At 46.4% G+C, this 72,089-nt stretch overlaps 4 protein-coding genes across 4 annotated transcripts; 2 read left to right on the top strand and 2 right to left on the bottom strand.

Annotated features, from left to right (window-relative positions):
- Positions 1–431: 431 nt before the first annotated feature.
- On the bottom strand, positions 432–9,498 carry LOC135809630 (uncharacterized). The gene is made up of 7 exons (XM_065323017.1): positions 9,288–9,498; positions 6,127–6,255; positions 5,176–5,331; positions 4,168–4,296; positions 3,158–3,316; positions 1,944–2,114; positions 432–1,248 (listed from the first exon to the last, which is right to left on the bottom strand). Exons 1-7 carry the CDS (start codon positions 9,417–9,419, stop codon positions 883–885), a joined length of 1,242 nt encoding a protein of 413 aa, XP_065179089.1. The 5' UTR covers positions 9,420–9,498; the 3' UTR covers positions 432–882.
- Positions 9,499–17,608: 8,110 nt separating this feature from the next.
- On the top strand, positions 17,609–19,333 carry LOC135810493 (L-amino-acid oxidase-like). The gene has a single exon (XM_065323984.1). It carries the CDS (start codon positions 17,609–17,611, stop codon positions 19,331–19,333), a length of 1,725 nt encoding a protein of 574 aa, XP_065180056.1.
- A 2,846-nt stretch (positions 19,334–22,179) lies between these two features.
- Positions 22,180–25,302, top strand: LOC135809629 (arylsulfatase B-like). The gene is made up of 3 exons (XM_065323016.1): positions 22,180–22,923; positions 23,288–23,419; positions 24,120–25,302. The coding sequence occupies exons 1-3, from the start codon at positions 22,378–22,380 to the stop codon at positions 25,008–25,010; spliced, it is 1,569 nt and encodes a 522-aa protein (XP_065179088.1). The 5' UTR covers positions 22,180–22,377; the 3' UTR covers positions 25,011–25,302.
- A 2,455-nt stretch (positions 25,303–27,757) lies between these two features.
- On the bottom strand, positions 27,758–39,242 carry LOC135809628 (uncharacterized). Its single transcript, XM_065323015.1, has 7 exons — positions 37,734–39,242; positions 36,973–37,179; positions 35,023–35,144; positions 34,265–34,637; positions 33,493–33,684; positions 28,951–29,072; positions 27,758–28,587 (listed from the first exon to the last, which is right to left on the bottom strand). The coding sequence occupies exons 1-7, from the start codon at positions 38,416–38,418 to the stop codon at positions 28,276–28,278; spliced, it is 2,013 nt and encodes a 670-aa protein (XP_065179087.1). The 5' UTR covers positions 38,419–39,242; the 3' UTR covers positions 27,758–28,275.
- Positions 39,243–72,089: the final 32,847 nt, after the last annotated feature.

Here is a 72,089-nt window from a genome sequence, read left to right as displayed (position 1 = left end):
AGCGCAATGCATCATGTAAACGCGCTAGTCAGTGTTGTTCACGGTAGGATGAAACGCCTCGTGTAAACACAGCCCAAGGCTGTGATCGTTTGGTCGGATTAACCGATCACATTAGGAACACACTGCTGCCGTGGCCGTGCGGAGGTAGAAAATACTAGAAATACCACGTTACTACAGTAGTATTACTCTCCTTGTACTCATCTGCATGGTGCAGCGCCTTTCCACGTGCATGTGTACTAAAAGTGTTAACAGTATGATTAGTACCCGCCAAACACGTTCAAACATAATGTTTGGCGAAAATGGACCCGTCAACCCTGCTCCCGGGGCAGGGTTGCTCGGATCCAAATTCGAGGAATCTGGATCGAGATTCGACCAATGCAGATCCAGTGGATCCAATGGATCTGGATCCGACCAAAACGAACACATGATAATATTATTGATCCAATGGATCTGGATCTGACCAAACGATCACATGATGATATCATTACTTCACTGGTCCACTGTACACTTATAAATAAGAAACACACGAAAGTCACGTGCAAAAAAGCAACAGAAAAAAAGAAGCAAACAGTTGCGGTGCCTAAAGAATCTAAGGCCTTCTTTATGTACACTACTGCACTGCTATTTATAAAAAACAAAAAGGTTTGGAAAAATGGTAAAAGCATCAGGTGTAGCACTGTGTAATCAACACATGTCAGCATGTCAGAAACGGCAGCATAAAGAGACCTGTCAGCTATGTCAGAAATGGGATCATAATGAGAGGCCAGATGTCACAAATGCCCTCTAGCTTCATATATGAACAAGGTGGAAATGCAGAAGAAATAAATGAATCAGCTCAAAAGGGCATGAAAGCATATGCATAACAGCAGAACACTCACCACTTTATACTACCGTCTGCACCTTGGTCTTTATGGACGGGAAGATGAAGTAGTATGATGTGAGCGTGGTGGCATTCAACAGCTCCGCACCGGACGGGGTTTTCTTGCCACCGGCAGGTTTCACCTTCAGCATACGCACACCGTGGGGCGGGACGATAGGGCTGAACTCGCTGAACTGTCCGAGGTCCTTGTGCAGCCACAAGTCCCGGATCTCCATGTCGATCGCGGTGCCTTGGAAAGCGAAAGAAACGGTGATGTTGGCGGGCAGGTCGTCGTTGCGATTGAACAGAATGGCAATAATGGATCCATCAGCCAAGGGGCCCTGCCACAGCTCTGCTCCGTTCGGGTTTGCCCTGGACGTTCGGTGACCCTGAAAGCAAGCAGTAGCAAAAAGAAGCATACCCACTATTTCAACAGGGTGAATTATTCTACCCAACTTGACTCGGAATTGCAAGAACTTACACCTACACCTTCTGATACAAAGACACGCACGGAAGCACATGCACACACGTTTCGGGGCCATAAGAAATAGGTGGACTGGAGTGCAACAGCTTTACCTGTAAATTAGGGACAAATTATCTGATGGTGATGCACACTTTATTTTTTAGCTTGGCGAAACCCTCCACTACAGCACATCGCAACACTCCAGCGCATCACGCAGGCAGGGCGAACAGGTACAGACAGTACACTTGAACGCCTCATTGTTTTGCAACAATCCTGATTAGCTGGAATCCAGCAACAGATGCGATTAAAGGCACACTTTTTTGTAAAGATGTTTGAACCCAGCTGGACTGCTACACACAGTGCTAGTCAAGATGTTAAACCCAGCTGGACTGCTACAAACATTGCTACTCACACTCAATTTTGGCAGGAAAAAGTTCACAAAGGAAGAGTTTACAAAGGTACCCATAGATTTATCCGCACACCGGATGGCAATCATTGAGTTCAGCATGTTGCCCATCCCTATACAGGATCTGAGATCATGCCACATGGAATGAAGCATGCGCCGTCGCTTTGAACTTTACCCCTACCCAGAACAAACAAGCAATCATAGCGCGCACCCACCTGCACTCCGAGTGGATCCTGGTTGACAGCAATAACCTCCTCGTTCATGAGAGTGGCTTTGGTGGCAGCGGACATCTTGGAGATGTCACAGCCGATCAGCAGCGGTGCCTTCATCAATGCCCACAGACTGAAATGGGACTGCCCTTCAACGTTAGTCAGACCATTACCAACCTAGAATTTAGCAGAAAGCAGATGCATGGAACAGAGCTCATTGAACTTTCCTGTTATTTCAAGACAGCTGGCTATGCCTCCTCCCTCTCTTGTGGATATACGAGAGGGGTTCAAAGGCACAGTCCCCAATCGGTAGACAGAAATGCAAAATAACCTAGCAACGCACGGGAATGCAGGACCCATCACATGATAGATCCATCCATCTATCCATATCATCAACAAGAGTATAATATAATTATATAACCTCCCAAGAGTGTGCAACTCTGCGTATGGGGTCTTCGACGGTGAAAATGCACATCGCGTGCCTCGGGTACGTTTTCTACTACGTACAACTAAGGATAGCGTGCGCGCAATCCGAAAATCTGCCACGATTATGCAGACGAGTAGCATATGCGCAGTGAATTTCTGCCAAGGAGCGCTTTTATTATTACTCCGCTGCTCGCTAGAAATGGGCTGGAAACGTACAACTGGGACACTGCACCATGTGATGTGAGTTTTCGCCGTCGGCGAGCCCCAAAGAAGGGTATATCAGGAGTTGCACACTGTTGGGGGGTTATACTCTTGACATGATCAAGAGTATATAACCTCCCAAGAGTGTGCAACTCTGCATATGGGGTCTTCGACGGCGAAAACGCACATCACGTGACTCGGGTACGTTTCGTACTACGTACAAATGAAGGATAGCGTGCACGCAAACCGAATATCTGCCATGATCATGCTGGGGATTTGCATACGCACAGTGAGTCTCTGTCAGAGAGGGCCTTTTTGATTACTCCACTGCTAGATAAAACGGACTGGAAACGTACAACTGCGACACTACACCACGTGATGTGACGTGATGTGAGCTTGCCGTTGGCTTACTCCATAGAAAGGGTAAGAGGAGTTGCACACTCTTGGGAACTTATATACTCGTGACATCATGAACAATAGAGAACCTTGATGATACAAAGAGACCACGGGAAACTGCAGGCTGAAAAGGAATTAGAAGCCAATACTTGAAATAAAATTCAACAAGATTCTCAAGCAGCAAAGCAAGATCTAACCTCGAGCATGTCTGGGTCGTTCCACTTTCCAGGTCCGGCGTACGGGTACAGTGGCTCGTTCAGGTCGAGACAATACATGGTGCGCTCCCAGGATGGGTCAATGTCACCAGTAGTACGCCAGCTATTGCCAACTGGGCCTGCCCAGAGCCATGGTGCCTCCTGGTTGAGAGAAACACAAACACCGAGAAGCAGCAGCAGGCATAACAATCAGGAGGTGACAGCTCCACTGGACATGCGCCAAATTACCAAAAAAAGAGGAACTACTGGCCACGCTAAACTGACAAATCGTAACAGCTTACCTACACCATTGGACAAGGAAATAGGGAAGTAGGTGCGGGATGCACAGCGACATTGTGTGCATGTTTCACGCACACATCAATACAGTGCCGTACCGTACCCGATGATGATCACCCAATTCATTGGCCATTACTCTAGGCCATAATGCATGAGCTCTTCCGATTGATATGCATTTAACACATGGCACGGTTCACGTCAGAGTCGGTCAAACTGATTGAATGCGTCCGCAGGAACACCACCCTCAAGGATTAATGCAGAGCGACGGGGCGCCATAAGTAGGGATCGGATCTGATCACAGGAGCGCGAATACCAGACAGGCGTTTCTCCTATTGGCCAGGAGGACAGCGTTTTACATGGGCGGCGACCATTTACACATGGAACATGATTGACCGTGCACCGCACTTCACAACACACGTGCCCCATAATGTGTGCGAGATGGGTCGAACACCATGCCATGACAAGCAGACACGAAAGGATACTGAGAACAATTTAGTATTTACCCAGCTACAATTAACTTACGTAAGGGCTGAATTTGACTTTGACTTTTTTTAAAAGTTTCTGTGGCAATTACAGACGTTTTTCAAATTTTCATAGAGAAGAAAGAGATGATGAGATTGACAAGATGGGTAGACAGACAAGCGAAACAGAGGCAGATGAGAGAGCACACTAATTGCATGCCAAAGAGTAAGAAACGATCAGAGCACAGGACGTACCTTGCCCCACTCGCACATGGAGAAGAAAATCTTACGACCGGTTCTGTTCAGAGCATCGCGCATGATGGGGTAACGTTCTCTAACATCGATGTCACCTGCATGACAGTTGTCATACTTCAGGTAGTCCACCTGCAGAGATAGAAGACATGTGCAACGACACGACATAGGTCAACATATTAATTAATACAGGTTTTGTACACCCACATTGCGGAGACCGGCAGACCTCTTTTATCTATACTCGTTCTTCACCAGACAGCAGGGGAATTCCAACAAGATATTCACCTTCGCCGCGTGTAGCACATCTTGAGAACAATTTTAATTTTTTTTTAAACACAGCGCAAAGCATTCCCATTTGTACAAATTAGCCATGCAACATTCACTATCAGACACCATCAGCAAAGAAATTATCAATCGCCAATTAGCTGCTCTTCGTAATACCAGTTTCCTGGTGGATTGTGAGCTACCTCCAACTGCATTGATCCCTGCCCCAAGTGCTTGCTGCTAGTGTGGATGGCTATATCAGTTCAGTTCAGTTTGTTTATTTACGGATTCTCCAGAGGTAAATGGATACCTATCATGGGAGTCTCACCATATCAGAGTGGATCTGATAAAGGCTTCACTAGCATCATTTATTACACAAGAGTTACTTTAGCCAGAAGTAGTCCATCGGTCAACAAGTATGTATACTTAAAATAGAAAGTATATGAACCCTGAAACCAACAAAGGTGGCAGGTACAACATTGCACTTTCAAGCAGTCGAGCCAGTTAGCAACAGACCCAACACTATCTGCCATAAGTTTACCCACCAACCGAACTACTAGTAGCTGGCACACACACACAAACACACACACACACACACACACAGCCTAAGCCACAACACATGCACTACTAAACAGCCCAAGGCAGCAGAGGGTACTAGTAATAGCTCTACAGCAGTGCAACTGCCTTTCCTGCACCCTAAAGCAACACTGGACAGGGCTATACCTAGTGTGAGCAACAATCCCCTACCTTCCAGTCTGCATACGACTGAGCATCGCTGTTCTCATGTTCCAGAGAGCCAGGGCGACCTGCACAGGTCAGATCGCCAGCATCACTGTAGATGCCAAATTTCAATCCCTGGTTGTGGATGTACTCTCCAAGATGACCCATGCCCTCCGGGAAAGCCTAGACCAAGCCAACAGAGCAAAGGAGCAGGATTTAGTGAACATAACAGGCATACCGTAAAGTCTTGTATAAAAGCCACACTTGAATAGAAGCCGCAATTTTAGGCCCATCAAATCACACATAAGCCTGGTTTTAGTGTTGACATACATAGAAACACCTGTCTTGTATAGAAGCCCGTCTCATATTATAGAAGCCTGCAAAATTTCACCAAGAAAGTCATAGAAGCCGCGGCTTTTATACAAGACTTTACGGTACATGTACGGGCAGGCATAGTGGGATGGTCGGAAACCATGACTGAGAAACAGAGGGTACCAGATTCGAGTCCTGTCTGAAAGTGGATCCTTTCCAACCGTACTCCGACCTACAGTTAAAAGAGAACTTGAGGCCTGGCATGAGGGTAACATGGATGCGGCGAATGGGATTTGGGGTAGTCTTTGACCACGCCGTGGTGGGTCTGATATACTTGCCTCCCACCGCCTTAGGAGCTGCGTCCACGTCTTGGATCCTTGAAGGCGGTGGCATTCCTGCGGACGCGCAAACTCAGTTTAACTGGGTCTCGAGCCGTGAAATTTATAACTTTTAAATAGTTTAATAGTCAAGAGTTGCGACACAGCTTCCAATCTCTCTTGTGTAGAAGGCTCTGCCCTACATGGGTATTGAGCACTCTTTGGACAAAGCCCAGGATAGTTCTAGCACGCTTCATCTTGGTGCTCTCAATGCTAACAATTGTCAAAAGAAAGAGTGCCACTCAAAACTATCATTGAACAGGCGTGAGCAGAAACACAGTGGCCCTACCTTGGGATCTTCGTGGATGCGCCCCAGCTTATCACGGCTCGTGGCCCAGCAGTCATCTAGATTCACGTACGTGTAGCCGACTTTGGACAATCCAGTCGACACTAGCAAGTCGGCCGTCTTGCGGATCAGCTGCAGAGAAAACAAGGCAGAAAGAACCCAGAGAGCAGTGTCAAGCAAGTACTATAACCCTAGACTCGGTGCACGTGCCATATTATCACTCAGATGAGAAAGCGAGGAGAAGAATATAGCGCCAACACACCCCACTCTTGTTACCATTACACACTACATTAACGCGGGAGCTGTCAATATACTATATACAATGGGTGAGAGTTCCTGAACAGATACATCGGAAAAGCCCATTTTGAGGACAAGTGAGAAAATCATTTTCATCTGGAACTGTGATTGCGCTTGGTCCAGCGCGATGATTCCGACCGCATGAACAAACACGCTAGAGAGCATGCTAACAGGTGTCCAATCGTGCAGGCTGATGCGGCGCGGTTCACAATGCAGCGGTACACGGACACGTCCACACAGGACAACACACTATTGTCAACAGATCGAGTAAAAGATATTTAATATCAGCGAAATAAATAAAGCGAGTTGCACCCTCAGTAAACACATAACATAAGATTGAGCAATGCCGATATATGCAGGTTTTAGGCGATTCACACGATGTATCGCGCTGTATGTGGCGCTAGCTTTGCGCGCGAGCAAAACCAATGAAAGGATACTCGATTGAGGTCCCTGTGGATGCAGTGAGCGTGTTCGATTACGCACTTGAATCAATTCATGAATGGAATCCAGTCATTCAATTTCATGTAGTGAGCCCTGGAATCGATTCAGAATCCATTCACCCTATTCACACGGGTTGATGTGAATAGCCAGGGGCGATTCGTGAGTGGATTCACGAATCGATTCGCGGGCATAATCGAACGCACTCACTGATGCGTGCAAGATTAGCAGTCTCGCGTGAATCGGCAGGTCCGCTTGTCCACTTACGCACAAACGCTTTACCGTGCATTTGCACGTCATGCGAATTGCCTCTTATGGTGCAAATGAGATCGTTGTTTGTGCTTGATCTCACATACTGTGTATGGAGTGGAGGTCAGTGCTAGGATATTCTCTTCACCCCTGGTATTGGGACCTTAACCCTTATCAAAAATCTACGACTATCCGTCGATGACTTTAACAAGCTGTAACTCACTTATTTTTGATCGAATCCGCACCATTTCCGTCTCAAAAGAAGTTAGAAAGACCCACCATTCATTTGCAAAAAAACCGGAGCGTCTTAGCATGTTCCAAAGAGAAGTTAAAAGTCTCTGAAGGAGGTCTGTTTTCACACAGCGTAGGAAACAAGTTTGCAAATAGTGTAACTTTGGCTTTTTGTGCCGCTTACAAATGAAGGCTAGAAACTGTTTCTAGAGAACTCCTCATAGCTCAAGCTTTCCAAAAAGCCCAAGATTGCCAATATCACCCAAGGGAAACTAAAGTTATGAACAAAATGAGTCCCGGCGATAAGGGTTAATGGTAAATTTGCATGGAGTGGCGAATCATATGCAAGCAGTGCTACTTGGTATTTGGGTTTGAGTGGCAAACAAGTACATGTACTTGTACCAGTGCTTTGTCAGTTGTCACTCTCATACAAAGCATCTCCAATGATGACGTAATCAACAGCATGTAACCTCTATAGACTATACTCTAGTCAGGTGGTACTCAGGTGGTACTGCATACATTGGACAAACAGATATTGCCAAAAGGAAATGCATCATGTGTGTGTGTGTGTGTGTGTGTGTGTGTGTGTGTGTGTGTGTGTGTGTGTGTGTGTGTGTGTGTGCGTGTGGTGTGCGGGCAAGCGTGCATACACGTGCATGTTCGTTTCCTACACAGTGAGTGTTCCCGAAATAGGACTCCTACACAGTGAGTGTTCCCGAAATAGGATAATGAAACCCAGAGATACTACTTCTAATATGGCCAAACTCAGCCATGAATGGATGGCTATAGCCTAGACGCTGCGACATTGAGGCGGTTTTGCTGGCCAGCTGAAAAAGGTGCTCGTCGTTCTAGTGAAACGGTGGATTTTGTGCAGTGCGCCCAATCTCAACCGCATGTCGCTTTGGTAGAATTGAATCGCTTGCGGCAGAATTTGACGGCTTGTCTCTCTACGTGGTAGTTCCAGATGCACATGTGTCGGGACCTGTGCATTTCCCCCCGGCCCTATTGCGAGCTTGGTAAGTAATCACCAGTGTGACCGCTCTCTCTCTCTCTCTCTCCGCGCAGCACACGCTGAAACGGCTTGTTTTATTATTAGCTATCCAATCCAGCAAGTGGGCTGGAGGTTGAACCTCGCTTGGCAGGTCTAGACCGAGGCCTAGTCTCCTGACGGATTCACCACGGGAAGGTGAGGGTCGCCGAATCTGGCTTGTTTTATGCGGCAGCGGCTCAAGTGAAATCTGGCCTCGCAGCGGGCACACATCCGTAGGCCAGACTCTATTCGCCACACTTGCATGCAACCAAATATTTCATTTCATTTTTATTCGATTGATTTTCCAAAGGCAAATAGATGCCTATCGCGGGAATCTCAAGACCTGCCGCATAAGTCAAGGCCACCATTTTGGGTGCCCTTCGCTGGTATTCCTTGCGACTTTCTGACCTATTATAAGTCTGAACATGTTGCTGTACTCAGCAATAGGATCGCATATGGGAACCGCGACTCGACCCCAGGGCAGGGACCCATTGCTAGCCCTTCCTCATTTCGACAGTTCAAGCAGTCGCGAGTCGTTCTCCGATGAACAGTCAATACTAAAACGCAGGCATATCTCTCTTATTTACACTGAAGCTAGGACGCGACGGTAACACAAAGCAATGGATTAATGGCTCCTGCAACCAACCAAGCAGTACAATTTGAAGGCGAGCTGGGGGTGTGTTGTAGGTTCACCACCATGCTATGCGTGCGTATACGCGTAGCCAACAGTTGCTGCGTACGGAAGATTCAAACAAAATGCCAAATACACTACTACGAATGCAAACCCGAAACACACCTCAAGCAATCCGCCAGTAAAGATAAGAATGAACACTCTACCCACTCCGCAGCTAAAAACTGCCGGCGCGTTGTTGCCATGATAAAATCGACCTTCATTCATTCAAACTCAACCAACACGTACCTGTGAGCTGATGTTGCAGTGGAATTTGTTCCATGAATTCCATCCCATCTGAGGACGACGGCCGAGGCCATTGTCCAGACCGAAGCTAGGCGCAACCGCGACAGCAACAAGCAGCAACACAAGTCGTGCCATGTTGACCAAGAAGAAACACAAAACTGAATGGATGAAAGCAAGAGAGAACTGAAGTGAAGTGCAGATTTGAGATCGAGAAACAGTTGCCTCGCAACTGAAACATGTCACGTAGATATTATGTGTACAAGGGTGCGTGCACGCGTGCGACGTAACGTTGTGTCGCGCTTCCGTGGAGGTCATGTGATCGTCCATATCGTAATCACACTGGCAGAAAGATTCATATCTTTACGACACCCTGGGTTTGCGGCTGGTGCCATGCCTACGAAACTAATTATATAATTACTTCGGCAGGAAGTACGATCGCAGGGGCGTGCTCGGCCCCCCAACTAGGGGGGTGCACGGGAGCCGAGGGGAGCCCCCCCCCGGCAATTTTCTGCAATTTGTTTGCAACCTTTCTTGAATTTTAGAGCATATTTGCATACATTACAATTGCAATTACCCAGATTGAAATTTTTTGGGGGGTGCACGTGCCCCCCCGCGCGTGCCCATCGCTGAGCACGCGCCTGGATCGGATCGTACTTCGTAGGTCTTCGAAGTAACGAGGCCTTGCTTGGATAGATATTGGCCCCATAGCATTGCTTACACTGTCGCCGGCTTACATGCCATACTCCCATAGTCTGCGACTGCACGAAATCCGATCTCCATGTACCATGTGTGCTGTAGCTGAGTGTAGGGAGTCAAATCCACGCATATGCGCATGGGACTGACTGTGCAGCCCAGGCTGGACCTGTGAACACTGGGATTATGTACTGCTGCAGGGCGCATTTACTTGTCTTGACTCACCCGATCGGATTTCATGCGTCGATATGCAGACAACACTCGGCCCACTTTTACAAATCATGGTCACACGCACACATGTGTGTTGTACAGTAATGATTATGTAAAAAAAATGTGACAGTATCATTCTACATTTTAATTTTTTTTGTACAAAACCTAGCGAGGCTACGAATCTGTAGCTGTGGCTCGGAGTCTGTTACATGTTGTACTTGTGAGTGTGACAGACTGTCAGTGCTACCGTTGAGTAGAGTACCGGTACTCACGGGTACCGGGTACTAGTAGACCTACCCGGATGACCTACTGACTGTCTGTGTTTTCACTGTTTACATGCATGGTGTAGGAGTAGGCGGCTGTGCGTGCACAGACACAGTCTGTCTGTGTGGGCGCGTGTGCCCTTCACCTCTTCATGTTATCACCGTTTTTGATCACGATGATTGAGCACGATCGATCAAGAATCTTGCACTGTCATCATGGAGTACATTATGATGGAGGCGCTCAGTACAGTCCTCTTGAAATTCCTACCGGCTGATCCTCTTCCTGCTTGGCTTTTGACTAACCCTGGGAGTACTGGAGTACGAGTGGGACAAAACTTCACAAAAGTCAAAAGCCTGAAAAGGGCCACCCACTCACATGCTCACATGCTCACACAACTCGATCAGTGCATGCTGTGTAGTGTACTACTAGTACTAATAGTAATACTAGTATACTATGTCAGTATGACTGTGTTCCCAAGCGCTAGCCACTATACTGGCACTAGCGAAAAGTGCAATGCCCCGGCGCCCCGCATATCGACCACGTGACAGTCGCTAACCGTATACTTATTGGATACTAGTACAGTGACATGCCTATTTCAAACAAGCACTGCTTTGTTGCGAACGACTAGTACATGCACGCAATGACCATGTCTAACGAAGCGTATCACTTCAAGTGTTCAGTTGTACATTCCTTACAAGTAATAGTTACATCATGTCATGACAGAAGATTGTAACAGTTACTGGTCTGCAAACATTGAAACAATGGCAATGCTTTTGTCCTTCCTGCAGGACGACGGATCCGGGTACAGGCTTTGTTTGCAACTAAATCTTATGCCACCGGCTTTGCCAGGCTTTGGTCTATAGTAATGGTGTTTGTATTTTTGATGTTGATTGTTGAATTATTACGACTGTCATGGTCTTCACTCTTCAGACTCCAACTGTGGTCTCACTCTCCAGCTGATTCTTTGCAGCGTTGACTCTCCACTCCATAACGTCTAGTGCATGTTTGTACATATTATATAACCTAATACTAGGTTAGAACTAGTATTAGACAAACCTTGTTATACTAATAGTTCACGCATATTGTTAGATTGTCAGCATGAAACAAGGTGGAGACCAACCCCGTCTATAGAGAGCACCTTCTCGCGACAGTGTCAAGGTACTAGGTGGTGGCAGTAACTGTTGACAGCTGACGAGCTGAGAGAAGGACGCCATGGGCAGAAGTTGGAAGAAAATAAATTGAGGTTTAAGTAGCTACATGACTACCAGGACGACATCCAGGAGCGATCAAAGAATACACGACGGACGCAAGGAGTAGTCTCCAACCCCCCTTGCATAATGAGGGTCAGAACCGGGTGCGACACCCATATGGTTCAAATGGTCCGCAGGGACCGGGGCTCTGCCAACCGCGGAAGGTTGTAGTAAGGTCACTGTTTTCGAACACAGTGTCCTCCACCTTGCTTCATGCTGTCAATCTAACAATACGTTTGTACATGTACATGTACATGTATGAGTGTGCAGGAGGAGGGTAGAGCGACTAGCTCAAAATCCGGGCTTTGCGAGTCCGGACACTAGCGCCGGTGCTCACAGCTTAGCCTCAGCTGCGGGGCTGTCACATGAGTCATGGTGCTAGCAATATTGTGAGTACAACTACAACTTAAAAGTACAAGTACTATAAGACAATAAATTAAATCATAACTAAACGTGCAAGTATTATTAGTTGGTGGAGGTGGAATTACTTTAGTACAAGTATGAGTACAATGTACTCGTAGTAGTTCTAGTATTCATAAACCCAGGTATGATGATAGCGTCACTCTAGAACCATCACACAATACGTGCTACAGTGTATCAGTATTACGCTACCATAGGCTTCGGGTCCTCATGACATGAGAGAGAGTATTGTATTGTACTTCGAAGTATTGATATTCAAGGATTACCCAGAGCCTCTACACCTGTGGAGGGAGAGAGGGAGAGAGAGAGAGAGAGAGAGAGAGAGAGAGAGAGAGAGAGAGAGAGAGAGGGAGAGAGAGAGAGTTACATTTATAAAGACAGGTAAGTCTAACAAATGAGGACTGAGACCTCTACAACAGGGTTTTTGCGCCTGAAAGCAGGTGCATGACTACAAGCAGGTTGCCAGTCTAGATTATATGCGCAGATGGAGAAAAATGCGCAGAGTTTTAAAAACTTTTTGTAATGAGATGAAAAGCAGAAATAATAATAAAATAATGATGAAATGAAATCCTGCTCGCAACCCCACCCAGCCTTGCGAACTGGGAATGGTGGATAAAGAACCCGGGTTCAATGCTCGAGCAAGCGCTCTCCACTCAAGGTGTTCACAGCAACTGATAGGAACTCATAGGGGAAATGATAGAAAAGAAATAATAAGATAAAATGAATAAATTTCAACGCACCTCAATGAACGGGGTCCCACATACAGTACCTCAGAAAGTGGATCTTCCGACCAGTGTTTTTGTTGACGTAGCAGCCAGATGATGTAGCTGCTTCACAGATACGTGTGTGTGTGTGTGTGTGTGTGTGTGTGTGTGTGTGAGAGAGAGAGAGAGAGAGAGAGAGAGAGAGAGAGAGAGAGAGAGAGAGCAAGAGAGAGAGAAGAGAGAGAGGGAGAGAGAGAGAAACTGATCGGCCAAAGAGTATCATGCCTTGGGATATGCTAGTAGGGTGAATTTATTGTGTTCTATTTACGTACATGTAATTACTTTACTTGACTGCATGGCAAGGAAGGAAAATTAACGAACAGGCCATTAGAGAGAGAGAGAGAGAGAGAGAGAGAGAGAGAGAGAGAGAGAGAGAGAGAGAGAGAGAGAGAGAGAGAGAGAGAGAGAGAGAGAGAGAGAGAGAGAGAGAGAGAGAGAGAGAGAGAGAGAGAGAGAGAGAGAGAGAGAGAGAGAGAGAGAGAGAGAGAGAGAGAGAGAGAGAGAGAGAGAGAGAGAGAGAGAGAGAGAGAGAGAGAGAGAGAGAGAGAGAGAGAGAGAGAGAGAGAGAGAGAGAGAGAGAGAGAGAGAGAGAGAGAGAGAGAGAGAGAGAGAGAGAGAGAGAGAGAGAGAGAGAGAGAGAGAATGAGATAGAGAGAGAGAGAGAGAGAGGAGAGAGAGAGAGAGAATAAGAGAGAGAGATACATAGAGAGAGAGAGATAGAGAAAGAGAAAGAGAGAGAGAGAGAGAGAGAGAGAGAGAGAGAGAGAGAGAGAGAGAGAGAGAGAGAGAGAGAGGGAGGGAGATAGAGAGAGAGATAGAGAGAGAGGAGAGAGAGGAGAGAGAGAGAGAGAGAGAGGGAGAGAGAGAGAGAGAGAGAGAGAGAGAGTCTTCAGTCTTCACGCCCCAACTTGATTTCACACCTTCGCGGGAGCTGTATACACCTAGTGCATGTACCACCAGTCCAGGCTCCATGTCTCTAGAAAGTAAGTACAATGTAGTTAGTTTAATTATATGTCTGTCACCAGGTGAACATGATGACAACCAGGCTGTAACTAAGTTGAGAAAGAAAGCCCTTTCACGACTCCCTGATAACAACCATTTTACAATCATAACAAAAAAGTGTATTTTTACTTGGGCAGAATTTGGATTATCTCCTGGTACATAGTCATTGGATGTTTCATTCATGTTGGGTACGCGGATGAAGAAGAAGAGCAGATTTTGAGGAATTGCCCACCATAAGGTTTGTATGGTTCTGCCAATTTCACTGTTTTCGAGCATAACCGGCCACTGTTTTTAGCATTATCTGCCAAGGGCTATCCTCTTCAGCCTACTAGCTACCGTCAGTATCTATAACACCCACCAAAAATTCGAAGTAAAAGGGTATTGGAGGGTTCTGAATCTACTGATATTGGAATTCCTCTTGACAATGTTCACCTGCAAATAAGGCTGGTCAGAGAAGGTGATATTGAAAAGGATAATGAGAAAGGGCTCGTGTTATTATTACCATATCTGACAAGTTGGAGGGCTGGTAAAGTTACTGTCTTGCCGGCAGGGACATTGACGATTTTTAGTTTTCTGGTACGTTTCATGCATGTTTGGTATGTGGATAAAGAAATGGAGCATAATGCAAGGGAGTGCCTGCCATAAGGTTTGCATGGGTCTGCTGCCAATTTCACTGCTTTTCGAACATTATCCGCCAAGGGCTTTTACCCGTGGCGTTCCGCTTTTTGGATAATGTAACTTTATCTAGGGGTAGTTATTAGAATGTACCACCTACTGAAACAGTTCCCATCAACTTCTGACAAAAAGGCCAATAGTGTCCCCAACTACTTTTTGTTGGTCCGTGCGCTGCGCAAATCATCTCACTGTATCTTGTCTCGAGTCCAGGTTTGCCTGCTGCGAGAACAAAAAAATGATGGAAATATCTGTGAAGTTAGACTCGGGTGGAGAGCCAAGGATGAATTTATAGGAAGAAATGAGGACCAAGGAACTACACATTACACTGTAATGTCCACCGGCAGCACCAGTTACTTTACAATCAGCTCATGCGATAACATTTTGCGAAACTGCTGCTCGTTACTGCTGCCTATTTTGTCCATCTAAATCGTCTTGGTCGAAGTACTGTACTGTAGTACCGAGGCGTTCGGCTCTTCATAATTCATGTTCGCTTAGCTTCCCCTCCAATCGATCTTCGAATCTTTAGAGCCACACATAGGCGCCACGGATGTTGTGTGGTATGTTGCTATGCGTCCTTGTGGTTTGACTGTTTTTTTTCTGATGGTCATGCCAGTATCGTCTTCGACATACATGTACATCCACCAACGTCCTTCACAGCTGAGACTTTCAGCCTTTCAACTTTTCGTGCTTGTCTTGGTTGCGCTCACCTTCCCCTCCTAATAATGAGTCCTAGTTATCATGGTTATGTCTAACGTAGAACCGTCCAAGCTGGAAGGCTGTTGGAATGCGCATCCAAGATGTACTAGAGCTGATTGCCAGTTCGGTGTAGTATGTCAGTACCGTTGGTCAGTGTCATGTAATGTTATTGCATGAGCTGAGTGTAAAGTAACTGGTGGTGTTAGTGGACAATAGCGTACCTTGTATGTAGTTCCTTGGTCTTCATTTCTTCTTTTAAAATGTCTGTAAAGTGTAAGCGTTTTCAGTGTGTGCGTGTGTGTGTGTGTGTGTGGAAAAAAAATTTTCGCGGAGAGGAAGCAGATTTGTTAGCTCCTGGTTTTCTCTTTGTTGGCCTCCTCCACGGGGCGGCCTTGGCCTTCTGGTCAGGGTCGTCCCTGGGTATTGAGTGGCAGTAGGCTTTTCATGCCTAGCAGCCGGTTTAGCTCGCGCGGAAGGACATTCAGTGAGCTGACGATCAGGGCGGGTAATTATTTGTTGCCGTCACCGTCTTCTTGCGTCCTTTCCGCATCCTCCGCAGTGGCGTGGCGAGCCCTCAGATCGATCCCCAGCCTGAAACAATGCAGTGGCGTTCGGCAAAGCAAGTGGATTCCTGGATGAGAAAGGAAACAGGCCACACTCGCAGCAATTTATTCCTGCGCGGTGTATCGCTGGAATTGTGGATGTGTCGTGTTGTTTGGACCTGAGTGGCCAGTCGTCGTGCGGCGATGGTGTAGTGATGTTAGCTTGCTGTGCACACTCCTCGTCGTTTCGTGAAAGTTCGTCTTGTGGAGCCCTTGTGGGACGTTCGGTGCCCACCCTCCAGTTCAAGATTGTGCTTTCCTGGTTTATGAAGGCCGAAGCAGTACGCGTACAGACGTTGAACAGAACATCATGTTCCTTTTTCAGTCGTTGCATGTTATACTTATAGTGGACCTACAGCAGACTGTTCATCTGGTTTGTGATATTTCTTTCCTCTGTTTGTGAGTCCTTTTCCATCAATATGGCAGCTTGTTTTGATTTCCTTTTTTTCAATTCATTTTGCTGTACTTCCTGTTTTGTTTTGCGCCACTGCCCCTCACCTTGCGCTCAGTTCTCTGAGTGGAGGGCGGCGTGACCCCACGGGGTAGCTGATTGATAGTAGTAGTGTGTGTGTGTGTGTGTGTGTGTGTGTGTGTGTGTGTGTGTGTGTGTGTGTGTGTGTGTGTGTGTGCGTGTGTGTGCGTGTGTGTGGGTGTGCGCGTGTGTGTATGCGCGCGTGTGTGTGTGTGTGTGTGTGTGTGTGTGTGTGTGTGTTTAATTTCGGCCAGTCGGCTACTATCGTTTCGTCTTGGGGGTTAGACAAGCAAGGGGAAGTAGCCATGTGTTTACAAAGCAATGTGCAAATACCACTGAATACGAGCATTCAAGACTGATGCAGGCTGGACTAACGAAGTATTACTATTTTAATAGTAATACTATTAGTTCGAGACTGTCTGTTTCCCTCGCGCCGGTCTCCTTGCTGCTTAGCCTGCAGCCAGTGGGCTAATCTGCCACAGATCTATGGTTACTACGCCTTGAGTGATCAACAATATCACAGCTCCACATGATTGCACCGTGATGTGTAGCTGATGATCGGCATGACACAGCATTGACCGGACGTACTGGCGCGGCGCAGAAGAAAACACAAAGAGGAGAACTCGAAGCACTCGATGAACCTGCGGGTGATCATCGCGAAGCGAGGAATAATTTGATTGGCTCGGCGAGGACAAAGCATTCTCTGCAAATGCATCTTTCGCCGACTTTGTATCCTGCTGGGAAATCTTCCATGGGTTCTGGTCTCACCATGTGGTAGACTATTGGTCTTCTATTTTCTAATTCCAGTTCAATTCATTCTGGTACCGGTGAATGCGAGGCGAAGTAGCAAATTGACAGAAACCGTTGCAGTTTGAGATCGGCGATACTCTACCTGAAGGCGAAGCTCTCTGTTACGCCAAGCTAGGTGATGCACGAGAACGCGGATGGAGGTCCGTACCTGAAGGGACGAGGGGAACATGGACCATCGCGTTGTTGCGCTGCTGGTCGACTAGTGGTATTCATTCTAGTGGTCGTGCTGGTCGTCCTTGGATTGCAGGCCAGTGTTGACAAGTACTATTGCAGGACCAGGGCAGATGAATCAGGGCTTTGCAGTTATGTCAGAAGGCCACAGAGCCACCACCGCCAGCATGGCTCACACCACGATGAGAACATGAAGCCAGGGCACTACCTACACACCAATACTGGCAATAGAAAATCCACCAACCTTGAAAATGACCACGCTGCGCAAAAAAACGTTTACGAATCTAACATTTCCATGCGGAAATATCTGGACCAGGCTGCTGAAGTTCTGAGGTCATGGATACAGGAGAGTCAAAATTCAGAACAGGCAGCTATCAGAGATAGCGAGGATGAAACCTGCCCCACGTGTACAGCAACACCATATGATACGGTTGTAGTGGGCGGCGGGATATCGGGCCTGTACAGCGCGTGGAGAATAAAGCAGCATTACCCGCAGAGCAGTGTTGCCCTGCTGGAGTCAAGCTCGCGCTTGGGCGGCCGCATCTTGTCTCTACAACTGCCGGGCTTGCCGGATGTTGCTGCTGACTTGGGTGCGATGCACTATCTGGAGGACTACACATCCGTCCAATCCTATCTCATCAGGACCGTGTTGAACATCACCAGCATCGATTTCCCCACAAACTCGTCGGACCCGCGCCTGCCGTTCGTACTGCGAGGTCGGCGATTCACCGCCGCTCAGCTATCGAATGTGACGGAGGTGAGCTCGGTGTACGCACTGAGCGCTGCCGAGAAGGCCCTGTACACGGGTCCCGGCTCTCTGTACGAGTACTACGTGCACAAACTGGTGCCGAGCTACGACAACATAACCGTGGATCCCTGGAAGGAGAAGACGAGCGATGGCCGGTTTCTGAAAGACCTCGGATGGCTAGAGCTGGCAATGCTGGCAGGAATGAGCGATGAGGCGATGCACCTCATCATTGATTCAAGTGGCTTTGCTGATTTCTGGGACAATCCCAATGCTGCTGCACTGAAGGTACAACATACCACCTTCCTTCATGCTTCTGAATACAAAACCTTCGCCGGAGGAATGGAAGACATCGTGAGGAAGTTCGCCGACATGACAAAGTACATCGGCGTGGACGTGTACGTGAACACACCCGTGTCTGGCCTGGTAAACTGCGGTGAGCACGAGAAAGTGCTGTCGGCCAGTCGGGCATTCTGTGCGAAGCAGGTCATTCTCGCGTTGCCGCGTCCGGCTCTGGAGCCAATCGACTGGGTCGGGCTGAGGGTCAACCCAGCGTGGCAGTCGGTGACACCCGTGCACGCCATGAAGTTATACCTGGGGTATGATGCACCATGGTGGAGGAAGCCACCAGTGCAGTCAAAGAGTGGCTGGCTGTATACGAACTTGCCTATTCAACAAGTGCTATATCTCGGCTCGCAGGCTGATCATCCCACACAAACAAACAAGAACAACACAAACTCTCTGCTCATGGCAATGTACTGCACTGAGCAGTTTACGACCATTTGGGAGTCTCTGAGCCGAGCTAATGCTAGCCTGGAAGGCTTCCACGGCCGGCCCAATCTCTTCACTGGCAACACGGAGCCGCCTATCGTGGAGAACGTCGGCCGGCCAGTCTCCATGGAAATGCTACGACTTGTACGCCAGCAGCTGGCAATGATGCATGGGATGGCAGTGGAGGACGTGCCAGAGCCGTACACGGCAGCGCTTGTGGATTGGCCAGCCGCATGGCACTGGTGGAAACCCGGTGCAAACGCCTCCGAACTCTCTAGCAACGTCGCCAAGCTGCTGTTCGAGGAAGAGGTCTATATCGTCGGAGAAGCCTACAGCAACCTACAGGGATGGATTCAAGGTGCACTGTCCATGACTGAGCAAGTTCTGCAGAAGAAACTTGGACTGCCACCACCTCCTGGACTCCCACCCATTACAACAGGGCCTCAGCCCAATCTCTGGCACGAGTTGAGATTTGGGCGCAGGTTTCAGTCAAGTTCAAAGTGAAAATAAGTGATCTAAAGAATTTCTGTACAAGGTTCCTCCATACCTACTTTCAATGAACTATCCTATCTCTAATCGAGTTGTAGGGTAAATTATGTCCAGCTTTGTTACAACTGTATGCTGACGTTACATTATACCTCCACGTGCTATAGCTTCAGTGTAGCCACTAGAATCATTACTGTCCCTGCTTTGCCTTTGATTATGTCACTAACCTGGAAACTACCTTACATTATTATATTTTGGCAAACCGTTCTTTGCTCACAGACAACACTACGTTGTTGTGCGTCAGTGTTTTCTCTGTGGCCAAGGACTTCCTCGCTGCTACATCAGTTCGCCTACATATTATTTCGGCCAAACTCATCTGCTTTGCTTAGACTTGATTAGTTCAATCATCCATGCCATTGATTTATTTTCTCCGAGTCCAAGACCCCACAGGCCCACCTGCAGCCCACAAACACCCATGGTGTTTCATTTAAGACTTTCAACCCAAATGATCACGACCATTTCTATCAGATATTTATACTTGCAATTATTTGAGCACTCTTACCCTCCATGATTCCTTGATTGATCCACCGTGCATTAGAAAGTTTATCCACCACAACTTGTTTTCACATTAGTGATATTCAGCGGGACCCCAAAGTCATAAGTATTGCAGGCTTTTGACTGATCTTCGAAAGGCAAACCGGAGCCTGCCTGTAATCAAGATGCGAGGGCGTATGGCTTATTGGTATGGGGCAATACTATTGCCCCAAAAAGGCACCAACATGCCCTCCTATCTTGGTTACTCCATGTTATGACTCATGCTATGGGGTAACCATGCAGATGGCCGGATTGCGGAAAAGGGAAAGGATTGAGAGAAATCTGCGGTCACTTTCGGATCGGCCTTTGTGGATAATGCCGGCAGAAAAATTGGCAGAATTCGGTACTTTTTCTGGTAAGTTTCATGCATGTTTGGTATGTGGATAAAGAAATGGAGCAGAATTCGAGGAATTGCCCCCCATAAGGTTTGCATGGTTCTGCCAATTTCACTGCTTTTCGAGCAGAATCTGCCACCTTTTCGAGCATTATCCGCCATCCGCCATCGCTCTTTCGGAGCGCCGTAAGAACAATGGGGCCCGCATTTACCAGAAAACAGATGCAAGCAGACTCCCAGCTAGAGGACCACTCATTGGTTTTTTTAGAACTTTTTTCTCACTAACAAACAAGGCCCTACTAAAATATCAAGAAGAGCGGACAGTAGAAGTGCCAGGAAATACTACCGGGTGACACAGCACTAGCCCTTGGCAGATGATGCCGGTAGAACAATTGGCACTGAATTTGGTACCCTCAAATTTGCTGGTATGTTTCATGCTTGTTTGGTATGTTTCATGCATGTTTGGTATGTGGATAAAGAAATGGAACGGAGCATAGTTCAAGGAAGTGCTTGAAGTAATTTTGTTTGTATTGTTCTGCCAATTTCACTGCTTTTCGAGCAGAATCTGCAATTTTTCGAGCATTGTCCGCCACGAGCTAGATAGCCTAGGCAATCAGAGAAACCCAGCTTCACCTGACACACGTGGTGATGGGTCGAGTTGCCGGGATTTCGAGGTTTACGTTCGGAAGAACACATGACTGTCGCCTGGCCTGTATCGCCTGGCCTGTATCGCCTGGCCTGTATCGCCTGGCCTGTATCGCCTGGCCTGTATCGCCTGGCCTGTATCGCCTGGCCTGTATCGCCTGGCCTGTATCGCCTGGCCTGTATCGCCTGGCCTGTATCGCCTGGCCTGTATCGCCTGGCCTGTATCGCCTGGCCTGTATCGCCTGGCCTTTCTCGCTCCACATATACTGGCATACACAGAGACATAGACAGCAATAGCGACAACACACAAGGACAGGTGAAGGGTAGTTGGCCGCAGCCAGATGTGAACGGGATAACGAGTGAGGTATGGAAGCAAGGCCTGAAAACAGAGTGTCTCAGATAGAATAGGCGTGCCAGAAGATAGCAGAAATAGGCCATGATGCAGAACCACTTGGGACCGTCAGATTAATTTTCCTGGACCGAGCCAGCCGGGAAAAACCCTCGCGCCGACGGACGCATTTGTGAGGGAAAAAACCGGGTGTATATCCCCAATGGTGATTAGCCATCATGTAGGCATGGCAAGCACATCACGGCAAACAGTGAAAAAAGCAATGATCATATGCACAGAAATGATGGGTGGGAGGGCAGGGACACTGGTGAGACTCAAAACTGACTGAAGAAGTCAGGAAAAGAAGCGACAATAAAGAACACACCAGATGCCATATTTGCAACTGAAAATATTCCGCGAGAAATCATTTCTCGCCTATCTCGCTGCGCTCGGCCGGCGAGAAATACAACGTCTTCAGGCTGTTCAGTTTAGTGGAATGATAGAGGAAGTACATGATGATTGTACAGTCTAAGTAGGGTAATCTACGAGGCTCTTTGGATATAACGGGTGGATCATCTACCCTCTGCTTGGTTTACAACACAACGAGAATGCACGCGTATACGATTCTGTTTTGTAGCTGTAAAGGCCTCCTGACAATGAACATGTAGGTATTGGTAAGCATGACATGTACTTTTCATCGAGCAGCAGCCTGTCCATGATGCTAACACCCACACCAAGGCTCGCGAGAAAAGAAAGGAGCAAGGACTAGCTGCAGGAGTGTTGTCATCGTGCCATACATGCAGTAGCTCAATGCTGCCCTCGTGTGAAGCAAAGGGGTGAAGTTTGAGCTGTCCGGAGACCTTATTCTGGCAATGGTACTGCATGGTACAAACTCTCTCACGTGTCTGATGTCGTGATGATTTCGCGAGTGTCCGAGCTGTACAGAATGACTATTGCTGTACATGTGTGGCTACTTGGCAGTAGACCACGCAGCTGACTCGAGGCCAGACCTTGTAGAGCCTTGGATCTTTGTAAAGGCACAGGAAAGAAAAAAAAACTATACGGACAAACTTCCGTGAGTTGATATTCCTGTACCAGGCGTCCCGCCAATTATCACTCTGTTTTGATGAAGACACGAACTCCTTCACTGAAAAGTCGAGGATGAGGTCCATTCATTCTGTTTTGGCTGCTGTTATCGCGGTAATCGCTTTGGCAGTCGGCAATGGAGTCAATGGGGAGAGACTCGTTGAACCGGCGGCAGGAACCAAGCCGCACATCATTATGCTCCTGGTGGATGATTGGGGGTGGGCAAACGTCGGCTACCATCGTGAAACACCCACTCCAGAAGTGCAGACGCCCAACTTCGACTCGCTCTGTAAGCAAGGACTTGAACTAGACCAGCATTACGCCTACAAGTTCTGTTCGCCCTCTCGATGCTCATTGATGAGCGGTCGACTGCCCATACACGTCAACATGGTCAATGACGGACCGGACTCGAACAATCCTAAAGATCCCGTCTCCGGATTCCAAGGCATTCCTCGCAACATGACTGGCATCGCATCTAAAATGAAGGCTGCCGGGTATGTCACGCATCACGTTGGAAAGTGGGACGCTGGAATGGCCACACCAGATCATACACCAATAGGGAGAGGGTTCAACACTACATTCGGATATTTCCATCATTTTAACGACTTTTATACAGAAGCGGTGAGTATTACAGAGTGAAGAGAAAAGAAGCCTACAGACTGTCTTGATCAAAGTGATGGAATATGTTTGGAAGAGCGTCATCACACTCATTATCATGCAGACTATTATCACATACGCGTGCAGTCAAGAGTGGATACATACAATGTAGCCCCTGTACTGGGGTGACGTACCATTGATACAGTAGTACCTGTACACGTGTACGTGCATGGGCAATGTTTTAGCCGATGCACATTTCACCACACACTTCACATTTGAACGACATGTGCATGGCACTGGACTACGTAACTGCAGTGCAACCATTGCTACATCATACATGTATACCCTAGGTGTGCTCACACTAGTATTCCATTTTCCGGGTATGCAGGCTCCGCGTACTTGCACGTTCAACAAGAAGGTCTACTCGAACATAACGGATCTCTGGATGAACGATGGACCTGCCAGTGGCTTCAATGGCACGTTGTACGAGGAGGAGCTGTTCAAGAGACGTCTGGTTGATGTAAGAACCCATTCTTCATAGCATAGCACGCGTGTTTCGCCACTGTAATTCTCAGGACGAAATGTAGCCCGATATACCATTTCTGGGGGTTTGAAGCTTATGTGGAATGGTTCCTAATTTCCCGGGAAATTACCGGCTCAGTAAAGATCAACGCCTGCCCACACCAGCCCTGCCCTCTACAGGCTAAAAAGTAGCGGTGTGCATGGGTAGTCGGGTACCCGTGCTACCTGTGAGGACCTCGGGTAGACGGGTAACGAATCGTACCCAAAAACCCGAAGTCGCAGATGACATCATGTAGAAAGAGAGAGAGAGAGGTCTACAGTGCACGTGTACACATAACTCACGCATGTCTACCCAGTGTGTACATGGTGTAAGGGGAGGGGCCGGTGTGCATTGTGGTCTATACCATGGAAACATTACCTGATCGGGTACCCGTGCTACCCGTGGAAAACTACCTGGATCCGATACCCGAAGAAAATGTTACCCGACTCAGGCCTACTAAAAAGACGATTTCGAAAGTTTTGAAATGGCGTTTCTATCTTTGACTTTGGGAAGGCTCCCAAGCATTGCCCTGCTCACTACAGTCATGCCATGATCAGTCTGGTGACTCAGTGGCCACATGGGTTGGTGGTGTTGCAGCAGTTACTCGTGACAGGGCCTCAGTGTTTGTTGGTTGCTTCTTGTGCTGTTACTGTTGCAGATACTAACCAACCATCCTGTGGACACACCGCTGTTTCTGTACTACGCTCCACACATTGCTCACGCACCGCTGCAAGTGCCACAGAGCTACATCGATCGACTCAGCTTCATTCCGAATGTTGATCGCAGGATCTACCACGCAATGCTGGCATTCCTTGACGAGGTGGTGGGTAACATCACCCAGCTTCTGCATGAGAGGAACATGTGGAACAACACACTTATCGTCGTGAGCAGCGATAACGGCGGTCCAGAGTATGCCGGTGGCGGAGCAAACAACTTCCCGCTCCGGGGTGGAAAGCTGACGAATTGGCAAGGTGGTATCCGAGTCAACGCCTTTGCATCCGGCGGTATGATCCCAGTTGCTCTTCGGGGACAGAAGTACGATGGTTACATTGCACTGGCCGATTGGTATGCCACATTTTGCTCTCTCGCCGGCGTGGACAAACACGATACCAGAGCGGAGGCAGCAAAGCTTCCGGCAGTAGACGGCCTGGATATGTGGCCAGTTCTGTCCGGACAAAACATGACATCACCGCGTACCGAGATTCCGCTAAGCCCCGGCCTCATCAGTGGTGACTACAAGATACTCGTCTCAAAGGTGCAGATGGCAGGATGGACTGGTCCCAAATACCCAAACCAGACAAGACCTGCTGGCGGAATACCTGCTGTGGCAAACTGTCAGAAGAAAAATTGCTTGTTCAACATCAAAGTAGATCCAGAGGAACGTACCGACCTTGCAGAGAGTCAGCCGGCTATACTGAAGCACATGCAGGAGCGTCACGAAGCGTGGGTTGCAACCGTTTTCAATCCCGACAGGGGACATCCATCACCATTGGCTTGCCAGACGGCCATCGAGAAGTATGGCAACTTCTGGGGTCCCTTCCTTCCATAGTAACTTGACTGTCACCCCTTCTTCTCTCCCTCCTTAGTTCACCTCCCATGTAATAACCGACACCATCCGCACCATGTCTCTCTAACTAACGTATCACTTGAAATGTCACACTAATGTCTGGCTTTTGGCACCTTTGCGCGCTATGCCACCTGCTTTTTCGCACTTTACTGCGCGCCCTGTTTTAGCTACCTGCCTGGGTATTAATTTGGACCCAGATGATGTACAGGTTATCAGTTGTCTGAGGATTGCCTTAGCTTTGCCATGTGCATGAAACGCAGCGTTACAACAATGACCTAGCCGGTTGTCTCTGTTCTCTTCTGCCTTCGTGTTAATACTCCATCCGTGTGGTGTTGATCACTCTAGGCAATCTGGGAACTCTCGCTATTGTAACTGTTGTTACACTGTAACACACAGATACTTTGTAGCAAGGAAAAATGTTGGCACAAGTAGTTATGCGATCGAGTTCACCAACTAAACCAGACCCATGTTACAAATTTTCCGTGCCTCACCATCCGAGTTAAAATATTTTGTTGTGTTTATTAAATTATTTTTGTCACTATGGTCATTGCTCTACTAATACTTTGATCTCTTAGAACAGTCCCCATAAAGATTCTGATCCTCAATGAGGACTGCAGTTGGTTGGTTACGTTCTGGTTAATAATATTATTATTATTCCACAATCACGATGACATAGTGCCAATAAACATGTGATGCGGGCGATTTTAACCAGCCATGGTGGGGAAAACTGAGAAAAAGAAGGAGGAAAAAGTACAATGAAACCAAAACAAAAGGAGTACTAACTACCGTCATCAATCCAACTTAGGTAAGCGCGTGCAGAATGGAACAAAATGCAGCATAGGTGTCACGGGATTTTGCCTTCTGCGAAAGCCGAGACCAATGAGAATGGGACTTGAATAGAGGGGATTTTAAAAGGATCGATGATCTGGCAAGTGGGAACTGGAGAGAACATCTAGTAGGCAAGCTATGAACCAGCTTAAATGCGCAAGTGCATGCGGAGGAGCAAGTTTAAGCTTAATTGGTTGCGTTTTGGTATCGCTGTTGTTCTATTTTGGAAATTCATTTTAGTTTTCACGTGTAACATGATTGTCAGTTCTACATGTATATCGCCTAGCACTTTCACTGTGATATACAACCTCTTTTACGGGCAAAATAAACACAATGTCGCTGTGCTCGGCATTCGTTCATTTCCTTTATCATTTTTACATCAGCATTGGTAGCATGATAAAGGGTGCGAAAAGTTCCTTTCCATCAGGTCACGCGCCGCTGTTTATTGTGCTGTCTGGTAGGCTGCAGAGCAGTCATATTGTGCGTGGCTATGATGATTAATGTCACATTCAAATTCACCACACTGACGGCTATGAAGTACGTACATGTACAACATGCCTGGAATTCAGTAGGAACTAGCCGTCCCAAAGACCAACCTGATACCACTTGGAGTAAAATAATGTATACTGGAAAACAGTACACAGGCATTCACATATTCTTCAGTTTGAGGGAGATGTAAAGGGAATATCACATTTATTGTAAAGGTAGTGACAAACAAAAAACACCTGTCGACTGCAGCAAAGAAACAGGCAAATGGGATTCACTTGAAGGGAAACGGCTGGATACTCGAAGACAGTCATACTAATTCAAAAGGTTGGTGCAACTTCGGCGATACGTGGGGAATTGTGTGTTGATCCCTACGCGGGAACTCGCGCTTTTCCTGCAGACTCGAATTCTCTCTTGACTGACTCACGACTGCCGTCCGGAGCACACAAGGAGCACTCGCACCTTCCACTCGGCAAACCTGCAAGAAAGCACCACTCCCTGCTCGATACACAGTATTTCGGGGAATTCAGTCCTCATCAGTTGAGATTGAGTAGGCTGAGGAAGTTTGTGCCTGAAAAGCACCACTTATATGTACTGTATAGTGCTTTCCAGGCACAAACATCACCAGGGATACAAACTTACAGAGAAGCTCCGTTTCTAGCGCGACAAACATCTCGTGAACACCAGATAGCAGCGTGAGTCAGTGTCGCTCATTAAGTGCTGAACAAGCGCTGAGGACCGTTGGCCATTCACAACGTTGTTGCCTTCAAACCTAACGTTAATTCGCAAGCCCGTGCCGGGCACAACAATGTGAAGATCGAAGAAGAGGTTGGTGCGACTTCGGCGATACTTATTTTAACAAAGGATTCTCCAAAAATAAATTGGATGTTTCCTGTAGGGAGAGAATAGAGAAACAATTTCATCAGCGTAACTCAAAACATGTCTGAGGAAGAAATTCAACTGTCGCAACCAGGACTCGAAGCAAGGACATCTTTTCAATCACAAAGGTATGGTGCAGTTGTGACCCAAATGGACACAGTTCCCGGCATTTTTACACTTCGAAGCTCGCACTTTCTGTGAACCTTCACAGCCGCTAGCCGGGCTGCTGGGGCGTATCTACAAACTAACGCATGCCGGGGAGCTCCAGTTCACGAATCAAGGTTTACGGGATTGGAAGGGGAAATTTTCACGGGTCGCGCGAGACTCAGCTGTAAGGCGAGTTTTCCGCATCCGCAGGAACGCCGCCACCCTCTATGAATCAAGGCTGGACGGGGAAACATGGTGTATACAAACTAACACCACCGGACTCAAACCAGGGACCCATGAGACTCAGAGACTGTCAACATAGTTATTTATTGTCCCTCAAGGAGCTTTACAACCATCATCACCGCAAGCCGACCACTCTAGATCTGGTGTCAATTTTGTCGCACTTCATATTTCTTGCCAGGAAAATGATCTGTGCCCAAACGGTTAGTCAAACTCAAGGTGAACAGGAAAGAGATAAGCGATGGCAGTTGTGAATTGTGGATGATAAGAATAAGAGATAAAAGCAATGGCAGTTGTGGATGATTAGAATGCGAATCGCAGAATCAAGTCGGAGCGTCTTAGGGGAAGTGTCGCTCTGGCTACTGGAAAATCTGCGGCAAGGAAAGAAAGGGGGAAAATCAAGAGATAAACCAGGGAACTCCTGGGTGAATAATCAGTGAGGTAATCAAATCACTGTCTGTTCTCAAGCGTTGCCTATGTTCAAGATGTAAACTAGCATATTTTGAATCAAGTGCTAGTTTGGGTGATATAGAAAATTCAACAATGAGGACTTGATAATAGAACAAGTAGGAGTGAGCACGCACCTGGGGAGGATACAGCTCAGAGACAACAGACGCAACACACAGGAACAAAAGAACGGATATATAACATAGATCAGTGACAGATGTTACGCAAATCTCCCAGAGAGAAATAGTGATAGCGCACAAGCAAGAAGAAGGAGAGGCCCTACTGGAGAGACCCGACAGCTCCCGCTGGTATGGATTGCCGCTGTCGTCGGTTCTATAATACTCAGCGTTACCTGATTCTGTTCCATAGATGGCACGGAAATGTGTCGACCGCTGGGCTTCCCTGCAGTTTGTGTCGCCTGGATGGACGCAAAGTAGGTTGTTCGACTCTGCAGCTGAATGACGACCGGCTCTATGAGCGACGGAACCCGCATGAAGTCTACAGAGTTCTGCACGGAGCCAGTAGGTACAACCTGTACGCACACACGCATAGAAGCACACGCACACGTCATGATTTGGTTAAGTCTATCCAGTAAGCAAACAGCATTGCACGCACAGTATCGTGCAATATGCTCACACTGCGGAGCTTCAGCATAAAGTGTATAGGATATAAAGATGCAATGAGATAATTATACGAAATAGGAGTACGGACCTCGGCGGTGATTTTGTAAGGCCCAGCACGGGCTTGCGACTAGTTGGTTTGGAGGTTACAGCGGTGCGAATGACCGAGCGTCCTCGGTGTCTATTCTACCTATCAATGAACAACACTGACTCGCACTGCCACACGTACGAGCAGCACAGAGCTATAGTCAGAAAACCGGGAGTTGTTTACATACCTTCAGCGTGTAGGTTCCAATGTCAACTGGAGCGGGAACTCCCTGGCCGAGCGACAGTCCATGCGCTATACTGAACAGGCTGTAGTCGCCAGAGCTCACCATAGGGTTGTAGATGATGATCTCTGTAAAGCCGAAACAAGCACATCATAGGAAATATGAGACCAGTTCTTTAAAAGAGTGTGAAGTGTAGAAAACATCTCAATCTCAAAATGGCGCTGGTGTCAACTCCTAGTCAACATGCACCGCAACATTGGAAATTGGGTTGGAACATCTCTGCCATCTAAGAAGGGTCTGAATCGCTCATCGGTAAGACTCCATGCCATCGATAGAGGCGTTGTATCTTTTTGTACTCCTCACTACTGCTGTACAGGGTTGCATACCCTACGACAGGAGCAAACAAATGTTTACGTTTGCGCAGTTATTGACAGGAAACAACAAGTGCTACTGAGCATGGGCTGATGTCTAGCTAAGCAATCTGTGTAAAACTGCAGCCAAGGATGTGACCTTGGACTCATCTTATGAAATCAGAAGTTTGACTATACACTTAGTTCACGATCATGTAACACACGGGGTTGGTGTGGATAAGCCGGGTTGGTGTGGATACACAGGGTTGGTGTGGATACATTTAGCAGGACCAGGTCATCAGTACTGTAAGTGTGACAGTGAGCAGGAGTGCGGTGGTGCATTCCAGGAGTGAGTTTTTCCATTGATGCCAATGCCCGATATCCACCATTAGAACTGCCAATGCTGCTGTTATGCAAAGCAGCCAGTGTGGCAGCAACGACCAGGTGGCATTCCACGCAGCCCACTGCCCTGCAAGCATATTGGGCCTGTACAACTGCATGACGCACACAAACACTTGAACCCAATCAGCTGTAGTGCTAGAAAGTGTCACCCGCCTAGAGATCCCAGAGAGGCAGTAGAGTCCCAAAAGGCTAGGGCAGTCACAGCGTACTGTACGGTTGCTGTTAGCAGTTTTTTTTAATCTTAGCGCATACTGATGTAGTAGCCAGGGATACTCCATGAAATGTCTGATTACTTGATCACGTTGCACTGTAGAGGCAATAACTAATTTCATACCACTGTCGCTCAGCCACCAGAAGGTGGCACCATTCTGGATATGGACACGGCATTGGGCATTCTTCTGTACAGCATCCCGGGTCTTGTACCACTAGACCCAAGTCACAAGTGTTCCAGGACTGGTTACACACCAGTGACAATGCCATGGCGAGATTATCCTTCACATCAACACGATGCCAGCAGCAGGCCCCACCCTGAACCAGCAGGTCGTTCTGATCAACTAGCTTTCCAGCAGCTCCGCAGACTAAGGGGCTAAGTGTTCGTAGCCAATAACACTGATTGGGTGGGAAGTTATGATCAGACTTCATGTCTACTTCTCTCCTAACACCCTTCTGTTACCCGGTCTTCCCGCCCAAGACTAGAGAATCTCATTTACAGGTACACATAGATGAACCTCTTACTTGACTCCAATCAGGAGTAGTGAACAATAAGTTCATAGGGGATGAACTGGGGAACAATTGTCACTAGCATTCTACACATGTGTCTAGATAGCAATAGCACGCCGTTCACACCTATTGTTGACGCTTTGTGCCATCTGAGGCAATGTTCATAATGGTGTGATGAATATGGGGGACTACCCACTGAGGCGACATGGCATTGCACACACCCACTTAGCACAGTCTGAACTGACTCTCTGTGGTTCCAGGGTCCAGGGCACTGGTGTGGATGTTGCTCAGTCAAGGTTTCGTATTCTTGGCAGGAAGGTAGTGACTGTCATCTGCTCATGTTAAAACACCAGCAGGCAAGGCTTGTGGTTGTAATTCCCCTGGCAAATGACCTAACTCTCTGCCCAGCAATGCGGGATGGTGGGGTGTAAACATTTATTGCCAAGTGGCTCCTCAAACCATCAGCCACTGCATGTCCGCCAGGCCAGGGCCTAAGGATGAGTGTAATGAAAGATGCTCTCTAGCACAAAGTTGCGCAAGCTCTGCTCTGGTGCAGGGACCTAAATATGGGCTGCAGTAATCTGCCTGTATTGCCAGTACACACCGTCGTCAAGTACTTAAGGGAGAGCTGCTCCTCTCCTGCTCTAAGATCCCGTGCCCAGGGGCTGAGTAGGTTATTACTGTCAGTGCACTGAGCAAGAGTAATATGACATGAAATGTAGGGGACTTCCTTGTTCTGCCTCCCTGCCCCCCCCCCCCCCTCTCAGTGCTGATGACATGTTGCAACAAGGGAAGCAAAACCGCTATAATGACATACAGAGGATGTGATTTCCATGGGGGGGGGGGGGTGAGGTGATACTCTCAGATTGATCACTATAATTTCGTATGGCATGACTCAGCGAAAGCTGATCTTGGCTTCGTTTATCATGGGCAAGGGTATGGATCGCATTCTCATCATTTTAAGGTGAGGGCAGCGACTGTTTCAACAGGTGATAGCCAATCCTCGATACATATAATTCTTCTCTTTCCTAGGACACATATCTCAAGATACCCTGGTCCAGGATTAGAAACCTGTCCAAGGTCTTTTTGTTCTGCTTCCTGCACGTCATGTGATCTTGAGCCTGTGTGGACTTCGCCTGCCCTTGAATGACTACACTTACATTCCACAAAAATGAATTTTAAAACTATCTACGTATCTCAGAGGGTCTATAACACTGCAGGTTAACCTGGAGCATTGACCGCCTGTCTGAGCACTGTAGACTATGTTCCAAGTAACTTTGCAATATTTTTCGCGACGAGCAACAGAACTCAGTATCAGCACCAGAATGCTATTCATAGGTTTGAGGGAAAGTTGCAAACGGGAAAAAGTCTGAAGAAAAAATTGACTGTCACCACCAGGACTCTAACCAGGGACCCTCGCTTGAGGCCAGCAATGCTCTAAGCTATGGTGTCGGTAAAACTAATTAAAGGGCCATGGCACAAAAGTTTCCACCAATTACATGGAAGCCCAGAAACTAAAGCCTATGCGTGCTGGTGGTTAACCCATACTGAGAAGGGGAAATAAGGTATAATCTCTCCGCCTCCACATTCCTATGCTTGCACTGATTTGCTGTACATCTGTCTGGCATACTAACTGTAGTCGTACATCTAGCCTTCAGTGGGCGCTGTTGACCAGAATCATGCCACGGCATGAGAAGAGGATAAGCATGTCAAAGGTAACAGCCTGCCATTGCACAGTGGCAAACTGGGACTTGACCGCATCCTTTTGGGGGAGGTGAAACATTACTGGTGGACGCATGTCCCACTCCCCCTGCTGTGCAGAAGCAAGGACTTTGCAAGGAGGTCTCAGGCTAAGTCAATCCTCCCCTTGCTCATAACCATACTAGAAGCTCGGCATGTAAAGGATAGGGGGGGGGGGGGGGAGAGTGCTTGTAGTGCACATAGAGAGACAGCACTTCTCCTCATCTCCATTCTAATACAATTAGCCCAGGAATATCTCTACGGTGCTAAAACATAGTACCACTACCAGTGCCCTCTGCCCTGACAGTACCAGTGCGCTCGGCCTTGAGACTGTCTCAGATATACTAGAGTGCTGTAGCAGTGCAAATCACTAACTGCCTATGATTCCTCATTTCCTAACACAATTATTTCTTCACAAGTTGAAGTCCTGGTGATACTTAGCCTTGATGATCATCAACTCTTAGAGCAATGTGCTGGACATAATAATATTGTGACACGCGTATCTAGGCAGCGGAATTTACTGTGGTATCATCAGAATCTGATATTCTGTGTGACACTTGATACTCTTCTCTCACATAATCCTTGCATAATATCCTTGGAGACACTGGCCCAGCATTCTAAAACATGATTTAGCTGCCAGACTAGTTTTAGTAGTGTCAGTCACCCTCTCTCTCTACAAGTGCTGGAGATGGCTCTGGGCAGGAAAGGTCATGTGTAAGGACAACTCCCTCTACCTTACACAATGCAGCATGGCTTGGAATTCTTCCCAGAAATGTAACACGACTAGAGTTGAAGTTGACAGAGCACTTGAGAATTGCTGAAATGGAACTCATGGGAATACCGTCCAGCCATGTAACTGTTCAGTATTATTGCGGATTTTTCCCCTTTTGTGAAAAGTACGTTTGTGTCAAAATAGATATCTCAAAATCTTTGATCCTGTTTCCATTCTGCATACTGTATGTTCTGGAGGCATTCACACTACACTGATGATGTACGGCCAACTGTCTAGCATCTCATATTAGCCAGGACTGCTTGCAGATAGTATGAAACTCTAATGAAACACACGATCTGTCCTAAAATGTTTAGTGTTATCGATTCAAGCCGGTTGACAGTTTGTAAGTAAATTCGGAGGACTTTCTCCAGACAGATTTGATTATCCTATTACCTGCTATAGGCAAAATCACAATGCATCTACTTTTAAACACAATTTAAATTATTGAAAAGTGACATCGACTCTTCCAATCATGGCATTGTACAGAAGCCCATTCATTCTAGTAGTTTGCGGAGCTTTCAACATATCAGCATATTGGGCGCAAAACAACAAACAGGGACTTACCAATGCTGCCGTTGTACCATGTCAGCGCATTGTAAGTAAATATCCACGCCTTGGACGGATGAATGGCCAGCGACGGGTCATGCCAGCAAGCGAAGAATCCTTCCAGCCTGTTGTCACGACTGCGATCGGTCAAGACCATACACGACCCATCAACGTACGGGACGTTGATATTCACTGGGATGCGATACGTTTCTGTGGCAAGAAAACATAGGCAGAAGGAAATTGAGAACGACTGTCACTGCACACTACGTAATTGCAGAAAAGAAACGTCTTACTGTTGTTGCACCGTGTGTTTCTGCATAAAGTTGGTGTCCAAAAGTGAGTGAATGTGGGAGTGAGACACTCCAACTCTTGACATATCCTGCATCATAATGTTGCAAGTCATACATAGAATAAAATAAGGTATTCTCAACTAGAGGATCTGGGTGACAGAAAAAATGGACACGATGTCCTAACAGAATGATGGTCATTCCACCCCCTGGGACACAAGTTCACAGAGAACATGTACAACCGTTTTGTCCCATCATCATTATATCCGAGAACTAAACAACTAACCCAGGACATAGCAGGAATTTTTAAACTCATTGGAAAAGTGCGACCAAGATAACTAACAAAAGGAATCTCGACTACCGTTCACCCTGCATGCTCATATCCACAGTCACAAACAGATTCCTGCTTCCTGGCTTATTGGCCCCAAACGGTCAAGAAATCACAAGTTAGACTATCGTGTGATGTCATCACAAATAGCCTGTGTAGCAATATAGACTTATACCTGGTGTATTGAAGCATTCATCAGTCAACACAATCTCATCATATCGCTGGACGGGAACAGCCGCTTTCACTCCCTTGCCGGCCTCCAGAGTATACGACTTGGCACTGTTGCTGAACGAAACGTTGACCCGACGTCCCAGAGGATCCGAGTTCAGTATGTGCGTGAGCGTCGGTGGAAATGCGGGCGGCACTCCGGCTTCGACGTTGGGGATGGTGGTGAGGCGAGGCGGGTATCGCTGAGAAGTGGTGTCTCCGTTCAGCACTAGATATGTGTAGCGCTGAACGTGAATGTCAATGTCAATGTACATAGGCGCAACGAGTGAGCGCGCATTCTTGAAAGCATTGACGGAGTTCACGGAGTCTGTTGGGACAACCTGCTCACAACACAAAATATGATGGATATGCACGTGTTACATAGCATTCATATTTTCATGCGCAGCAAAATATTTCGTAATCCCTCCCCAAATATATTGAATACGTGGGTGAGTTTTCAGTGTTTTATCAGAGCTTGTTACGCTCATATCACCTTTATCCGTCCAGACCTGCTTGGATGATTAACATGGATACTCCTGGCTCTCAAGACAAAGCATTTGTCAAACCTGTAAATATCTACATTTGATCAGTGCCTGTGATTGTAGTGCGAGGAAGTTGGATACACTGCAACGACATTCTCTCTTTCTCTCTCTCTCTCTCTTTCTCTCTCTCTCTCTCTCTCTCTCTCTCTCTCTCTCTTTCTCTCTCTCTCTCTCTCATTCTCACCTTGACTTCATACATTCCCTCCTGAAGGGTGGCTTCCTGTCCTTGGTGGAGGGTGATGTTGCGAGCAATGCGATGCAGACTGTAGTCAATGCCGAACTTGGTGGCGTCGAAAAGCAGCACGTCTAATCAAGGCATGAACGACAAGGTTGACCAATACAATGTTATGTTCTTAGTTCATTTCATTGCACTTTTGCTGAAGGAAACAATGAGATCTGCGGCAGGAACAGCTGGTCACACATGTCAACTCTATCGGTACTGGTTACAATATGCACTGGACCAGCAGGGTTCAGCTATGAAGATGCTCCGCTGAATTTTGCAAGCCACCATTACCCGCAGGCAGGCAGTCTTGTCGGCCTGTTTCACATACACGTTTTGCTTAAGTCTTCAACTAGGTAAAAAAAGAAGGCACATGCAGTTCACGGTTCAGTCGGACAAGTTCAGTTCTGCAAAGAGTCAGGACTCGGTGTTGAACAAAGAATTGAACATCACACCTGGGCCTCTGACAAACAAAACACTCTTTAGGTATGATCTCCTTGAATACCGACTCTAAGTGCATACAGTACACATGTACATGTAGAGTGTTCTGCTTTCAAAGTCCTGCCAAACCAGCAGTCACCAGATGGTAGAGGGACATAATTATGGGGACAGGATATATGGGTATTCAAGAAACTTTTTTTTCCATTTGCATGTATATACTTGATGATGCGTGATGCAAAATGTCCCAACCAATTAATTTTGGTAAGTGAGAAAGCTGGACTAATGAGGTTTACGCCAGCGAAGTTTGTCAAAAATGAAATATTAGTGTCAAGTGAAGTATGGTAGTATCATCTTTAAAAAAGTTATCCTTCTCAAGTTTTTTTTGTGGGAAAGGGGGCATGGTGACAATTTGTTTCATAATAGTGCCCAAACAGGAAGTAGATACAGTAGCTATGCATAGGCCAGGAATGTGAAAACGCTTATCTCTTGTGGTTCGGAACCTGAGAAAATTTGATGGAAAGCAGTATTTTTTTTATCCTGTTTTGTTTACCTTTACTTTGACAATATACAGTGCATCCCATACTGTTTTCAATCTCTATGTTCATGCAATTGACGTCCACAGATAATAATGTGCCTGGTTTCAAGACTGGGGGATCGTGCCAATGGCAGTCTGGCATCTGTCATTGCACACAGTCATGGCAATGCTGTATAACCGCAGAATGACCAGGTTCCTGCTACATTGCTCCGCTTTGGGTGATGATCTACAACGACACGTCAGTGTGCGCGCGCATCTCATCCAAACAGACGACGCACAATATCCTGCACACGAACGAGTCGCTACGTTCAGACCCTGCTGCAGTCGACAACAGGCTGCCAGCTCCAACATGGCGAAGAGAGAGGCAAGCACTTCCAAACTGTATTCATATAAAAACGATTACTGTCTTTACACACCTGCTTCCCCAACGCACGCATAGGAGCGTCTGATTATTACCCGCGACTGACGGAACGCGACGGTGCTCGTGTCGGAGGCTAGATGCGCGTCGCAACTGCTGCTCACGACTATTCGGACTAAACGATGTGTGTCGCTTCCAGACAGACCACTTTGCAGTCTCGGTATGACCTGTCAAAGAACACCCAGGTCGTTTACTTTCTTTCGCTCTGTTGGAGCTGCGTACTTTGCCAAGTGGCCATCACAGACTACACAATAGCCCTGCGTGCATACAGAACATGACTGGTAAAGGAAGCAGAATATTTGCAGACGTCCACAACAACAGCAATTATTTGTTCACGCGCCGAGGCGGGGACTCGGAGGTCGACCTCGACTCGGCCCGGAGAGCTTGCGTCGCAGTAGCATCCTACCCAGCAGCACGACACACTGCACTGGTAACACAGACAAAACATCGCCTACAACACAAGACAACAGTGTACATGTACCGGCGAGAAAGCTCCGGCGCGGGTGGACAGGTCTCTTACCTACTCCGGAGAGCAGTTTATTTCCGACTCCGCTGTAGAGCGCATTGTAGGTGAACAGCCAACTGGTGTGGTAGCTCACATTCAGATTGAAGATGACCATAGCCGAATGAAGCGCTCGCGTGTTGCCAGCCAAATCCGAGACCATGAAGAATTCTGCACGGCGAGGTATCTCGAAGATACTGGCGGAAACATTGGATGTGTACAGCTCTGTGCGAAGACAAACAAAAAAATGGCCATAATCCTGGGCATAATCCTTGCTAGAGCGCCACCAGAATGCTGCAATCCACACTTCGCCGGTGTGACCCAAGCGTCTTATTGTGACAGTGTGTATAATTGTAGTGCAGGGCTACAGCAGGCACCGCTGCAGATCTACGGATCGGACGGGGGATGGAAGAAAGCAATCGTGTGCCATGTTTCGTGTGACAGTTCAGCTAACAGCGCACGTTAGAGCGCCAAAGCTTTGACTTTGCAGGAGTGGGGTTGAACTATTTCCTTGCTAGTACACAGACTACACCCTGATGACAAACAAGGCTACGACGGAGGATCGACTTATCATGCAACGGTGACCTTGAACACACATTGACAAGGCAACGTAAAAGAGCTGCCGCACAACCTCACCACATTCGTACGAAGTCAGAAATAGGAATAGTGCTGTGCATCAATGGAGTGCGAAGGAGAGCGAGGCTCACGGCGGACAAAAGACACCGCTTGATATGCCGGGAACTGGTTCGCGTTCACAACACTGGACTTGGCAAGCTTACCTGTAGCAGCCGAGACGGCGAACGTATCATCCAAGATCAGAGGAAAGCTATCCTCCAACTCTTCGCCGTACTCGATCGGTTCGCTCGTGAAGTTCATTCTTCCGGGCATGTAACCCGTCTGATTCGGTATCAGTGAGGCAGACACTTTCCTCTGATCTGGTACTGCGTTGAAGAACCGAAAGGACAGTGTTTCGCCAGTCCCATACGATTCCTCATCGTGTGACGAACTACTAAGATGACGACGAACCCTATGGTGCTTATCACTCCGCGAGGAGGGGCGATGCTCCTCCACCGTCGCCCGTTTTATTCTACCTGGCCCTGCTTCCCGTACTTCTCTTGGCTGCTCTTGGTGATCCATAATGAACTTGTTGACCAGGGCTAGAACTGTGTTGTTGCATGTCTTGGGCCTCCATGGGCGGCAGGATTCAGCTCCCAGACTCGCCAGATACCCGCGAACTAGCCGACCCAGTTTGGGCCGCAGGGGAGGATGCGTTTGCCTCCATTTCCGCATGGGTAAGATCTCATCTCGAAGCGTCGCTATCTCCGCCTCATCGGACTCTACCCTCCCCAGGCGTTCCAGCTGGACGACTCTGTCATCTCCATACGCGCCAGCGACGTCGCATCCTCTCCATACAATGTACACTGCAAGCAGCAATAGTGCTGAACGACGAGGTGAGAAACACATCGTTGGCCACACAGGTTTGGTTTTGGTGTGTCAAAATCACCTCTCCGCAAAGAGCAATATTTGCTCCGGATATCCAATAGCCCTGTCCCAATACTCCTTCTATCCGTATCCAGTGTTGAGAGTTCAGGACGGTACTATAAGAAAGAAGCTAGAGCGCACACATACGGATGGCCACTGTTGGGGACAGAGACCAAAGGCACATCCGAGACTTGCGGTGCGCGCGCTCGCTTGCAAACAGCACTGTCCTCTTTGGACGGCAGCACTTTGTGCCTTGTGGTAGTGGCGGTGCTGCTGATGCTGCTGTTACTGCTACCACTGCTCTTGCTGCTGCAATCTGTGTTCGCACGAAGTGTGGCTGTTGGTATGTGCGTGAGTGTGATGTGGCCACTAGGTCGCCTGATGTTGTGCGCGGAGACGCAACGGTTCGCCGAGGCAAGGTCCGACTTACGAGTCCCGCCAGTAAACGGTCAGCAAAGTGTACGGAAAAGTAGACAGGCTCTTTGTTCAAAGGCGCGATCTGGGCTACACGCTTAGCCAGTAAGCAGTCAGAGGATGCAGGATATTCTCGGACTCTGATGTATAGATGCCATGGGCATGGAGGTTCGGACTTGGCGACTGACCCACGTATCTGCTACACTACAGATAGCCTTCTAGCTGACCTTCGCTGGCATCCTGAGAAGTCCTCGTCGATCCGTATTCGTCCTGAGTACCAGCACTCGACCGTTTGCAGCCTAGTGGCTGGAGAAAGACAATGAACTTGAACTGACCGAGTTGCGGGACAAAAGGAGAAAAGAGGCTCAAGTGGCATGCCGGTCGACCGCGGAAGCCTTCAGCAACAGCCTCTTACTGGGCCTTTTTGTTCTGCCATCAACACGCTAAGGATTGCTTAGAGCCCAAGCCGAAGACGGCATATTTGAGGCAACTCTTCTGCCAGAGTGAGTAAATGATAGCGTGCCAGTAGAGCGAACACGAGTAATCCAGTGCCTGTTGCATGGTGATATATCTACAGGAGCTGGCCGTACTGCAGCGTACACCACTAGGTATGGCTTGGTCTAGGTTGGTCTTTCATTTGCCTGGGCTGGGCAGACATAACTGGGGCTGTGGAAGCGGCTAATCCCCTGATAAATGCCAGCTAACAATAGCAACATGTCACCACCGACAAACAACATGCAAATAACGTTACTTCGTTCGCCCAATCCCGGCAGTGTAAACCTGTAGTTAAGGCGTGATGAAGTTCGACGTTTAAAAAATAATTGCATATTTCGAAGTGGAGACAGGGGAGTCTACCCGTGGGTCTCATTAAAACAAGGTACGAAAATCTCGTGGGCATGATCCATCCCGTACGATCGAGTCAATCCACTCTGTGACAAGCAGTCTGTTTTTTTTTTGCGTTCCAGGAGACACCATCACTGCTGCGTGTCACATCCTGTAGCCTTGCCGTGGCACTATTCCATTGTAGCCTGGTTACTGGGCAACACAGATGGCAGGAGCACAGCTACAGGGGCACTTGCGCTGATGAAAATTGATGAAAGGCAGCTGGATGAGATTTCCGCGATTAGGTCGGATCATGGAGGTTGTCAAGTGGCAGAGTACTGTATGATATGATTACAAGTGAACCAGTTCCAGTCTCACCCAAATTTTGTGATTCCATAGATTTCTAATAGGCATAATACAAGGTTTTCATTGTGTTCCTTTGTGTAATATACATACTATTATGGTGATGGCATTAATTGTTTTGAACGTTGTACTTTTCCATCATAGCTTAGTCATGATTCAAAATTGGTGCACAGCGAGAAGGCAGCAATGCTCGTACCGATATTGAGGAAAATACAGATAAAAGAGTGGAGTCAAGTAAGTTGTACGCGAAGAGACCAGTTCACACCCCTGTGTGGCAACTTACCCATATTCCAGCTCCTAGACTACACTTGTAAGTCAGATGTACATGTAGATGTACATGTAAAAGAGCCAGCCATACGGGCCAACAGATAATAAAAGAAAGCATAGCATAGCTTGGAAATACACTACTACTGCATGTACATGTAGATCCATGTAGACCAGCTGTCTTGCCTACCTGAATGTCTCCTTCCCTACTCTATACTTCCCGCAGTTTCTCTCCCGTTCTCTCTCTCTCTCTCTCTCTCTCTCTCTCTCTCTCTCTCTCTCTCTCTCTCTCTCTCTCTCTCTCTCTCTCTCTCTCTCTCTCTCTCTCTCTCTCTCTCTCTCTCTCTCTCTCTCTCTCTCTCTCTCTCTCTCTCTCTCTCTCTCTCTCTCTCTCTCTCTCTCTCTCTCTCTCTCTCTCTCTCTCTCTCTCTCTCTCTCTCTCTCTCTCTCTCTCTCTCTCTCTCTCTCTCTCTCTCTCTCTCTCTCTCTCTCTCTCTCTCTCTCTCTCTCTCTCTCTCTCTCTCTCTAACCATTACGGCCCTATCAGTAGGCTTCATCCAATATTGTTTACTGCGTTGCCACAGTTATGAGCTGGGGACCACTTGGGAGCGGAGCAATGTTTTCCACCTTATCGACACATGCCAGGTTCGCTCTGTCTTGTCAGGGTCCCAGTGTTTATCCTATATCGTTCAGCTACTTGTATACATCTACATGTAGGCTGGTCAGTATTGTCTTCCACTCTAAAAAGCAGTTTTCGAGGCCACTAGTAATCGGCTGAAGCTATCCATACTAGTTGTGGCGGCACCCATCATTATTATCATTAGGTTGGACTGCGACGACAACTTTTCACCTTTCCTGCCAAAGGCACAAGTTACGCGCACATGTTGTGCATTGGAATGACTATTGCTTTCGTCGAGGACCATCATAAAGTAACATCAATTTTAGCGTATGCGGCTGGTCACTGATTGATGAAGCTTTATCGAATGTTTGATTGTTTAAACTGAACATGTAAGCTGGCCACAACGCTGAGACCGATAATAATTAATTGACGTACAACTACAAAGCTCCTCAATTTAGTACTTGCACAGCGCATGAACACATAATTATCCTCAAAGACCAAAGAGTAGCGGCCATGCTAAGCCTTGAACAATGTAGGCATCCATGCAAGTACATGTAATTGTCCGTGGCTTTATTGGCTCCGATTGTCTGTAAAAATCAGTGAGCAACCAAGCAAGCAGTCTGGAAAAAGATCACACCAAACTATTCAGTCCACAGCTGTAACAAGCTAACAAGCAGTCAGAAAGTGCGGTAACAGTGAACAAAGCAAGCAGTAGCTCACACTTTACCCATTGTAACCCAACCCCTCTGCGATTTATCGGCTTCCTTGCTTGCTAGATTGATTAATATAATGATTGTCGAGTGAGTAGAGCTAGACTCTGGTGGAGTGCCAAGGATGAATTTCTAAGAAGAAATGAGGACCAAGGAGCTACAAGGTACGCTATAATGTCCACTAACACCACCAGTTACTTTACACTCAGCTCAAGCGATAACATTGCACGACACTGACCAACAGTACTGAGGCGTTCGGTTCTTCACAATTCAAGTTCGCTTAGCCTCCCCTCCAATCGATCTTCGAATCTTTAGAACCACACTAGTTGTTTGCTGTGTTGCTGTGAGTCGCTAATTTGGGGTTTGACCGTTTTGTCTGACGGTCTTGCCAGTATCGTCTTCGGCATACATGTACATCCGCCAACGTCCTTCGCAGCTGAGACTTTTAGCTCGTGCTTGTCTTGGTTGCGCTCACCTTTCCCTCCTACGTTATTTCTGACATAGAGTCTTCCAAGTTAGAATGCTGTTGGAGTGCCCATCCAAGACGTGCTAGAGCTGATTGCCAGTTAGTTGTAGAACGTCAGTACCGTTGGTCAGTGTCGTGCAATGTTATCGCTTGAGCTGATTGTAAAGTAACTGGTGGTGTTAGTGGACATTATAGCGTACCCTGTAGCTCCTTGGTCCTCATTTCTTCTCATAAATTAATCCTTGGCTCTCCACCGGGATAAAGGATACAGAAGTGGTATAAACTAAGGGCGCGTTCAAACTGTCACTCTTTGACTTTTTGAGGAGTTTCGTATTTCTGAAGAGGTGGCCTTACTGGCCTCTTCAGAAAAACGAAACTCCACAACCTCAGGTGGATTAGTTTCGAAGAGTTTGGAATAGCTACTTCGCGTAGTATGTGGAGATGGTCGATCTGATCGGACGTCATCATCGCCATGACAATTCCACCGAAAAACTCTAAAAATATTAGAAACCGTTCTAATGGGAGACTTCAATTTATCTCTTTAATTTAAAAGAATTGTTGAAATAGTTGATGAAAACAATTCGAACGCCCCCTAAATGTACATGTACGTGTAGGAGCAATATACATGTATGGTGTACAATGTACATGTAGATGTACATTGTACATGTACTCGGGACCGCAGCCTCAGCGGCCACAGTCGTCCGACAAACATTACCTCATTTTAACACCTTGATTACCTGCATGCCAAATTTCCGAAGGTTGCAGTAATCCAAAGCAACATGGTGCATCACAGACACAGCAGTCAGCATGACTGATGTCAGCTCCTACTTAGCCAGTTGCACGGTAACAGATCAGAATCAGTTGTAATACGTGGAATACTCCAGTAATCTTGTGGAGGGTGCTGTATTGGTACGTGACGTTTTGGAGTGCTTGAAACCTCCACTGACGTGTGCACAATAGACTCGTTAAAAAAATGTTTGAGATCACTTGGCTGCTAGCCCGTCAGTGTCCCTTGCAGCTGTGCAGCGTGGACCTGGGACTGCATGTGCTGGCATGGGTCACTCTTAATCTGATGAAGTGTGCAAACCTTTGCTCAGTACAGCCTCATTCACGCAATACCTGTGCTCAGTACAGCCTCATTTACGTAATACTGCTAGGACCGCCTGGCCTTCTGGGCGGGTAGTGCTAACAGTATAAGTAGCAAACGTCCTGTTTGATGATCAGCTGGCTTAGTTTTTCTCCACCTCTATCCTTATTACATCAGTCCCCAATTTCATTTATTACTGCTTTCTATCTGCATTCGCCACCTTTTCATTGGGAGATCTGCCCGTTTGGTTTGCGAATTAAAATAAACACAACAACAACATTAGTTCTTTTTTACTCTCTTCACTCCTGTGTGCAGCCACACCATACGTGCCCCCACCCCTAACGCACCTCAGTCACATGCACAGTCACGTGCACACCCACATACACACGCACACAGCAACAACAAACAGCCTCTGCGGGGACAGCAGCAACAGCAAGAAGAAAACTACACTTGCAAAGCAAGAAGAAAAAGAATGCCGCAGCCGGAGCGCATGCTCCTAATATCTCGCATTTGCGAGCAGCAAGTGTTACGTCATGCAAAAGAAAGACAAAAAGAACTACATATTTCTCGTTTCTTTCCTACGTCAGCCAACGAGAAATGAGGCATAGTGTGCGATTTGGAATGAGCATAATGCCAGCATAATAACACTGCATTTTCCACAAAAGTAGCAATATGCTCAATGTGGAAGTGTTCGCAGTCTCTACAGTGAGGCAGTGTAGCGGTGTACTCGCCGTTTCTGAGAGAAAGGAAACACTTGCCCTAGCTACCACTCGAACGACAGGGCTGACGCTTCTACAAGACTAACATGTATGTTACATGTAGAAGGCTTGGCCTGAGAAGGACTTCTTCTCCGTGTGTTTCTCCCAGTGTCAAACAACGTTGCTCACCGGATGCGTACCCGCCATGGCTGCACGAGCGATGGTCTGCGCGCATGTCACCATTGTTTCAAAACGGTGGTCGACGTAATAATACAAGTAATTATTTTGATTTCTTAAATATTTGAAATCTGAATCTTCGTTGTGGGTCCTGGATTGTTTTCTAACCTCTTGAAAATAACGATTATTGCGTCCCAAGGAGACATGCTTCCAGTTCTTCTGATTCTGAGAGTGAATACGGTATCGAGGACATACATTTAGCTGTTTCATTCCCCAGGGCAGAACAAGCTGCAACAGCCAGAAAACGATAAAAAGTTATAGCAACAAGTCGACTAGTCATCGAGTAGCAATGGGACTGATTTGGAGTCACAGGTGGTGGATCCACCCAAACCAAACGGGTGCCAGTGTCAACCCCGCTGAAGGGATTTCAGAACGAGTGCCTCTACATCGCTGGGAAAGCTGTACTGCAATGTGTGTCATATGATTTTGCAGACGAGGAAGAGTCGCATGTCGAAAGCGAGCGTTCAGGCAATAATGACTTGGAGAAGTCCCGCATCCAGAAAGAAACACTAGTCACCCGCTGGGAGAAACACACGAATGATCATACTGCTGAACGCTGTGGCCATACCTACATGTACATGTACATGTAGGCATGGGCGAGTAATGCTAACATGATGGCTGGTATTATAGACCCTTTTTCCAGGTGGCATAATGCTGGCATTATAACACCATTTCGCATGCAAAATTGGCATTACAAGCATAATTTCCGGTCGACAACGGTGTCATGCATGAAGCTGGCTAGGTCCAGTTCCGAAAATCGTGCATCTGAACCTGTCCGGCTTCGTCCAGAGACTTGACGTTGCAAATCAACCTTCTCAGTGGATTGTTTCTGACAACATGCTCACTGCTGTTTACGTTTTTTCTTCTACGCTTTGGCCTTGATCCAAGGCCTTAAATCGACTTTTCCAACTTTCAAACTGGCATTATGGATTAGTGTGAGCATTATAAGTGGCATTATATCCTCATATTATGAGCATTGCCTTTAGCATTATCGCAGCAAATAACTAGCATTAGCCGCCCATGCATACTGGCATGTCTTCTGCTGTTCCTGAAGATGTAATCAATCATTATGTAGTGGAAGCTTTCCAGAGGACTGGCGTTATGGAGAAATGGCAGCATGCAAACTAGCATTATGACTCCGATTTGTTCAATATTTCCTATGCCATGTTACCCACTGTGCGAAAAACTATACACAATGTTCATAAGGCTATACAAACCAAGTCGTTTTTACATGCTTGCAGCTGGTAAATCGCTGGCATTACGGAGCTACAGCAGCATTATACATGTAAGTACTTCAAGTAGAATTATGAATTATGGTGCTGTTTTTCTGGCATTGCAATTAGCATTATCCCACGGATTAACTAGCATTATCTGCCCAGGCCAGGTCAAGCCACATGTACAACATGTAAGCTGTGCGCATACTCGTACTGCCTTGGTCTTCTTCTTCTCCATGTGAGACAATCAGAACACTCATGATAACTTACGTAACTACAAGTATGTGCACATGTATATGCTTTGAGAGTCTTGAGTGCTGAGAGTATACGGGTTACACAGTCATGTACATGTACATGTAGAAGATTTACGTGTACGACTAGATCAGGATGACAATAATGTTACCTTGAAGAGTACAATCATGTACATGTAAGTAATCATCGTGACCCTCATGCCTACAATCAGTCATGTACATGTACGTGTACATTTACGTGTACATGTATATACTAGAACATGAGTGTTCACGTCATGTCATTGTAATGCACATGATTGTATATGAGCTAGGCAATGGCGTGAATGTTATACTATCTCACTGAGATAAGAGTCATGATGCGGACTGGGAGCTTTGCAGAAGTGCACGACAATGATATGCAAGAGGAATACCAAACTCACAAGCAAATGCTGAACCCTTGGGAGATGTCCTACATGTATGTGTGTAACATACCTGTATATGTATAGTGGTTTGCATGTGACGCAGAGCTGACTTGTCAGTTTGACTTTGAGCACTCTGGGCCTGATTTAAATCTGGCTTTGGAAATTTTATTTTCATTGCGATCAGGTTCGGCCTCATTTTCTCTGTGCTGCGCTGATGGTTATGTCATGAGTTCACAAAGAACGAAACAGCATGCCAAAATTAAAATTACATGGCGCCATTGCCTGCACTACAGACATTGCTGTAGTCATTGTATGCAGTGAATGCTGCACTGAGTCTGTGTGAGTCGTACCGTGACGTCATTTCACGAAAGAACTAATCATTTTCATCACTAAAATAAACTGAAATCATCATTACAGCTTTTGCGGAAATGATTGTAGTATTTTGTCCAGATTTTGTGCTAAAGTAAACAGGTTCGTTGTGGGAACGAAGTACCCAGCGACATCGGGTGTTTGATTGATTGCAGCGATATCCCAGCGTGTATTATGGGTCGCTTGACAACTCATGTTTTGGATACCGCCAGTGGATCTCCAGCGAGTGGTGTAGAGATAAAACTGTACAGAATCAATGAAAATGACGATCGCACATTGCTGCTAACTGCGACTACCAATTCTGATGGCCGATGCGACGGGCCGCTGTTGGATGGCGCAGCCTTCAAGGCCGGTCGCTATCAACTCGTGTTCGGAGCAGGGCAGTACTTTGCGCGCGGCAAAACTCCCAGCATTCCGTTTCTGGACGATGTAATTGTTGCGTTTGGTGTGGCAGACGCAGGTACTCATTACCACGTTCCGCTGCTGATCTCTCCTTACGGATACACTACGTACCGTGGCAGCTGACTAGGCCAAGACTGGCAAGAGGCCGACCTTGGGGATGAAGAGTTACCAGCACACTTTGCCACTCTCAGTGCCAGACTTTGAAATTGAGCAAAAAAACCGTCCCCACACCAACACCAAAATTGTTTTCCTTTGTGCCATGTGCGTACAGTTGCAATCAGTGGCACCACTACTGTACCCGACTGGACAATTTCCACAGTCAACTCCGGGTCATGTACATGTACACGTGTTAACTTTATAATGGCCAGCCGGAATCCAGTGTGTCCTGTGATCCCAGTGTGTTGTAACATGGCATTACGTCCTCCCATTTGATATTCCTCATATCCTCTCCATCTTGAATAATGGATGACAATACGATGTCTCGGGTGTTTCAAATTCGGAGCGGAACTTTGGTGCCTTGCTGACGCTTTAGAAACATTTGTTGGAGAGTCTGGGCTGCATCTCGTGTGCTAAAGCGTGCAGAGTATACCAGTCTTGTGTGGCATGTTATTAGGTCTTTTACTGGCTGCCTGTGCGGGCTTGTTGCACACCGTTCTCGTGTGTGTGTATGTATGTGTGTGTGTGTGTGTGTGTGTGTGTGTGTGTGTGTGTGTGTGTGTGTGTGTGTGTTGGTCAATTCTTCAGCCTTGCAAGTTGTTGAATGGGTGCAATCCCAGCACAAGTTGCTATGGCTTCTGCTGTAGCATCGCTATCATTGCCTTCGGCGATGGGCGTCCAATGGTCCAATGGTGTGTGTGTGTGTGTGTGTGTGTGTGTGTGTGTGTGTGTGTGTGTGTGTGTGTGTGCGTGTGCGTGTGTGTATGTGTGTGTATGTGCGCGCGTGTGTGTGTGTGTGTGTGTGTGTGTGTGTGTGTGTGTGTGTGTGTGTGTGTGTGTGTGTGTGTGTGTGTGTGTGTGTAGAGTAGAGTAGAGTAGAGTGTACATGGTGTGTGGACAGTGGACGCACGATCTGCTGATATCATTTGACTCATTGGTGGCTGGATTGATAGTAGTTTTACCGAACATTGCTGCCTGTCCGTCCATCCATGTTGTAGATGTGCGGTGGCTCTATTCTACAATGGTTATGCTTGGGAGAATTCCAGACTGGCTGTTTTCCAACATACTTTGATCAGCAATCACGTTCTGTGGCATGCTGTTCCTTTTTGTGCAGTTCTTTGGCATATCCTTCCCCTGCAACTAGGCATTGGCGGATAATGCTAAAAAAGGTGGCAGATTCTGCTCGAAAAGCAGTGAAATTGGCAGAACAATACAAACCTTATGGCTGGCAATTCCTCGAATTCTGCTCCATTTCTTTATTCACATACCAAACATGCATGAAACTTACCAGAAAAAGCACCGAATTCTGCCAATTTTTCTGCCGGCATTATCCGCATATGCCTACCTGCAACCCCGATTGTTCTTCACCCTGTTCCCCAGTGTACCATTATTCTTGGTCCCATTTTCCAGTGCCCCTTTCCCCAGTCTCCTCTTCCCATTGTCATGTTCTCAAGCCCACTGCTTGTCATCATCAAGCGCTTTAGCATCCTGTTCAAGTTCCACATTATTTCAATTTTTTACTATGAACACAGCGCTATTGGGAAACATGTGAATGACAACATGATTGATTGAAGACCATAAATGGGATGTAGGCATGTACTGAGGGCAAATCGACCAACAAGACTGGGGTCTGGGTGTAGGCGGTGCGATCAGGCATCTTAAAACAAAACAAACAGAGGAGGTCAAGTAGAAAAGAATACACGTGTAAGACTATCCAGAAATGCACTGGAATTGCATAAAAATGGATTGGAATTATTCGCGATTAGCAGATTGGTGACACGCCCAATCTCAAGTAACACTGCAATTCGCACTGCGTGACAGTGTGAATTTATAAAACCTTTGATAGTGGGGTATTCACCTATCCATATCATTGAATTGGATTTCCCCAAATCGGCCCGTTCTTTCGCCTATCCGGCTTTTCACGCGGCTCAAAACACATCTGATTCGGCTGCAAAATCAGCTGAATGTGGCGAAAATCGGCTGCAAAATCGGAATATAGTGGAAATCGGCTAACAGAATTGTTGGCATATTGGCTTCAAAGTTGTTGAGATATTGGAAGATTTGGTAGATTGTCGGTGGTTCTCAAAGGAACCCTCCAAAATCGGCGAAAAGCTTAGCAAATTTTCTATAAGTCTTGTTTTCGGCGAATTTTTCACCCGGCCGATTTGGGGATTTTACTAGTAACGATCTTCCTAATAGGAAATGTTTGTTTGAGAGGAGGCCAAAGGACATGAGTCACACGATCTCAACGCACTATACTAGTACCACAAGTACTGAAGTAGAGACCTCGAGCGGTCATGCTTGCAGCAACATCATTCGTTCGTAAACGCACTTTGCAACAGCATTTGGTAGATTATCCGCGATTTTCAAAGGAACCCTCCAAAATCGGCGAAAAGCGTGAGGTTCTTCGATAAGTCTCCTTTTGGGCGAATATTTCGGCCCGCCGATTTGGGGAAGCCTATCATTCCTACAAGTCCATGAACATGACTGTGTATGATTGTCATGTAGTGCCCACTAAGGGTGGCCACATCATGCGAATAATTTTGTCCAAAATTGAAATTCAAAAAGCGAAAAAACGGTCAAAATGTTTTAAGAAAATTCAAAAAATCCCCCAAAATTCAGAAAAAATTCGATCTGTTGCCATGGTTTTTACAGTACTCGTTCCCAATGGTTCCAAAAAAAACAAAAAAATCCACAAACTGCTTATCATGTGTGTCTGTGTGCTTCCAAATTCGGGGATGGGTGTCCAAGGGCAAAGGTCAAAGGTGTGTGTATTTGAAAGTACTGTTTTCACATGTCAAACTTGGTAATATATTGAGCAGCACATGTACTCTTGCGGACCTAGGGTTGTCAGTCAACTCTGCCAAAACTGTCGCCATGTTCATTTCCAAACTCCCCCTGCACCTGTCTGTTCCTGTGATACTCAACGATCAGGTATTGACCCGCGTTACCAGCACCCGAATCCTGGGAGTCATCATTGATGACCGCCTAACGTGGTCGCCTCACATTGACTTTGTAATTCGCAAGACATGTGCTAAGGTTGGCGCTCTTCGTCGGTCCTTTCGGCAATTGAGCAGGAAGGCCAGGAGGCAATTTATTGTATCAGTCATTCTACCTGATCTTTTGTACTGTTGTTCGTGTTTTGTAACGAAGCTGTCCGCTAAGGACCGCCAAAGGCTCTCTACTGTGTTCCGCCGTGCTGTGCGAGCTGCCTGTGGTGCTACATTGTAAGTCACAGGACGACATCACGCCATTATTGACCACATTGGCGATTTATCCATTTGAACACTATTATGATTCTCAACTTTGCCCAGTTTATTCATAGAAATCATGTCATCATCTCACTGCCTACCCTAACGGAATTATTTCCACCGATCACAACAGGCCTTAGAACTAGAAGCCACTCTAATGCTTCCATTGCCATATCTAAGCACCGGACAACTGATGGAGTAAATTCTTTTTCTAATCGTGCCGCAATTTTCTTTAATACACTACCTGCCGAGTGGCGCAGACACCACCGTACCTCTACATTTGCAAACCAACTCAGGGATCTTTTTAAAGACCCAGTGGCGTTTAAGAAGTATTTTGACCTTCTTTTTGGAATCTGTTGAGTTTCTCGATGATCTTGATAGTTCTTGTACTAAGATTGAAGTTGACTTGGTGTTTGATTACTGTACTGCTTGATGTCTGAATTCCAATTTTTTTTCTTTTTTTCTTTCTTTTCCTTTCCTTTCCACTTATCCCGTTATCGGCCCTCTTAAGAGTTGTGTGTATCACTGTTGAGGCATCCGATGGTAAATAAAATAAATACTACTACTACTACTCTCCTGATGTGACATCACTGTCGTTCTCCAAAAACGGCCAAAATTCAATCCTGATGGGGCCAAAATTCCAAAAAAGTTCAAAGTGCGAAAATCCAACCAAAATTCAAAAATAATTGAAAACATTTTGTGGACAAGCCTAGTGCCCACTGCTGTAGACAGCAAGCAGCTTAGCTGATAGTTCGTCGCTCTAGCACCATAGTGCTCTAACTAAAATCATGCACATGTACTTGTAGTCAAGACCAAGGCGTACCATCACCTCCGCCAGACCAATTGGCTACGGGCCACTGACGTCCACCAGCACTGAGAACAACCGGTTGTCTCTATTATTATCATTTTCTGTTTCTCTCTCTCCCCTCTCTCTCTCTCTCTCTCTCTCTCTCTCTCTCTCTCTCTCTCTCTCTCTCTCTCTCTCTCTCTCTCTCTCTCTCTCTCTCTGACTCTCTCTCTCTCTCTCTCTCTCTCTCTCTCTCTCTCTCTCTCTCTCTCTCTCTCTCTCGCTCTCTCTCTCTCTCTCTCCATCTCTCTCTCTCTCTCTCTCTCTCTCTCTCTCTCTCCTTTCAGGCGTAAAAACCCTGTTGTAGAGGTCTCAGTCCTCATTTGTTAGACTTACCTGTCTTTATAAATGTAACTTACTCTCTCTCTCTCTCTTTCTCTCTCTCTCTCTCTCTCTCTCTCTCTCTCTCTCTCTCTCTCTCTCTCATACTCTTCCTTTCCTGGAAACCTCCTCATCCTCATTCTCCCTTTCTCTGTCCATTTCCCCTTCCTGATGCGTAGACCAACTGATGAACCCGAGACCACTAGGTCGGGGGAGGTTGACCTACCTCATCGGCACGCATGCCAGGCTCCCCTGTGTTGTCAATGTTCGTTTGTCCAATTTTGTCTACCTCCGCTTTTATGTTGCTGGCCAGTGTTTTGTAGTGCAAAAAAGAAGAAAAAAAGTACATTACATTGTACGTAAAGTAGCGCGGGATGTGTAATGCAGCAGCACTGGAGCAGCCTACCAAGACGTCCGAGAGTGCTGAACAAGACGAATGTCGAGGAACGTAATACTCAATGCCGTAGACAGCTGTATGATAATGTAGTATAAACATTGTTTGGATGGGTGACGGTTCAATAGACGAGGGAGAGAACCTAATCAGTTTACTGGATGCAGCCAAAGATTGGAATTAACTCCCCTTACGGCACCTGGTCGGGCTAGACGATAACATTCTAAACAATGTGATCCATGTGACATTAATATACCCGGATTGCGTTTTTCTTCATACATTTATGAAGGACCTGATCATCGACAATACCCGGTTTTCAGGACACAAGGTCAAGGACTCACATGTTCCTGCCCAGTGTCGTTCTGGCAGAAGCCATCCATATGTACAACCATCATCACACCTTGGCCTGAGCAGCACTGGTTGAACAGGTTTTGTGCTGGGCGACGCTAGCAAAGGGCGTAGGGTTCAAGTGCCCTGGTTGAAAGTCAGAAGTGGTCATGGATCTCTCTCCACTGGATACGAAATCGGTCACGGGGTTGCCAGACTACAATCAGTCATGTATTTCTCCACAGACAACTACGCCAAATGCTGAAATATTAATTGCTCACTGGCTGCCTGAGCATGTGAAGGCATTGTTGCAAAACATTTGCCTTCTAATAAGGTCGCCTTTAAAAATGTAATTGCACTATCAACTTTTCTCACAGGATAAAACAAGACCGTGATTGATTTGGTTAGTGTTGGGCTTTTTTGTTCCCTGCAACGCTAACGTATTGGCCATTACTGCTGACTAACTCCGCGATTAAAATAGGCTCCCAAAGATGCCACCAAAATCAACCTCATTTTCTCTGTGCTGAGCTGATCAATCCACAAAGGACGAAACAGCATGCTGTTGGCAGATTGAATAATTCAACCATATAAAACACATGTGGATGCATACATGTATGTAGAGACAACGTCCAGTTAGATTGTGTTGTGCATGTATAAACTGATTATTGCTTCCAGTTTCAGGCCGAAGCAGAAATACAAATGTAGAGGTGCCTGGTTCATGTCCTGCTTTGGAGCGGATTTCCAGCCATCTTGCTATGTAAAAAATACATAAACTCCGATCTGATAATGATGACCTGCCTAACGTTTTCGTCCTTCAGACGTACATCTACAAAAATGTACATGTACCAGCAGTCATTTCGATCATGTGCACGGTACCAATGTGGCTTTCTGATACATGTACATGTATAATGTACTTCAAAGTACATGGATATCTGAGCGCGACGATTAAATTTTGTTAGATACATGTACATGTAAGAGTGAAGGAGGGCTTTGGGAAATTTATTTTTCATTGCTATCAGGTTCGTCCTCATTTCCTCTGTGCTGCGCTGATTAGTCCACGAAGGACGAAACAGTTCTGTCCGCAGATTGAGTGAATTAGGGCGGAAAGTCTCTCCAAGAATAGTTTTGAGGCTCCAGGATCATCTTTATGGAACGAAACAAGACTTGTCAGGAGTAATACTACTTGCTTTCGTGGGGTGTGGCTGGTGAACTGTTCGTGCTGTTGTCTGCAAGCGTCGCATGGTCTCGTCGGGTCAAATGAAAAACCTATAATGCTACTATTTGACGGACCTGTGGAAGATGGCAACAAAGAATCATGTACATAGCGTAGAATTGGCATTCAGTACAGGAATACAAAGAACCAGAGAGGATACTGGCGTGCGAGCGAGTGAGAGTGCAGGGCAGACCATGCAGTCGTCAGTACAGTACTACATGTACATGTACATGTACATGTACATGTACATGTACATCCACTCACTTGTACATTGGTACCATGGTGGTGGTAGCATCGAAGAGTGTCCAGAGCTAGGTTAGCTACTACTTTGAATAACAACCCCAGGCCATTAGTGCATTGCCCCTAGGCCAGGGCAGGGGTGAGGCAATTCTCGAGAGGCCATAACAAATTGCTGGCCCTACTGCCATGCTATCCATATGCGCATGCGCATGTTCCTGACTTGCAATAATCGCACATTGATCATGTTGATGGGGCCCATCACCAGTCCTTTCATGGCCTGGGTGGTCGACTCCTCCTTGCAGGAATTTCACACTGATGCACGATACAGATTTATGCATTAGCATTTTAGCATCTCATGGTCTCCGCCACCTCGCGTGGTATTTTGGAAGAAAGTGTTTTAGAAATGCCTTTTGCTGGAGCCCGAGATGTTTCTGCTGCCGGATATTTTCACAGTTTGGCGAGTGGCTGACCAGTGCTACCTGTGCCACTGACCCACAGAGTCTGAGCCCAGGAAGTTCTAAACACCCACGTGTCATATTCAGAGTATCTTACAATGGAGAAGCTCTGACTTGTACAGTGATGCCATGGAACATTGTATGTTTGCACCATCTCTGGCATCAGCACGCCCTGGGCCTTAGTCTCCTTGTGGTAACCCAGCTTGCGGTCGGACGGGCACGGCATGCTGCCAAGCAGTTAGCTTCAGTCTGGGGGAGAAGGTGGACGAGGAACACAGGAGATGCCACACTCTCAATAGTCAATAGTGCTCTCGCTGCGGCTACAAAGCAAGAACAACAGCACGTTCCGCAGTGACAGTGTCGGCAATCCATTTTAGTAGGCACTTTGGAAGCCTTTGTTGGCACGAACATCAATTGACGGAAGCCACCTCAGATCTTACAAGCACTACTTGCTCGCTACACTGATACAGGGCACACAAGTACGACGACTAGCGCTAACAGCCAGTCGATGGTCGTTTATAGACCTACACAGACCGCCAACAAAGCAGTAGGGTCACAATGGAGAGGTCAAAAAAAGCATTCCCAGTGATTGTGCTAGTACGAGTGCATCGTGCGACGCGAATAATGTTACTAGCGGGCATTCACTTGAAGATCATTTTCCTCCAGCGTATCCAAGTACATGTAGAACAAAGTTTCAGCTCTTCAGGGTGCCATGCGAGCCCATAGGCCAGTCGTTATCAGTCAGCATCACGGAGATAATTGCAGCAGTCACTTCGTTTCCCTTTACGTCAAGTGATCCTACTGGACGTGATGTTGTCCGGAAAAGCTGCGCGTCATCCCCAAGGCTCTGTCCGAAACCACCGCACGTTTCGGGGGCACAGTCAATTTTTAGATGCAGAGTCATACGTTACCGGTATGTGTGGGTATTGTTATCACAATCCTCGGTGGCTGCGATCGGAACACAATGATGTATTCCTCTACTGGCCAGTCACTCGTGTTGTCAGTTTCGGTACAGGGTGCTGTACACGTGGAATGTTCTCCCAACAGCCTGGACCAATCATGGCATCGCGAATCTATTGGTCGTTACTAGCGCTAAACACAGTCAATGTCAGGTTGCTTGAACGCTTTGGAATGTATGTTCGGCCACTTGGAAAGTTGTGTCCAGTCCCGAGTCTTGAGCCGATCTTGTGCCAGTTTTTCATGCTCAGCTCTTTGCGCTTTGATCTAAACAAAGGTGTGCTTTTAATGCAGTCCAATGTTATGATAAGCCATCTAAATATAGTGTACATACAGTCCAGAAAGGTCCCTATCGGTTACACATTGTGCCATTGCACATTGTAGATGCACGTGCATGTTCCATCTATCCGCTGGTAGATACATGTATCAGTTTCGTGGCATTCTGCAAGGAATTAATTAATAGATCTGTTCTTTGCATTATGAGTGTAGATTCGCCATCCGGCCTGAGATTTACGACGACGCAGCATTTCTATCATGTTGCTTTGCATGCTTATTATTCTTTCGCTACTACTCAGTATTGTCTGTGAAAATTGCAAACAAAGTCGGTCAGGCGATTGGTTGCCTTGAAGGACAACAAAGCACTAACCCAAAATTAATCTGAATCAGGTATTTATTATTAAAAGATCGTTTAAATTCCACACACCAAAACGGATATCTACATGTACATGTACATGTACACTGTGTGTGAACAGTGATTTCATCTGCATGAGCACTTTTCTACCAGGATCCGTTGAACGTGGTACATGTACCGGTATACCGATACATGCACGTCGTGCGAATCGGCCCTAACTTTGCACTCAGAATCGAATCTTTAGAGTAGACACATGTAGTACTCTACATCGTTTTGTATTGTTTTCCTTTTTACTTCAAAATTTTGAAACTTTTTACTTCTATTTATTTTTATTTGTATTTTTGTTGTTCTCGGCGTGCCAAAGTCTCAGCGTGAATCATTCATGCACACTTTACATCTTTCAAAGCATTCGACTAGGGATTGAGTTGAATCTTTTACACAACCTTGATACATCTGCCTAGAGTTTGTTTGGATTAGACTAGTAATTTTAAATTTTCATTTTCATTTCATCGCCGAGTTTCATACCTTGTATCTTTGGTGTTCTTCCTTCTTTCCATGTCGTATTGTTTGAATAAACGAGTTTTGAGTAGATAGCACTCTACATCCCAAACTCTACCAACCTTGGAAATTGAGTACACATCGTACTCGAGCAGATGGAAGAACTGTTCTAGTATCACAGAATACGATACACTTCTCTATGCCCGACTGATAAGCTAAAACCTTTCTCCAAACAAGCAGAAGATTATGAAAGTGTAAGTATGGGAGTGATTTTGTTCTTCAAGGCTCCAATGTTCTGTCTCTCTTTCCCTCGGAACTGGTAAAAGCTGCTTTCGATATCGTGCATCATTCTTTACTCCGACTTCAGTGTACAAGCGCAGATACATTATATAATTGTAAATGTAGAAGAGCAAAGGACATATGGATACGAGTTAAGAGTAACTCTCCATCACTGTAACATGATACTATATACAGTCAGAAAGTGCAATAACTAGACACAAAACTGACAGAGTATCCATATGTCCTTTTCTCTTCTACATTTATTTATGGCTCAACACCCGAGTTTTATAATTGTAAAATGTTAGTGAAATTGGACACGAGAAAAATATCTTTCGTGCACTATCTCCTATTGCACTGGCGATCGACTACGTCATGAGTCACCTAGCTTCTTTCACGCACTGCACCCCAGCTGTGCGTTATTTGGCGCATGATGTAACAGAATCCACACCAGCATGGTATATTCTTGACTGGACTCTAGCCGGATCATAGTGCAATTACCATGTGATGTAATACCATTGCAGCTGTCCCATTCCCCCCCCCCCCCCCCCAGCCTAACCAGTCTCCAAGAGCGCCGGCCGTGCAGATACCTAATACACGTATTCAGAAATGCATCTCGTTTCTTACCTGATCACCCATATTATCCCTTCATTACTCCACACTCTCGGCGATATCCTATAAATTGTGTGGGCGAGTGCTCACTCCGACAGAGAATATCCTGAACACTTTCAAGTTTTAGTTGTGAGTGCCTTGTTGGTGTTGTGAAGTACAACATCCTGTAGACATTTCCAAAGGTACATGTGCAAACTGAAGTTTTCTACACCAGATATCTGAGACAATGGCTTCGTGGTCGACTTTCAGCCCTAAGAGCTTCTTGGTAGCGCTGGCCATCCTGGTGGCTGCTGTCGTGATTTCTTCTGCTGTACCTCTTAGCCCTGGTAGGGCCAAGACATCCACACCTCCCGGGTGTGCCCTCCAGGATCAAGCACATCTTGACTTGCCGTTCAATATGAACGTGGTCGAGGGAGCTCCAAGGAACGAGAGCGATTGTAGCCAGGATATCTTCATTCTTCAGGATCACACCGGAAACGTAGCCATTTACGAGAATGCTAGGTCACCAAGCCAAGGATGCCAGTGGGTGAACGAGTGCAAATACGATCCTCTAAGATTTCCACATTTCTACCAGGTCGCCACAGCAACCAACAAGAACACTGAACAAAATCATTGTAACAGCGAAGCAGGATTATGCAAGGCATTGGAGAGTTACGAGATGGTGCTCCGGCGCCCAGTGCAGAGTTCCACTACAGCAGGCGGGCCCAGCAACACTAGCGCATTGACTAATGGTTGGGCGATCAGTCTTGAACATCGACCAGTCGGATTTGTGTGCAGACAGTCGTGACGTCACATGGACAGTATGATATCATTAGGGCCCTGTTATCCACTGCTGTTCGTGTATTTATCTCACATTGGTCGATGTCACTCACCCCCATTTTATACAATTTGTTCCTGATATCATTATTATTATCTATAACTATCTATAACTATACCTATTTATCCACCGTGCTGTAATGTACCAGACTTAGTGTACTTGTATGTCATGGAACTTGATCATGGATCGGAGTGACGGAGTCAAGGTATGAGTTTGCCAATAATTTACTATTGCACAGTAGATCTACGTGTACATGCATATCTTTTCCATTCACAAATGCCAAAGTCTTGTGCGTCGTATTCTTCGTATGGAGGCATTTTTCAGCTCTGTATGCACCTTCCAGCTTCATTTTGCTCAAGGCGTCACATCCAAATACTTTATACTTTCAGTCATATCGTTAGTGCCAAATATTTAGTAGTGAAGGTACATGTATCTAGAGAAGAAGGTCAGCAGCTACCATCATCCATATTATGATTATTTCATTTACTAGAATCTGTACTGGCAGCTTTCTGGAGTTACAGAAGTGAATGAAAATGCCATCCCCGTAATCATACTTACCCAGTCATTGGAATTGTGGAATTCAAAACCTGGCCTGGTGGTCCCTCTGACATGTTGGTGCACGCGTTTTGCTCTTTGTGCTACATTCATGTACATGTGGATGTACACCGTAGTCATTGGCTTTGGGTCACTGACTCTCTCTAGGAACATTATTGCATCCTCCTCTTATACTAGCTTGTAGCTTTATGTGTTTCTGCCCTCCACCCCTGATCATCCATACATATTTTGCACTCCCACCCTTACGTTGCCCATATAGTCCCCTCTAGCTGTCAGATTCTAATCCCCTCTCCATTTGTCTCTCCTCTCCCTATAAACTCTCATAGTGCGCAAGCTCACGGTATCGCAGCGACCACAGGTCGGCGTTGTGACCGTTGTCTGCCTTCCTCACCAGCACAGGTTCCTTCTTGGAGCCCCTACTCGTCCCATTGTTCTGTTGTCCTGCTACTTCTCTGCTACTTCTCTGCTACTTCTCTCCCCTCTTCTTACGAGTAGGTTGTGTCTTCAATAAGATTAAATAAACAAAAATGGAGGACTTTTTTTGAAATCTTGAGACTACATGTTGCCTGATGATCGTAGTAATATGTGAAACTCAGAGTTGTAACAAAGCTTCCAAACTCTCTCTCTTGTGACTACATGTACATGTACTTCGATGTGCATGTTTACGAATATTTACGAATATAACGAGTAAGTTAACACATTGTTCATTTTTGTGTTCATGTACATGTATACAATGTATGGCTCACAACTACTATATCACCTCGTTGTTCCCGCTCATTTTTAAGCACCTTTGTACAATTGTATCACTCCAATAATCATTTAAGTCTCTGCTTTACACTATTATTCTTCAGTCACGAAAATCCACTGATGAGAGTGGCAAAAAAATCAATTTGGGTTTAACCTCTTTTGAGACTTTTTTGTTGTTTGGCATGACCTCAGAACTATTGTTATTCATTGCTATCGTTAAATTATTGTCTCCGCGTCGCTTAAATAATTATTAATAAAACAAATTACAAAAATATCCTCCAAATTCCAAAGGCTCCATGCCCCCCCCTGGCCAATATTGCCATTATGGGTCTGTGCATGAGTGCGTAAACATTGTGCTTCATTGCCCGGTCACGACTGCACAGCATAACAGTTGTACAATGTACACGTAGGTTGTAAAGAGACTGCCAAGTGCAAGATTAGTACAATACTATTCTCAAGTTTGATTTTCGGCGAAATCAGGAGAACCGAGAGGATCAACCGTCATTTCGCTGCTGGATTGTCTGCATTTTCTTCTGGCATGCGATTGTTTCTTTCCGCCGCGTCTTTGTCGTGGACGGCGAATTAGTCAGAAACCTAAGATCTATAAAGAGGTGAAACAGTCCACGTGCTGAAACTTCTGATATCCTCATCATCTTACATATACTTTTCTGAGTAGCCGCAAAAATGAGTCCAGATATGCTGACACTGACAGAAAATGACCCAATCAGGCATGAAGGGTGTCGGTGTGAGCGTGCACGTCGGCAGTTCTTTTACTGTGATCAGTGTAACGCAGTACATACCGTGTGAATCGACCCTAACTTTTAATAATATGATCTAATTTGTCTCTTTCCCTCAAACTAGTGAAGATAATTTATAAAAAGTAAAATAACCAAGGAACTACAAGTTACACTATAATGTCCACTAACACCACCAGTTACTAAACAATCAGCTCATGCGATAACATTGCACGACGCTGACCGACGGTACAGACGTTCTACAACTAACTGGCTAACAACTCTAGCACATCTTGGATCATCTTGGTTATCGCATGAGCTGATTGTTTAGTAACTGGTGGTGTTAGTGGACATTATAGTGTAACTTGTAGTTCCTTGGTCCTTTTTACTTTTTATAAATTAATCCTTGACTCTCCATCCGAGTTAATATGAACTAAGGAATGAATTGTAACGTAGGAAATGTGGGCACAAGTTATGCGATCGTGTCCACCAACTAAACCAGATTTTGAACAGTCAGACGTGCTAAGGAAGTAAGGAATGAATCATTCTTTGGATTGGATTGGATTGGATTGGTTTATTTAACGTCGAATAACAAACAGGCAGTGTTTAGAGGAGATGTTACGTTACTGTGCTCTTGAATAGTACCAACCTGATGTTGCTATTAGTCCTTCGAAATGCAGTGTGCTCAGTGGATCGAAACACTGTCAAGAATATTATAATATAATTATATACTCAATCTGCGGACAGCATGCTGTTTCGTTCTTTTTGAACTCATCAGCGCAGCACAGAGGAAATGAGGCCGAACCTGATAGCAATGGAAATACAAATTTCCAATCAGGCCCGAACGTACCTTGCCAGAGTGCTCAAACTGACAAGTCAGTGAGCTCTGCATAACGCAAACAGCAAAGGCACTACCCCACGCAAGAGTGCTCAACTGCTACAAGAGCAGGAGCGAAATATAATCATATATAATATGCTACCCACGGCCAACTGGAAACGTGTGGCCAGCCACGAGGTACATGTACATCGTGTACATGGAGGCGGCTAATGGGGTTATTGGCACTTGTACCAGAGGGTGTGACTTGTGAATCTTATCCCCTCACCCTGACCTTGAGGCGTTGCAGCTGCGGCTAGATTTTCCAAGTGTAAGCGGGTGCCGTGAGTTCGCCCGGGAACGGAGACGAAAAAATACTCTCTTCAACTGCACATAATACTATAATGTTATTATTTCCAAAATTAGTGAAATGGGACACCATAGAAATATATTTTACGCACCATCTCTGATTTCGCAGAGAGGATCAGCTAAGTCCCCTGGCCTCTTCAGGTTACATCACAGCTTTGTATAATGCGACTTGGAGCGTGATACTCCAGCAACCACGCATACAGTATAGTATACACTGGAGCCCTGGCAAGTAATAGGATCGCCAGTGCGTTGTGATGTAATGCCATTGCAGCTGTCCTCTTGCCCCAGCTTCACCACTCTCGAATAACCCTTCATTACTACGCACTCTCGGCGATATCCTATAAATTGTGGGGGCGAGTGCTCACTTCGACAGAGACTATCCTGAACACTTTCAAGTCAAAGTTGATATTGTTTTGTTCGTGTTGTGAAGTACAGACTCTAGGCTTTAGCGAGGGTACATACTGGAGTGTCCTACACCAGATATCTGAGACTATGGCTTCGTGGTCGACTGTCCGCCCTATGCGTTTCTTGGTAGCACTGGCTTTCCTGGTGGATGCGTTTGTGACTTTCTCCTCTGTTCCTCTCACCACTAGTGCTAACCCACCTAGTTTTGATCTGCAGGGACAAACACATCTCCAATTGCCCTTCACTATGACTGTCGTTGAAGGAACTCCGCCAGGGGACGAATGTGACTGCATTGAACGCTTCAAGCAGGATGTATCTGAACTTGATAATCACACAGGCAATACAGCTGCCACCGAGTATGATACGAGTCTGAACGTCCAGACTAGCAGCGAGGGTTGTGAGTGGATGATGGTGTGCAAGTACTCCCCATCTAGATTTCCACACTTCTACCAGGTTGCCACTGCAGTCAGGAACACTGAGGGTAAGCATTGCAAGGACGAAACGGGATCGTGTAACAAACTGATGGTCCACGAGATGGTGCTGCGGCGGCGTTTGCCAAATTCCGCTACAAGAGAGGATAGTCAGGGTCATCGAGGTGTTTCTGGCAGTACCGGTATGTCACATGATGGTTGGTCTATCAGCATGGAGCGCCGGGCGGTTGGGTTTGTATGCGAACCCAAATAATACCACTACTTCGAAGTAGTTCAAATCAAATTGTGTCGATCGAAACCATCCACTGGTGACAGTGCCTTTCGTCGGTGATTGACGTTTTCCCATATTCACCCTCAGTCATATTAGTCTCATCATCATTATCATTCCCTAACTATAACCATCGGCATTCGTGGTTGCTGTGCTAGACTTAGTTCGTATTCACTTTCATTGCAGACAACTTTCCCAGATTGAACGCTTTCCTAATCTGAACTTTCTGAGCAGGACGGCGGCCTATCAGTTTACCCTTTGGAAATGTGTTTGGTTGTACAAGTACGTACCAGGGCGTAGACTTTGGTGGGTGACAGTTACTCACTACGTTCTGTGTCACATTCTCTATTTTAATAATAACAATAAAAAATTGATTCCACATCCGATTTTGACCCCAATGTTCTATAGATCATTCTTATTAATTGTACGTTTGTGTATCTGAAATCCTCTTTCTACTAGTACCCTTACAACCCTCCCCAAACTTTCAGGCATAAATCCATAACATCATACATTATTGCATGTTTCAAGGAATCAATGTTTAGATTTTGTGCCATCGCTTCTTCAGCTCTATTCCATACTGACCAAATAGGCTCATGACAACTCTAGTCAAATATATCAGACATGAATTTCATGATTGTATAATGTGGCTACGTGTGCAGTCTGATGATCGCTTGTGCATGCAATTCAGAGTCACAGGAATCCAGTTTTCCCTTCTCCCTAAAGTTATACCCAGTTTACGTAAGTGGCAATACTGTGGTGCATCACATCCCTGAAAGTGATGCTCTTCTATTTTTAAGGTTTGCAAACATTGCTGCAATAACAGCAGCATCGTATTTAAACAACCCTTCACTTCGCTACTTCATAGTATTGCACTCTCGTCTGGCCCACCCGGCGGCCACATCACCTCCATAGCGAGGATGATTCCGTTGATATCTTCCCATTGCGGAACTTCCAGGCAGCTGTTTCGGGGCAATCGCTCGAACAGAGCTTATCAGAGGGGGTAGTGGTGTCGTTAATGAATTGTATGAGCCACTAGCACCTTTTAGAATGCTGAAGTGACTATCGGTATTGCGATGGCCGAGTTTGTGGCTGGGTATAGCCTCGGGTGTACATGCTATACATCCTTGCTCTAATACCCACATGCCCAGTGTTTAATGTTCTGTGCCCGACTAAATGCTATTGCTCACTAGAGACAACAATTATTATGTTCTTCACGGTGTCAAAATAAAAGAAACTTTTCAATGCTTTCACCGACAACTTAGAAATGAAAAATCAGCATGAATACAGCTTACAATGAAACACCAACATCTCGGGATATTGGACGCTCCTAACCTCTCCAGCACTATTTTGCGCAGATGCTTCTTGTCCAATCTGGTTTGTGTCCACCAGATCGACACGTCATTCCTTCTCATTACCCCGTGCCAATACCTCCCTGTTTCTGAAATCTCCTATCTTCTCTGCGTACACTCTCTGGTCTTCCCTGCCAACTAGCCTTAAAGCACAGACATTAAGGAGTTCAAGCTTCAGCTTCTTCGTCCTAAATAATCTCACCATTTTCGTCATGCCTCCCCTTGCAGTACTCTCTTTGTTTCTCTCCTTATTATTCAGTTCGCCGTGGTTGCCTACCACCCGACTTCTCATATATATTGGCAGTCTTCTGACGAGCTAGGAGATGTTGAATTATTAATAATAATAATAATACGAACTTAGAAGTTGCGACTTCGGCGGTAATAGTCATGAAGTTGGTTGCTCCAACGAGGAGCACACGCTTCTTGCCGAACTTGACACTTGACTGACTCACGACTGCCATCCGGACTCACGCTGCTACCTGGGGCTTCACGAGGTGTTTGTCGCGCTGGAAACAAAGCGTCTCTGTAAGTTTGTATCCCTGGTGATGGTTTGGCCTGGAGAGCAGTATATAAGTGGTGCTTTTCAGGCACAATCTTCCTCAGCCTACTCAAGCTCAACTGATGAGGGGTGAATTCCCCGAAACACTGTGTATTGAGCAGGGAGTGGTGCTTTCTTTCAGGTTTGCCGAGCGGAAGGTTCGACGTGCTCCTCGTGTGCTCCGGATGGCAGTCGTGAGTCAGTCAAGTGTCAAGTTCGGCAAGAAGCGTGTGCTCCTCGTTGGAGCAACCAACTTAATAATAATAATAATAATAGCAAAAAAAGTCAGTGCACCTGACAACTAGCGGGGAAATACACCTGATGTGTCGTATTGATATACATTTACATGTACATTTTACTTGCTGTGATCGATGGGTGGCAATTGAATAATGTGAAGACTATTTAAAACGTACAATGAAGCATCATTACGCATGAAGTTGGCAAGACGTGTTTAACCACCATCTCCCTATATGAGGGATAGGCCGGATAGCTATAGACAATTTGCGGAAACAAGAATAAAATTAATTTTGATGGAGTTCACCTAACGTCCTAAGACACGCATTTCCAATTTTCCATACAACATCATCAACACCTGGAACGTGCTGCCATCCTCCCTCTCCACCAAATCACCATCTCCTAAGGGCCTGCAATCCTTCAAAAATAACGTCCACTACCATCTACGCCGAAGCCAATGGCTTTGGGCCACAGACTTAAAAAATAAAGTGAAGTAAATTATCGTGTCCGTTCCCGAAGGCAACTCACGACGGTCGCTAACACCTGGTAAACCCTAGCGGCAGCTGCAGCGCCTAACGGTGGGGTGAGGGGATATGTCTCACAATCGCTGGTACAAGTGCCGCCTAACGGCGGGGGTGAGGGGATGAGTCTCACAACCACTTGCACAAGTGCCGAGAAACCCCATTACCCGCATCCATGTACCCCTTGTGCCTGGCCACAAGTTCCCAGTTGACTGTGGGTAGCAGCACGGTTGGAAAACCGCTCCCAGGCAGGACTTGAACCAGGTACCTCTCGCATCTCAATCATGGTCTTTTACCAACCCACTGTGCTTGCCGGGTGAATCCCTTGCCTTGGCTTAGGTAACAACAATAGACAGGCTTGTTGCGTGTGCTCTGCTACCAGCTGCGCGGCATGCATGCATGATCGATACACATAATAGCGTATTATGCAGGCAACTGGTGCAGGGCAAAAGCGGAAGGGAGATTGAGATGTTCAGGATGCTCACCAGTGGTCAAAAATGCCCGATTGTTTATGCTGCGTCGTGACGTGAGTTTGGAGGTTGACAAATGTTACCTTGCTTTGTCTTGTAAGCTTCCACAACGAGAGAACTCCATGGAATTTAAAAAGCGTCGAGCAGCCGCTCCACTGTTGCCGGTGGGGACTACGGTAGTACGAAGTGTACATCACGAAGAGTACGTGACCAAGAACCTTTCGACACGGAGTCACTGGGTTTTAACACTCTGCAATATTTATGTTAGTATGGGTGCATTGACGTCACAGATTGAGGGAGTTCGTGTTGCCTCATCGTGCACTACTAGCTGCCGTTCCGTAGAGGCCGGAACTTCGACCCGTAAAACTACTACAGTATTCACGTCGTTGTCTTGGTGGTTAGACATGGGAAAGTTGCCATACAGGGGTGGTGGGCCAGCCTTTCAGCACTGGGAGTACAGCCCGCTCGACTCTCTCTATACTGAGTGAAGAGGACCCACACCTTGATCTGGTGAAGTAAAGTAAGTAAATTATCGTGTCCGTTCCCGAAGGGAACTCATCTGGTGAACTGCATCTTATACTGGCTCAGTGTCACCGTTCCATGTGCCAGGCACTACAACCATCACCACCAAGCACGCAAGAACTGGACATCACTGCAATCACGTACTTTTTTCTTTCTTTTTTTAACAAGATACACAACTCACGGGAAGGCTACAATGTTCTCTACAAAACTACATCCCCTATCGTAACTATCATCTGTCCTAGGGCATACTGTGCGCTGCAATCAGAGCTAGCTGGTAGCATATTGAACGTCAACTTTACACAGCGTTCTCCAAAGATCACGTGCTATTGCATTGTCAGTTAGGGCAAACTAGACATTAAGTCGAGCACAGGACCGTCGCATAGTGGGGTGGTGCCTTGACCAGGTCGGTTTGTAGCCTGGCGCATCCCCGATTTCGGCTCTGGTGAACCTTGTGCTTGATGGCAGGACTACTAGTAACACTTTGGTACAATATTACAATTATAAACACGGCGATGATGCGACTTGTAACTTACTCTGCACATCAGTAAGATCACTGCTTGCCACATTCCCACCTGTGCTCGTAGGACCCTATTTCCCACTCTGCACCTACGCGTACATTGTACAGATGCTGGGAAGGGCACAATGCCTTTATGCACGGATACACAAAGACACATACACACAGACAGACACACACACACACACACACACACACACGAACACACACACACACACACACACACACATACACACACACACACATCACCTACATTGTATCCATGTTCATGGAAGTATATACACGCGCAGAACCTCCATTATTGTACACCAAATTCTAGGTTGAAGGGAAGGACAGGAGGTCTACACCGTCATGTAGATAGGGTACAACATTAGCACTTTGTGCAACGTAAGGTGAACCATACTGATGATAGAAAAAGTCCATACACATGAACTCTTGATAATACTGATAGGCGAGATAAGACGTGACGATCGATGTGATGATGTACTAGCACCATCTAGAAATCCCCCAGCCAAAATGGACAGTTTTAAAGAAAATAAAACTCTCCATCGTTTATTATCTCCACACTCGTTATCACTGGACAAACGCTGGCAACCTACCATAACCATGTTCTCGCTCAGGCCGGCGGTAGCTTCAAGCCAATGAACATCCTATGATGAAACATGTGCCGTACTGTTTGATTTCTTCGCCGATGGTTTCCCTGGTTGACAGGTGCTGCCTACTCACAACTCACAACTAAATTTGTCTGGTATAACACATTCATTTAGAAAGTGGCGGACATCACGCAACTGCATTGTAAAATAAATGGGGGTTTGTCAACTGACAACCGCTCTATTTACATAATTGCTACTAGTATTCACTCTCGGGGCATGCGCTTGATACAAATTATTTTATTAGTGATGTCGAAAACATTATTGACGTTTCGGGCCAGCAGTCGCCCATTGTCAGACGATGGGTGACTGGCCCGAAATGTCAACGACATGGCCCGAAACGTCAATATTTTTCTCGACATCCGTTGCGACGGGAAACTGCTAACAATTGTGTCACACGCTCGCTACCTTGGAGTTATTGTTGATAATGAGCTCTCCTGGGATGGCCACGTCGACCACACCATTCGCCAAGTTCGACGCTCAACGTAACCAGATTTTATACAGTCAGCGAGTGCGACAAAATGGCACAAAACTGACAAGGAGTACTGAGCCATTCGGCGACCTGACACCTACATGTAGCTCCAACACTTCTCCAAGGCGCAAACCAACAACTTTCCAACTTGGAAGGCTCATGTTCGGAAAGGTCCAAGAGAGGAAACATTTTGTCCTTCTCCTTTTTTCACCATAATTTAGTTGGCTCACCATCCGAGTTGAATTTCCATTTTAGACCAGGAAAAAACGCATTATCCGGAAAGGCCTAAATTGCGCTGGTGTGGAACGTATGGAGGACATCAGAAGATCCGACTACGCGTATACGCTCGACCAAGACCTCATCAGGCTCTAATATGGAGAGCTGGATTAGGCGTTGTCCACACCGGGGGTTAGGGTCGGAGCTGGTCCCCCTTTCAGGGGGAGGGTGCACGGTACCATATCTGTAGGCTTCCTGGTGCATGTCCTTCATGGTCTTTATGTGCATGCTGAACCAAGGTCGAAATTGTTAGGGCCTAGATGTGCTCGTGCCCCCCCCCCCCCTTTGCCCTATACGGCCTACGAGCCTGCTGGGGGTTATGTACTCGTGGCAGTACCTAGTATACCTATCAAGTAGATGGCAACCAGGCACGCCCTACATGTCTTCGTGTCAGGATAATAAAAGCCACCAAGGTCGTTGTCAGCACATCATTTCCTTCTTCCTTCATCGAACATACTGAGGTACATGTGTATCCGGTCAACCTTGTGCATAAAACCATCTTGGCAGCGCTGGGAGCCGCGACATTCTAGGTCCAGAAGCAAAATGTGTACCAGGATAAGAGCTATGGTTTTACCCATTCTTGTGGCTATGCTGTCTGCTCCGAGGGTTTGTATTGGCCACCCAGATTCTTCCGAGATAAATGCAACCACCGAAGAAAATCAACCGACCATTGGAGCTCCAACGTCAACGACTCAGCAAGGCATCCAAGCATCCAAGCACCCGAGTCTAACTCATCAAGACGCTAATGTACATATCTCGCCGTTCGCAAATCTTTCAAAACTGGACCTGACCTATTCTGGCATTGCTCTGGACTTGGATGAACTGTCGAATCTAACGAATTGCTCAACAGATGAGCATTTCGATATGTACTCCGGTGGTATACCATCACAGAGACTGTTCAACTCCGATGGTTGTCTGTGGAGATGGGCATGTCGTGTATCCTCTACCCGCTATCCGTCAGTGTATTACGATGCTGAGCTGGCTGGCTCTGCACGCTGCGTGAGTGGAAGGTGCACCCCAGTTATACTGCCCGCCATGCCTGTGAGGAGATTGACTCCGGAGCAAATGAAGCGTGCCATGAGCTCTTCTGAGTGGGTTCTGAGCAGGAATGAGGGACGCATTGTTGGCTATGAATGCAGCCGCCGCCACTGATTTTATTTGTGTTTTATCCATTCCCTACATACTTTTATTATTCATTATGCTATTGGTTTGGAGAGACTCCCAGTTACCTCTGGAGAATCCGCAAAATAAACAATACAATACAATACTGAGTGCCGATGCAGACACGATTACACGTGCCTGATATAATGTACAGGTAACTGTTAGACTACAGTACGTATCGCCTAAAAGGTTGGCGACTATAGTGATGAACTTCTCAAATTCATTTTCATTTGCCATAACTACATGTAAGTATACACAGTTACCGCTTGTAGAAATAATCGTCTTACATTAGCCCTTAGCGGATATGCTCGCAAATTGGCAGAGCCGTACAATCCTTTTAGCATGCACCACCTTTAATTCTGCTCCATTTCTGTATCCACATACCAACAACGCGTGAATTGCACCAGAAAAAAGCACCGAATTCTGCCAATTTTTCTGCCGCCGTTGTCCACCCAGGGCTAATACTGATGTAGCATCAAGGGTGTTCTGCAACCTTCTACCTCATTGCATGCCTAGGAGCGGATAGCACCTCGTGAATAGTGCATACTAGTATGTTACTCTTTTGCTTTATATACAATCATGTACACAATGTCATGTTGTTAGTTTGACAGCATGAAATAAGGTAGAGGACACTGTGTTCGGAAACAGTGACCATACTACAACCATTCACGGGTGCATACACGCCAGTGCGAGTCCATCCCTCCAGGAGCTCTTCGTACGCTGCGCGGATCGTAGGACGCGCCTGGATCTCGCCCTGGGGCTCCGTCTACCAGCTACACGAACCCGCGCCGGACGATCTCGCCCTGCCTCCCGAGGTAGTGCCCTTTGGAACGTCCTACCGGATGCAGTCAGAGTACTGTCGTCTCTCAGCAGCTTCAAAGCTGCCGTCGTACCGTATACCCTCCGATCTTCCTGATGTTATGATTAGAGACTTGCCCTGAGACAGCTTCCTGTCTGTGATTGATTTTCACTGTTTACCATTATTATTTGCCATGGCGACCTCCGTAAGTCCGTAACTGGCAGGGCAGGGTTGGGCCTTTCATCCTCCCGATGTTAGTAGCAAGTACCGGTACTCTCGTTAGCAGTAACTGTTAGTACTTTGTTTGTTTTTTATTTTATTTTTATTTTATTTTTATTTTCTCTATTTTATTCTCTTTACCAGGCGTGGGCCATCCCCTGGACAAACAAAATGGGTGCCTTATTATTATTTTTCTGTTTCTGTTTTAATGACAGTCCACTGCATGCACGCCTGGAAAAAGTACTTAGTTTATTAGGCGGGTTACAGAACTATCGACTTATCGTTCGCTGGCTTACTTGTAGTTTGATAACGCTTCGCTCTTCATTGAGATATCTACCATTCTCTCTTTGTTCTCCTTATTTTCTCCCCAACCCTCCTTCCCTGTAACATAATAACATATTCGCTGCCTTGTCATTGAGCATTTGTGCTCGTTTGGATTTGCGAATTCAAATAAAGTATACATACATTCACGGCTGGTAGAGCCCCGGTCCCTTCGGACCATCTGAACCATAATTATGGGTGTTGAACCCGGTTCTGACCCTCATTATTCTAGGGGACTTTTAGACTTCTTCTAACGTCAGTCGTGTATTTAGGAGACGTCTAAAAGTCCCCTAGCATAATGAGGGTCAGAATCGGGTTCAACACCCATATGGTTCAGATGGTCCGAAGGGACCGGGGCTCTACCAACCGTTGATGGTTGTAGTAAGGTCACTGTTTCCGACCACAGTGTCCTCCACCTTATTTCATTCTGTCAAACTAACAACATGTATGAACTATAACAAGGTTGATCTAATACTAGGATTGTACTAGTATTGGGCTACAAGAGAGAGAGTTTGGAGTTTGGAGTTTGGGCTATATAATACCAATCATGTACATGTACATGTACCACAATGCGCCTAGCTGCTTATACTATTTTTTATTATTATTTATTCTTCGTTTACTAGGGAATTCCCAACAGGTGTCAGCACCTTTTTACAGGGAACCCTAGGTATAATTTGATGGATGACCGAAATTCAGCTGGTGATCTAGGTATGCGGCAAGGTGGTGGAAGTAGCCATTGCCTTGGCGGACTATGCTCGGCCAATCGTCAAATTATGCTTTTGATTATGCCACAATTATGCCAACAAATATGCTGAATTATGCTCGGTTCCACTATGTATTCACGCTGTACATAGAGGATTGAGAAACCACGCATACACACACGGCCATGCCCTATAATGGCCATAATTTTTTGTCTAAACCGAAAGATTATGCCGACCTTAGGCTGTCATCACACCATGGTACAAAGCGCTGCGTCTACGTCCACGTAAGGAGTTTTTGGTCGGTTGTCATGATGATCCGTATACGGGGTGAAAACGGGAGCAGAGGACACGGGAGACGTGGACGTGGTATGGAGAGGGGGGGGGGGGGGGTATACGACTTTTTGTATGAACGTGCGTATCTCCCCCAGCCTTTTTCCGAGCGACCCTGTACTTCGATGTACGTGGGTTCAAATTTCTCCACAAAACCTGAGTGCGTGTACGCGTCAAGAACTGTGCCTGTCTGATGACACGACCACCCGTTTTGGTTTTTTCACCATAGACGTAGACGTAAACGGGAGTCGGAGAACGTGGTGTGATGACGGCCTTACACGTTGGAATCCGTATATTATGCCGGAGCATAATTTTGTGACGAAATCCCAAGATTGCAATTTCAAATTTGGACTTCACGGAGAATTTCAAAGTTTATAGGAAATTAGAGGCCACATGCCACGTACTGCTCTTTTCTCTCCGAAACTCAACACTTGCAAGCCAGATATGAAAGAAAGAAAAAATCATCAGTCACACCACCGGGACTCGAACCAGGGACCTTGCTATTCGCGAGCAATGCTCTAACCAACTGAGCTACAGTATGACTCTTATCCACAGTGATGGTTAACCTATCCTTCTTCGATCAATCCATATCTGGCTTGCATCATACTGGCAACTCACACCAATCAAGAGGGCCCTCGGCCATTCGCTTGATATCATGGGGAGCGCATCAAACTATGTCCACTGCGACCAAATACAAATCTGGTATCTGGCTTGCAAGTGTTGAGTTTAGGAGAGAAAAGAGCAGCACGTGGCATGTGGCCTCTAATTTCCTAAAATCCCAAGATTTAATATGCCAAATATTATGCCGGCATAATCCGCCAAGGGCTATGACAAGGAGGCGTAACTGGGGTATTTTAAAAAAAACAAAAAAACACTGCAGGCTTTCTGACAAAGCTGTATTATGCCCCTAAGCATAATTTTGTCTAAACCGAAAGATTATGCCG

Source organism: Sycon ciliatum, chromosome 2 (genome assembly GCF_964019385.1).
Source record: "Sycon ciliatum chromosome 2, ocSycCili1.1, whole genome shotgun sequence".
NCBI lineage: Eukaryota > Metazoa > Porifera > Calcarea > Leucosolenida > Sycettidae > Sycon > Sycon ciliatum.
This window is presented reverse-complemented; position numbering and strand designations above follow the sequence as displayed.

Coding starts and splice junctions, on each gene's coding strand:
- LOC135809630 (XM_065323017.1), bottom strand. CDS start 9,419: ATGGCACGACTTGTGTTGCTGCTTGTTGCTGTCGCGGTTGCGCCTAGC. Junction 4,297..5,175: donor AGTCGTATGCAGACTGGAAG/GTAGGGGATTGT, acceptor CTATCTCTGCAG/GTGGACTACCTGAAGTATGA. Junction 2,115..3,157: donor ACGACCCAGACATGCTCGAG/GTTAGATCTTGC, acceptor GCTAAATTCTAG/GTTGGTAATGGTCTGACTAA.
- LOC135810493 (XM_065323984.1), top strand. CDS start 17,609: ATGCGGAAATATCTGGACCAGGCTGCTGAAGTTCTGAGGTCATGGATA.
- LOC135809629 (XM_065323016.1), top strand. CDS start 22,378: ATGAGGTCCATTCATTCTGTTTTGGCTGCTGTTATCGCGGTAATCGCT. Junction 22,924..23,287: donor ACGACTTTTATACAGAAGCG/GTGAGTATTACA, acceptor CCGGGTATGCAG/GCTCCGCGTACTTGCACGTT. Junction 23,420..24,119: donor TCAAGAGACGTCTGGTTGAT/GTAAGAACCCAT, acceptor TTACTGTTGCAG/ATACTAACCAACCATCCTGT.
- LOC135809628 (XM_065323015.1), bottom strand. CDS start 38,418: ATGTGTTTCTCACCTCGTCGTTCAGCACTATTGCTGCTTGCAGTGTAC. Junction 29,073..33,492: donor ATGGTACAACGGCAGCATTG/GTAAGTCCCTGT, acceptor TCGGCTTTACAG/AGATCATCATCTACAACCCT. Junction 28,588..28,950: donor TTGGAACCTACACGCTGAAG/GTATGTAAACAA, acceptor GTGTGCGTACAG/GTTGTACCTACTGGCTCCGT.